Here is a 60,948-nt window from a genome sequence, read left to right on the forward strand (position 1 = left end):
GCGTCACTACTTTACAGGAGAGGAAATACCTTCTGGAACATGTGAACTTTCATTTTGCCTTAAACTTCTTGCCACTAGGGGGGTGCCATTTCGACATAGCACAAATTCGTATCCAAATTAAACTGCCTCGTACTCAATTCTTGCTCGTACAATATGCATATTATTATTACTATTGGATAGAAAACACTCTCTAGTTTCTAAAACCGTTTGAATTATATCTGTGGGTGAAACAGAACTCGACTTAGAGCAATTTTCCTATGTGTATGTCAGAGTGCAGAATTTTGCTGGCTGTTCCCAGACCTGTGTATTAATTTGCCTGTCCTCTATTGGTTGAGATGCACTGCATACGCCTTCCCCTGGTTGTTAGCGAATAGGGAGACTTGAAATGGAGTTTCTACGTAGTTCCCAAAGTTTATAAATTGATTGGAATCGAGGTGTCCACCCTTTTGGATCTTCGCGCTGACACAGAAAGGGTCTTGGCATGTCTTTTTAGAAGCTCTGGTTTTAGAAACTAGATATATCCGGCTCTGTTTTTATTCGATATAGGCTTTAAAGACATCATAATCTTGTTATTTTAAACCGATTTATATCAGTTTATGTCAGTATATTGCGATTTTCGGGCATTTCATTTTCTGACGTTGTATTGAGTTGGGTATCTCTCTCTCGAATGCCATTGTGTACTGCTAATTGCAACGTGGAAGGAAACATTCTCCAACCCAGCAACGATTCTTTTGGCCAACGGACACCTTTCCCAAGATTCTGATGGGAGTTCAGCTAATAGTAAGAACTATTTATGCTGATAATTCGTTGTTCTGTTGAAAAAGTAAAATGCATAAGACGCCATTATTTGCCGTGTAGCCTTGCGTTATCGCAGCCTGTATTGCACCCTGTATTGCGCAGTAAGGTTAATTTTAAAAATGTAATTCAGCGATTGCATTAAGAACTAATTTGTCTTTCAATTGCTGTCCACCCTGTATTTTTTAGTCAAGTTTATGATTATTTATTGATTAGACTAGGTGACTCTCCAAGATGGCGCCCAAAATTTTCTGGGCAGCTTGGCAACTTTTCTCATTGTATAAGCACGATTTGTGCCGCTAAATATGCACATTTTCGAACAAACTCTATATGCATTGTGTAATATGATGTTACAGGACTGTCATCTGAAGAATTCTGAGAAGGTTAGTGAAAATTAATATATTTTGGTGGTGAATACGTTATCGCTATGTTTGGCTGGAATCAATGCTGTTGTTTGGTTTGCTACTGTGCTAAGCTAATATAACGCTATATTGTGTTTTCGCTGTAAAACACTTAGAAAATCTGAAATATTGTCTGGATTCACAAGATCTGTGTCTTTCAATTGCTGTACGCTGTGTATTTTTAAGAAATGTTTTATGATGAGTAATTAGCTAATACACGTTGCTCTCTGTAGTTATTCTAGTCATTTTAGTGAGAGTTGTGATGGGGGCTGCAATGGTAAACTATGATTTATACCTGAAATATGCACATTTTTCTAACAAAACCTATGCTATACAATAAATATGTTATCAGACTGTCATCTGATGAGGTTGTTTCTTGGTTAGTGGCTATTTATATCTTTATTTGGTCGAATTTGTGATAGCTACTGATGCAGTAAGAAAATGGTGGAGTATGGAAGTGGTGTATTTTGCTAACGTGGTTAGCTAATAGATTTACATATTTTGTCTTCCCTGTAAAACATTTTAAAAATCAGAAATGATGGCTTTATTCACAAGATGTGTATCTTTCATTTGGTGTCTTGGACTTGTGATTTCATGAACATTTTATTATATGATATCCCTGTGGCTTTAGGCTAGGCTATGCTAGTCAGCTTTTGTGATGGGGGGGCTCCCGGATCCGGGTTTGGTAGGCGTTAGAGGTTAATAACAAACTTGTATGCCAACTGTAAATACGAATAGAATTGCCTAGTTGATTTATCTACGGAAAAAGTTAGGAACCTTCCCGCTCGCCATTATTGGCTGAGATAATGGATGGGCTAGACATGCCCATACAATATTCGGATTGGTTGCCATGTAGCCCGCTTCTGTCTATAACATGAGCTGGTCAGTTTGTGTAGGTAATCCTTTCTAACGCATTTAAAATAAAATAAAACACGTAGTACATGTAGAACTGCAAAAGTGTTGTTCACCACTTTCTGGATGACCGAGTTTTGAAATCAGTGGATAGCCCAGTGGAATTAGATTATGATAGCTAAGAAAATTGAAAAAATTATTCCGTTTGATTGCAAATATGCTGAGGGAGTCGAAAAGAGAACACACAGAAGGCTTTAAGTCAAAACTATAACTCAGCCACTCAGGAACATTCACTGTCTTCTTGGTAAGCAGCTCCAGTGTAGATTAGGTCTTATGATTTAGGTTATTGTCCTGCTGAAATGTGAATTCATCTACCAGTGGCTGGTGGAAAGCAGACTGAACCAGGTTTTCCTGTAGGATTTTGCTTATGCTTAGCTCTATTCCATTAATTGTTTATCCTGAAAAACATCCCAGTCCTTAACGATTACAAGCATACTCATAACCTGATGAAGCCACCACTATGCTTGAAAATAGGGAGAGTGGTACTCAGCAATGTGTTGCATTGGATTTGCCCAAAAGATATAACACTTTATATACATGATAAAAGGTGAATGGCTTCGCCATATTTTTGCATAATTACTTTAGTGTCTTGATGCAAACAGGATGCATGTTTTGGAATATTTTTATTCTGTACAGGCTTCCTTCTTTTCACTCAACTACAATGTTGTTCATCCATCCTCAATTTTCTCATATCTTAGCCATTAAAAGCTGTACAGACGCCTGTATCTTTGTAATGACTGTGTGTATTGACACACCATACAAAGTGTAATGAATAACTTAACCATGATCAAAGGGATATTCAATGTTGGCTTTTTTTTAACCGTCTACCAATAGGTGCCCTTCTTTGCGAGATATTGGAAATCAAATTAAATTGTATTTGTCACATGCGCCGAATGCAACAGGTGTAGACCTTACAGTGAAATACGTACTTAAAAGCCCTTAAAGAATATGATGTCAGATCAGTTGTTGTCTGATGATAGGACAACATAAATTGTATCTTGGAAAGTCTACACATTCTAGCGATCAGATTCACATGGAATTGTTGTGCAATTTAAATGTTTAAATATGAAACTATTTGTGAGAACATGAAATGTGATTTTAGCTTCTAAATGAGAGAATTGTTTTCATAAGTAAACTTATGCTCACACAGTGGCCACGCCCAGGTGAACAAACATTGGTTGAGAACTATGAAACACGCCCTTCTCTCCCCCAGTACAAAAGCCTGTTGAAGGAAGTCAACCTCAGTTCCCGATGACGTGAGGACTGGTGTCTATATGTTTAAAATTGGCTAATTTTAACTACAAGCTAACAAAATTAACATTTAGTTCCAGAAATGTTAGGACTACTGTCCTATTGTTTAAAATGGCTGCATCCCGCTACCGGGATCGATATGACAGCAGCCAGTGAAAGTGCAGGGCGCCAAATTCAAACAACAGAAATCTCATAATTAAAATTCCTCAAACATACATGTGTCTATTATCATTTTAAAGGTAATCTTGTTGTTAATCCCACCAAAGTGTCCGATTTCAAATATGCTTTTCAGCGAAAGCACTACAAACGATTATGTTAGGTCACCACCAAACCACAATAAGCACAGCCACTTTTCCAGCGAAAGATAGCTTTCACAAAAAGCAGAAATAGAGATAAAATGAATCACTAACCTTTGATTATCTTCATCAGATGACACTCATAGGACTTCATGTTACACAATACATGCATGTTTTGTTTGATAAAGTTCATATTTATAACAAAAAATCTGAGTTTACATTAGCGCATTACATTCACTAGTTCCAAAAACATCAAGTGATTTTGCATAGCCACATCGTTTCAACAGAAATACTCATCATAAATGTAGATGATAATACAAGTTACACACATGGAATTATAGATATACCTCTCCTTAATGCAACCGCTGTGTCAGATTTCAAAAAACTTTACGGAAAAAGCAAATCATGCAATAATCTGAGACGGAGCTCAGAACAATAGCCAAATTAGCCGCCATGTTGGGGTCAACAGAAACCAGAAAATACATGATAAATGTTTCCTTACCTTTGATGAACTTCATCAGAATGCAGTCCTAGGAATCCCAGGTCCACAATAAATGCTTGATAATGTCCGTTATTTATGTCCAATTAGCTATTGGTTAGCGCGTTAGCGGTAAACAATTCCAAAGTCACAAAGCGCATCCACTATAACGTGACGAAATGTCCAAAAGTTCCGTAACAGTCAGTAGAAACATGTCAAACGATGTACTGAATCAATCTTTAGAATGTTGTTAACATACATCTTGAATAACGTTCCAACCGGAGAATTAGATTGACTTCAGAAGAGCGGTGGACCGGAGGTCCTCCTCATGTGAAGGCGCGTGTTCAATGTGTGGTCACCTCATGGCTGCGTGGTCACCTCATACTACTTCAATGCGTGGTCACCTCATACTAATTCCTGTCTCCTTCGACCCCCCTTCACATTAGAGTCATCAGACAAAGTTCTATTGACTGTTGACATCTATTGGAAGCCGTAGGAAGTGAAAACTCATCAATATCTTGCTGTAATTTCAATGAGAGCTTGGTTGAAAATCTGCCACCTCAGAAACTTGTTGCCTGCCATATGAGTTCTGTTATACTCACAGACATAATTCAAACAGTTTTAGAAACTTCAGAGTGTTTTCTATCCAATACGAATAATAATATGCATATATTAGCAACTGGGACTGAGGAGCAGGCAGTTTACTATGGGCACCTCTGTGCACCTTTCATCCAAGCTACTCAATACTGCCCCTGCATTATATAAGAAGTAAGAAGAAGAAGTTAAGTACCAACGGACAATTCCAACTGATTGAGAAAGGGAAATATTGTTCCATTCCCCAACCTTCTGATGGGACCATACTTTCTTTGTGGCAACACAGGGCTTTCCAAGAGTCCATTGTGTAGAGTGGAGAGAAAAGGGGGCAAAGGTATTTATGAGGGGTCATAAACCTCACCCAACAGGGCAACGTCATGACAATGTGGACCCCTGCTAGTCGAACATCTCATTCCAAAATGATGGGCATTAACATGGAGTTGGTCCCACCTTTTCTGCTTCCATTTAGCCACAAGCATTAGCGAGGTGGGGCACTGATGTTAGCCGATTAGGCCTGGCTCGCTGTCAGTGTTCCAATTCACCCTAAAGGTGTTCAATGGGGTTGAGGTCAGAGCTCTGTGCAGGCCTGTCAAGGTCTTCCACATCAATATCGACAAACCATTTCTGTATGGAGCTCGCTTTGTGCACAGGGGCATTGTCATGCTGAAACAGCAAAGGGCCACAAAGTTGGAAGAACAAAATCATCTAGAATGTCATTGTATGCTGTAGCGTTAAGATTTCCCTTCACTGGAACTAAGGGGCCTACCCCGAACCGTGAAAAACAGCCCCAGACCATTATTCCTCCTCCACCAAACTTTACAGTTGGCACTATGCATTGGGGCAGGCAGCGTTCTCCTGGCATCCGCGAAACCCAGATTCATCAGTCGGACTGCCAGATGGTGCAGTGGGATTCATCACTCCAGAGAACGTGTTTCCACTGCTCCAGAGTCCAATGGCGACGAGCTTTACACCACTCCAGCCGATGTTTGGCATTGAGCATGGTGATCTTAGGCTTGTGTGCGGCTGCTCTGCCATGGAAGCCCATTTCATAAAGCTTCCGACGAACGGTTCTTGTGCTGATGTTGCATCAAGAAGCAGTTTAGTGCTTCCAGAGGCAGTTTGGAACGCCGTTGTGAGTGTTGCAACTGAGGATAGATGATTTTTACGCGCTACGCACTTCAGCACTCAGCCGTCCCGTTCTGTGAGCTTGTGTGGTCTACCACGTTGCGACTGAGTCTTTGTTACTCCTAGACATTTCCACTTCACAATAACAGCACTTACAGTTGACCGGGGCAGCTCTAGCTGAGCAGAAATTTGACGAACTGACTTGTTGGAAAGATGGCATCCTATGACAGTCCCATTTTAAAAGTCACTGAGCTATTCAGTAAGACCATTCTACTGTCAATGTTTGTCTATGGAGATTGCATGGCTGTGTGCTGATTTTATATGCTTGTCAGCAACGGATGTGGCTGAATTAGCCGAATCCACTAATTTGAATGGGTGTCCACATACTTTTGTATAAATAGTTTATATTCAGTGCCTTCAGAAAGTATTCACACCCCTTTACTTTTTCCACATTTTGTTGAGTTACAGCCTGAATTTAAAATGGATTACATTTAGATTTTCTCTAACTGGCCTACACACAATACCCCATAATGTCAAAGGTCTACACTGTATCGGCAGGATAGAACAGTAGCCTCTGGTAAGACAAGGGGTGGCGGCCTATGTATATTTCTAAACAACAGCTGATGCACGATATCTAAGGAAGTCTTGAGGTTTTGCTTGCCTGAGGTAGAGCATCTCATGATAAGCTGTAGACCACACTATCCACCTAGAGAGTTTTCATCTGTATTTTTTGTAGCTGTCTATTTACCACCACAGACTGATGCTGGCACTAAGACCGCACTCAATGAGCTGTAAACCGCCATAAGAAAACAGGAAAACGCTCATCCAGAGGCAGCACTCCTAGTGGCCGGGGACTTTAATGCAGGGAAAATTAAATCAGTTTTACCTCATTTCTATCAGCATGTTAAATGTGCAACCAGAGGTTGTACAAAGCGTACAAAGCTCTCCCTCACCCTCCCCATTTGGCAAATCTGACCATAATTGTATCCTACTGATTCCTGATTACAATCAAATATTAAAGCAGGACGCACCAGTTGACTTGGTTAATAAAAAAGTAGTCAGATGAAGCAGATGCTAAGCTACAGGACTGTTTTGCTAGCACAGACTGGAATATGTTCCGGGATTCTTCCGATGGCATTGAGGAGTACACCACATCAGTCACTGGTTTCATCAATAAGTGCATCGATGACGTCATCCCATAGTGACTGTACGTACATACACCAACCAGAAGCCATGGATTACAGGCAACATCCACACTGAGCTAACGGGTAGAGCTGCCGCTTTCAAGGAGCGGGACTCTAACCCGGAGGCTTATAAGAAGTTCTGCAATGCTCTCTGACGAACCATTAAACAGGCAAAGTGTCAATACAGGATTAAGATTGAATCTTACTACACCAGCTCTGACACTCGTCGGTTGTGGCAGGGCTTGCAAACTATTACAGACTACAAAGGGAATCACAGCCGAGAGCTGCCCAGTGACACGAGCCTACCAGACGAGCTAAATTACTTCTATACTCGCTTCGAGGCAAGTAACATTGAAATATGCATGAGAGCATCAGCTGTTCCAGACGACTGTGACCACGATGTGAGTAAGACCTTTAAACACATCAACATTCACAAGGCCGCAGGGCCTGACGGAATACCAGGATGTATACTCCGTGCATGCGCTGATCAACTGGCAAGTGTCTTCACTGACATTTTCAACCTCTCCCTGTCTGAGTCTGTAATACCAACATGTTTCAAGCAGACCACCATAGTCCCTGTGCCCAAGAACACAAAGGTAACCTGCCTAAATGACTACCAACCCGTAGCACTCACGTCTGTAGCCATGAAGTGCTTTTAAAGGCTGGTCATGGCTCACATCAACACCACTATCCCAGAAACCCAAGACCCACTCCAAATTGCATACCGCCCAACAGATCCACAGATGATGCAATCTCTATTGCACTCCACACTGCCCTTTCACACCTGGACAAAAGGAACACCTATGTGAGAATGCTATTCATTGACTACAGCTTTGCGTTCAACACCATAGTGCCCTCAAAGCTCATCACTAAGCTAGGGACCCTGGGACTTAACACCTCCCTCTGCAACTGGATCCCGGACTTCCTGACGGTCCGTCCCCAGGTGGTAAGTATTGATAACAACACATCCTCCACGCTGATCCTCAACACGGGGGCCCCTCAGGGCTGCATGCTTAGTCCCCTCCTGTACTCCCTGTTCACCCACGTCTGCATGGCCAAGCACGACTCCAACACCATCATTAAGTTTGCTGATGACACACCAGTGGCAGGCCTGATCACCGACAACAACGAGACAGCCTACAGGGAGGAGGTCAGAGACCTGGCCGTGTCGTGCAAGTACAACAACCTCTCCCTCAACGTGATCAAGACAAAGGAGATGATTGTGGACTACAGGAAAAGGAGGACCGACCACCACATTCTCATCGACAAGGCTGCAGTGGAGCAGGTTGAGAGCTTCAAGTTCCTTGGCGTCCAGATCACCAACAAACTAATGTGGTCCAAGCACACCAAGACAGTCATGAAGAGGGCATGACAAAACCTATTCCGCCTCAGGAGACTGAAAAGATTTGGCATGGGTTCTCAGATCCTCAAAAGGCTCTACAACTGCCCCATCGAGAGCATCCTGCCGGGTTGCATCACTGCCTGGTATGGCAACTGCCTCCGACTGCAAGGCACTACAGAGAGTAGTGCGTACGGCCCATTACATCACCGGGGCCAAGCTTCCTGCCATCCAAGACCTCTATACCAGGCGGTGTCAGAAGAAGGCCCTAAAAATTGTCGAAGACTGCAGCCACCCTGTTCTCTCTGCTAAAGCACAGCAAGCGGTACCGGTGCGCCAAGTCTAGGTCCAAGAGGCTTCTAAGCAGCTTCTACCCCCAAGCCATAAGACTCTTGAACATCTAATCAAATGGCTACCCAGACTATTTGCATTGCTCCCCCCTTTTACGCTGCTGCTACTCTCTATTATTATCTATGCATAGTCACTTTAATAACTACCTACAAGTACATATTACCTCAATTACCTCTACTAACCGGTGCCCTCGCGTATTGACTCTGTACCGGTACCCCCTGCCTCGCTATTGTTATTTTACTGCTGCTCTTTCATTATTTGTTACTTTTATTTCTTACTTATTTTTGTATTTTTCTTAAAGCTGCATTGGTGGTTGAAAGGGCGGATTTCAACGCGGAGGTGAAAATCACTACGCTGGAATGGTGAATTTCGACTAGACCAGCCAGAATACAGCACGAGCTGATTATGGCAACTTGGTATGAACTTTGAACGATTATTCACTAAAGAAGTGATACATCCTAGACGTCGAGTTATCAGCTGCAGCTGTAAACGTACGTGGCCTAGGAAATGAAAGACACTCTCCAAAGAATGACAGGGTACTTTAACGTATCCGCTCTACAACACTACGACCAGAAAGATTCTTCAAAAGGACAATGGCGATCTCTGCTGGGTAAACCAGTCTTCTGTCTTCGACCCATCTATCAAAGCGCAGCTCAGACTAAATATATATCTTGCGATTTCCTTTTCCGAATGGGCGGTTATTAGATTCTGTATTTACGGTAGCATAGCTTCTCAAGGTCCGATAGAGACCCAATCCCTTTGTGCCTTAGTCTTTCCGCTCTTTCATTCAAACCCAACCCCCTTCCTTTGTGTAACCAGCCGTCATATCGGGTTAGCCCACTAGGGGCTTTCATGACTTGATTTGTAATCGATGTATGATCTATCCTGTGTATATATATGTAATTCTGTGTGATTATTTCGGTATTTAGTAAATAAATAATTAAGCCAATTTGTGTATTGCTGAACTTATTAGCTAGGGTTCGTGCAGATAACCAAGTACTTACGACAATCAGAATGAGACCGATCGAGGTGACAATTAATAATTGACTGCTATGGATATAAAAGATCTTCAGATTTTTAAGAGAGTGGATTCGGGAGATAACTGCTCTATATAATGAATGCTTCCGTTGTACCCCAGGTTATTAATGGTTTAATTGTTGCATGGTTTAATTCAATCACGCAATAAATTAAACATTAGGTAATTAATGTAAAAAAATAGCATGTCATATAATTTAAACATAGTCAGAGACATGACAACCTACTACCACATACCTTTGGTCATGTAGTGTATATAGACTTGAATCTAGTAGCCAATTGGTTTCATGGGCATGGCTTCAACCTCGGTGTGTACCTGTCTGTTGGCATCTGAAGGTCCATTCTGCAGACTCCAGGCAGACAGGGTGTTGAAGCCTTTAACCACCTCAGCTCCAGGGACCAGACTGTTCAGGTACATATAACCACATTTACATTTTATCAACATATAAAAACATCCCTAATTAACAAAAAAACATACACATAATAACAGCATATACTGTATAGCTCTCACCTTTGCAGGTACTCTGCGTTGGCCTCTGGGTACTGATTCTTCCTCAGGTTGTTACTGAGGTCCACCAACACCTGCAATTCAACATGGCATCAAATACACTGATTCATACAATATATTTGCTAAGTACACTGGAATATACATTATATTGGCTAAATACACTGGGACATAGAATATATTGGCTAAATACACTGGGACAAAGAATATATTGTCTAAATACACTGGGACACAGAATATATTGGCTAAATACACTGGGACAGAGAATATATTGGCTAAATACACTGGGACACAGAATATATTGGCTAAATATGCTGGGACATACATTATGTTAGCCAAATATACAGTTACATACTGACAAAACAGACATTAATACATATAGCAGAAGTAATAATACATATATGCTACCTTCCCCTTAAGCTGATTGGCCAGTGGTACCAGGAAGTCGTAGTGTTCTCTCTGGACAGCGATGAAGATCAGATGGGCTGACTGGGCAGCTGCAGCATGGCCCAAGACCTGCATATACATCATCAACATACTGATACACACTTAAACACACATACATTATATTTACATATACTCCCTCAAACATAAACAAATATATTGAAATACATTTACAACACGGTAAAAACACATATCCACATTTAACATATCACCACATAAAACCAGATCTACTTTATTTTGTACCTGTGCTCCGTGGGGTAGGCGGCTGCTGCTGTGGGGCCGTCGGCTGCCGAACACCACACCGTACCCCGCCTGCAGCAGACGCAGGCCCAGAGAGCGCCCCAGGTCCCCCGTCCCAAACACACACACCCTCTCACTCTCAGGTAGGGCAGGGACAGTTTCCATCATCGGAGACAGGGACACACACTCACTCTTCTCCTCACTCCTCTCCTGACCCGTCATGCCTGAACAGAGACAGGCAAAGATCACCTTGAGTTGTAGATAGAATCAACAGAAAGTGTCAAAAAGCCCAAAGAGTTTAAAATACCTTCCTGAAGTTTCAATCACAGAATAAGTACATTCACATATATGGAGCTCGCAGGATAAACGCCCCTTTCACTTTGTTAAGTTCTTCAGCAGACACCTCCTCTAGACGGAGTCTTACAGTCCAGACAGAGCACTGTCAATCAATGCTAGGACAGCTTACTGTAGTTGAAATCCTGCAATTAAATGTTTTCTGCATTACATGTCCCAAAACAATAATCTTCAGAGTTGGAGCAGCTCCTCTGAGTTATCCAGACACGACTGACTGAGTCTCTATCTGTGTCTGGGCGTGCTCCTGGAGGGAGGAGGAAAGGGAGTCTCTCTGCCAAGATGGAAATTCCAATAGAAGAGGAGGGTTTTTGCATGTGTGTGTGTGTGTGTGTGTGTGTGTGTGTGTGTGTGTGTGTGTGTGGGCAGGAAAGCCCATGGCACTCACTCTGTATTGTCTTTGAGGAGAGGCCAGTGGTTTCTGGGAAGCAGGGAGGTTACATAATATTGGAATACCAGACCTGGAGAGACGCCAGATCACTGTGGTCTTTCTGGGTTCACACAAGCACAGGTCCGCAGTTCATGACAATAACACAACAGCAGATGCACTTTGGTTTGTTGTAATACTACCTTACCTCAGATAGCTTTTGTTCAAAGATGTGACGACATTCCATTGCGTGCAACAATATGCTTGTAACTCCAAAAAGCACAGAATGTGAAATACCAGAAGAACTGTGTCACATCACCATGAACAGTGTCTTGAAACACTGGTTTCATGAAAGCAAGAAAAATCTAAATGCTTGAGGTGGGGTCAGAGCACAGTAGAATTAGTGAACCCAAGCTTTAGACTGGGCTTAGTTTACAGTAAACCAGTAGCGGTAAAATCACTGGGGAAGCTAAGCCAGTAAATAATTGCCATATTACAACCTGTGTTGTGATAATTACGTTGTTTGCTCTATAACCTGTTAGTTCATATGCCTTGGGACGTTGATAAATAGGCCTAAGTCCGAGACAATATGAAGACAGTGGCAGAATAAATTCAACCACACATTCTTTTCATCACAAAACCGGAGAGCAAGCTCTGTTCGGTGAAGTCCACAAAGCATATTGCATGTAACAACAGTTACATGACCTACAGTATGGTCAAGCAAGTTAATGTTTCTGACATTTTCAGACTACTAAACAATCATTGATTTAGAATCCCGGAGAGTTACCGCAAGTCGCAAAGAAAACAGGACCTGCCTCCACTATTCCAGCCCCAATTTCAACGTCAACATTTCAACATCATCTAATCACCTCTGCTTAGTCTAATACAGTGAAAACTAAAAGATACCAAAAACAATTTAGTCCAATCAATGTAAGCTAAATATGATGTGGCTGCCAATGGTTCTGATATATGTGTATGTGTGTGTGTGTGTGTGTGTGTGTGTGTGTGTGTGTGTGTGTGTGTGTGTGTGTGTGTGTGTGTGTGTGTGTGTGTGTGTGTGTGTGTGTGTGTGTGTGTGTGTATAGTGCATGAATGAATGCTGATCTACAAAATTAGATATCAATGCATATCTTCAGGACGGTATTAAGTTGTAACAACACCAGTAACATTGTGAAACACACTGGCTTACATCCTGCCTTTGCACTAATGTTTAATTTCACGCCTTAGAGCAGCTCTGACATCCGTAACAAGGTTATATTTATCCTAGCATGATACAACCACTGACAGCTAATTCACGCAACCGACACAGTTTATTTACATTGTCAGTTTCTTATGGTATACTGTCAGCTGAAAGACATATAGTGATATGGCCTTTTTAATTTACACAATTATGGAAAGTTACCAGATAGCATAATAGACACTTGATTATTATTTGTTTGAGTGATAATGGTTACAGTCTGATTGCCTGTAATCTGGATGTCCAAGGCCTTCCAGATGAGTATGTCGCCGGTGGTCAAGTTCATCTGGTTGGTGCACCTCTGGATCTCACAGGGAGACAGCACGTAGTCCCAAATGTGGACGTCTGTCAGCAGGCCTACAAATGACTAATGCTAGTTGAAACGCCTGCTGAACCAATCCTGATCCTGAAACAGGAAACAACAACATGTTGTGTTCAGTAATGGAATGCGTTCTTGTTCTTTTCAAAGTTGGACGCTTTATTTACAAGCAGAAAAGACTATGTGCATTTTTCAGCTTACATTTCATTCGGGAAAATAAACAGGTGCGAATTGTGCACTGTAGCAAAAGTTTAAATAGTAGTGAGCAAACCCAAAACCGCTAAACATGTCAAAACAGAATAAGTTTAACTTTCTACTATTTACTGTCATATTTCATTGCAGTTATCACAGTGACTATCTTACCTTGAGGTACAGCACAGCATGTTGTAATCACAACAAGTACTAGTAGGAATTTCTCCATCTGGAAAGAATTAAAAAACTGTTATTTTGTCTTAATAAATTAACTTTTTTAATGCATATGAAAAACATCTGCCCTGTATGCTACTGAGCAGACCATTTTAGTTAGATTCAAGGTGCTGTTACTAGCATTGCAACAGGTTTAACATACATTTGTAAAACACATGATCTTACCTGGTGGGTTGTCAGAGTGCCTTGTTGGTGTGTGTGAGGGAGCTGAATACTTATCTTCTACTTGTTTCCTCATTCATTTATATCATCAGCGGTTACAGCGCCTTGCAAAAGTATTCATCCCCCTTGGCGTTTTTCCTATTTTGTTGCATTACAACCTGTAATTTAAATGGATTTTAATTTGGATTTCATGTAATGGACATAAACAAAATAGTCCAAATTGGTGAAGTGAAATGAAAAAAATTACTTGTTTCAAAATTATAAAAAATTAAAAACAGAAAAGTGGTTTGTGCATATGTATTCACCCCCTTTGCTATGAAGCCCCTAAATAAAATATGGTGCAACCAATTACCTTCAGAAGTCACATAATTAGTTAACCTCTTGACGCTAGGGGTCAGATTTTTTTTTAAATAACGTTCCCAAGGTAAACGGACTATTTCTCAGGTCCAGATCGTAGAATATGCATATAATTTACAGATTAGGATAGAAAACACTCCAAAGTTTCCAAAACTGTCAAAATATTGTCTGTGAGTATAACAATACTGATTCTGCAGGCGAAAACCTGATAATCTGTGTTTCCTTGCCCGTCTTTCTTCCATTTAAAGGGGTATCAACCAGATTCCTTTTCCAATGACTTCCTCAGGCTGTGACCAGGCTTTAGACATAGTTTCAGGCTTTTATTTAGAAAAATTAGCGAGATTTTTCAAAACTAGTCAATCAATCAAGTTTATTTTATATAGCCCTTCGTACATCAGCTAATATCTCGAAGTGCTGTACAGAAACCCAGCCTAAAACCCCAAACAGCAAGCAATGCAGGTGTAGAAGCACGGTGGCTAGGAAAAACTCCCTAGAAAGGCCAAAACCTAGGAAGAAACCTAGAGAGGAACCAGGCTATGAGGGGTGGCCAGTCCTCTTCTGGCTGTGCCGGGTGGAGATTATAACAGAACATGGCCAAGATGTTCAAAATGTTCATAAATGACAAGCATGGTCAAATAATAATCAGGAATAAATGTCAGTTGGCTTTTCATAGCCGATAATTAAGAGTTGAAAACAGCAGGTCTGGGACAGGTAGGGGTTCCATAACCGCAGGCAGAACAGTTGAAACTGGGACAGCAGCAAGGCCAGGTGGACTGGGGACAGCAAGGAGTCATCATGCCCGGTAGTCCTGACGTATGGTCCTAGGGCTCAGTTCCTCCGAGAGAGAGAAAGAAAGAGAGAAGGAGAGAATTAGAGAGAGCATACTTAAATTCACACAGGTCACTGGATAAGACAGGAGAAGTACTCCAGATATAACCAACTGGCCCTAGCCCCCCGACACAAACTACTGCAGCATAAATACTGGAGGCTGAGACAGGAGGGGTCAGGAGACACTGTGGCCCCATCCGATGATACCCCCGGACAGGGCCAAACAGGAAGGATATAACCCCACCCACTTTTCCAAAGCACAGCCCCCGCACCACTAGAGGGATATCTTCAGCCACCAACTTACAATCCTGAGACAAGGCCGAGTATAGCCCACAAAGATCTCCACCACAGCACAAACCAAGGGGGGGGGCGCCAACCCAGACAGGAAGATCACGTCAGTAACTCAACCCACTCAAGTGACGCACCCCTCCTAGGGACGGCATGAAAGAGCACCAGTAAGCCAGTGACTCAGCCCCTGTAATAGGGTTAGAGATAGAGAATCCCAGTGGAGGGGAACCGGCCAGGCAGAGACAGCAAGGGCGGTTCGTTGCTCCAGAGCCTTTCCGTTCACCTTCACACTCCTGGGCCAGACTACACTCAATCATATGACCCACTGAAGAGATAAGTCTTCAGTAAAGACTTAAAGGTTGAGACCGAGTCTGCGTCTCTCACATGGGTAGGCAGACCATTCCATAAAAATGGAGATCTATAGGAGAAAGCCCTGCCTCCAGCTGTTTGCTTAGAAATTCTAGGGACAATTAGGAGGCCTGCGTCTTGTGACCGTAGCATACGTGTAGGTATGTACGGCAGGACCAACTCGGAAAGATAGGTAGGAGCAAGCCCATGTAACGCTTTATAGGTTAACAGTAAAACCTTGAAATCAGCCCTTGCCTTAACAGGAAGCCAGTGTAGGGAAGCTAGCACTGGAGTAATATGATCAAATTTCTTGGTTCTAGTCAGGATTCTAGCAGCCGTATTTAGCACTAACTGAAGTTTATTTAGTGCTTTATCCGGGTAGCCGGAAAGTAGAGTTGCAGTAGTCTAGCCTAGAAGTAACAAATGCATGGATTAATTTTTCTGCATCATTTTTGGACAGAAAATTTCTGATTTTTGCAATGTTACGTAGATGGAAAAAAGCTGTCCTTGAAACAGTCTTGATATGTTCGTCAAAAGAGAGATCAGGGTCAAGAGTAACGCCGAGGTCCTTCACAGTTTTATTTGAGACGACTTTACAACCATCAAGATTAATTGTCAGATTTAACAGAAGATCTCTTTGTTTCTTGGGACCTAGAACAAGCATCTCTGTTTTGTCCGAGTTTAAAAGTAGAAAGTTTTCAGCCATCCACTTCCTTATGACTGAAACACAGGCTTCTAGCGAGGGCAATTTTGGGGCTTCACCATGTTTCATTGAAATGTACAGCTGTGTGTCATCCGCATAGCAGTGAAAGTTAACATTATGTTTTCGAATGACATCCCCAAGAGGTAAAATATATATAGTGAAAACAATAGTGGTCCTAAAACGGAACCTTGAGGAACACCGAAATGTACAGTTGATTTGTCAGAGGACAAACCATTCACAGAGACAAACTGATATCTTTCCGACAGATAAGATCTAAACCAGGCCAGAACTTGTCCGTGTAGACCAATCTGGGTTTCCAGTCTCTCCAAAAGAATGTGGTGATCGATGGTGTCAAAGGCAGCACTAAGGTCTAGTAGCACGAGGACAGATGCAGAGCCTCGGTCTGACGCCATTAAAAGGTCATTTACCACCTTCACAAGTGCAGTCTCAGTGCTATGATGGGGTCTAAAACCAGACTGAAGCATTTCGTATACATTGTTTGTCTTCAGGAAGGCAGTGAGTTGCTGCGCAACAGCTTTTTCTAAAATTTTTGAGAGGAATGGAAGATTCGATATAGGCCGATAGTTTTTTATATTTTCCGGGTCAAGGTTTGGCTTTTTCAAGAGAGGCTTTATTACTGCCACTTTTAGTGAGTTTGGTACACATCCGGTGGATAGAGAGCCGTTTATTATGTTCAACATAGGAGGGCCAAGCACAGGAAGCAGCTCTTTCAGTAGTTTAGTAGGAATAGGATCCAGTATGCAGCTTGAAGGTTTAGAGGCCATGATTATTTTCATCATTGTGTCAAGAGATATAGTACTAAAACACTTAAGTGTCTCTCCCGATCCCAGGCCCTGGCAGAGCTGTGCAGATCCAGGACAGCTAAGCCCTGGAGGAATACGCAGATTTAAAGAGGAGTCCGTAATTTGCTTTCTAATGATCATGATCTTTTCCTCAAAGAAGTTCATGAATTTATTACTACTGAAGTGAAAGCCATCCTCTCTTGGGGAATGCTGCTTTTTAGTTAGCTTTGCAACAGTATAGTCAGGTGTCCTTTGATTAGTTCCTGCGCGCGAGAGGGGTAGCTCTCCATTTTCTTTCTCTCTTTTATTGAATAGGTTACGGTCCGGTTGAAATATTATCGATTATGTTTGTTAAAAACAACCTGAGGATTGATTATAAAAAACATTTGACATGTTTCTACGAACATTACGGATACTTTTTGGAATTTTCGTCAAACAGAACGAGGCTTTGGTTTTCTGAACATAACGCGCAACCCAAATGGCGTTTTCTTGTTATAAAAGTAATATTTATCGAACAAAAATAATATTTATTGTGTAACTGGGAGTCTCGTGAGTGCAAACATCCGAAGATTATCAAAGGTAAGCGATTCATTTTATTGCTTTTCTGACTTTCGTGACCATGCTAATTTGGGACTAGCAGTTCTAGCATTGATTGATACACTCACAAAAGCTTGGATTGCTTTCGCTGCAAAGCATATTTTCAAAATCTGACACGATAGGTGGATTAACAACAAGCTAAGCTGTGTTTTGGTATATTTCACTTGTGATTGCATGATTATAAATATATATATATATATATATATATATATATATTTTTTTTTATTTTATCCCATTTTCTCCCCAATTTTTCGTGGTATCCAATCGCTAGTAATTACTATCTTGTCTCATCGCTACAACTCCCGTACGGGCTCGGGAGAGACGAAGGTCGAAAGCCATGCGTCCTCCGAAGCACAACCCAACCAAGCCGCACTGCTTCTTAACACAGCGCGCCTCCAACCCGGAAGCCAGCCGCACCAATGTGTCGGAGGAAACACCGTGTACCTGGCCCCCTTGGTTAGCGCGCGCTGCGCCCGGCCCGCCACAGGAGTCGCTGGAGCGCGATGAGACAAGGATATCCCTACCGGCCAAACCCTCCCTAACCCGGACGACGCTATGCCAATTGTGCGTCGCCCCACGGACCTCCCGGTCGCGGCCGGCTGCGACAGAGCCTGGGCGCGAACCCAGAGACTCTGGTGGCGCAGTTAGCACTGCGATGCAGTGCCCTAGACCACTGCGCCACCCGGGAGGCCCTGATTATAAATATTTTTAGTAATATTTTTGAATCTGATACGCTTGGGAATTTTCTTCTGCCTTTCAGGACCGGAACGAGGCTGTGATTTTCTCAACATAACGCACAACCCAAATGGCGTTTTCTTGTTATAAAAGTAATATTTATCGAACAAAAATAACATTTATTGTGTAACTGGGAGTCTCGTGAGTGCAAACATCCGAAGATTATCAAAGGTAAGCGATTAATTTTATTGCTTTTCTGACTTTCGTGACCATGCTAATTTGGGGCTAGCTGTTCTAGCATTGATTGATACACTCACAAAAGCCTGGATTGCTTTCGCTGCAAAGCATATTTTCAAAATCTGACACGATAGGTGGATTAACAACAAGCTACGCTGTGTTTTGGTATATTTCACTTGTGATTGCATGATTATAAATATTTCTATAATAAATTATGCGAGAAATGACAGTGGAAACAAACGCCTTTATGCACAAATATTGATATAATAAACATCATATCGAAGTAAACATGGAGTCACACAATGATATAGTGTGTGGTCCTCCCATTACGACTAAGGGAAAGCATGCAGTTTATTAGTCTACAGATGAAATATGTTATGATGAACTAACTGGTGGTGAAGGTGTATGGTGATGAGCTTGATGCTCCTTTCCAAGAAGGGTTGAGGATCTTATGCTGGTAATATGATGATTGATGCGCTTGGCTGCCGTTTGACAAAAACAAATACTCTTCTGTCCATAATAATCTCATCATGTAGGCTATACCCTAGCTTTATCTGCGAGCTGTTATATCGGCAGAGTTGAAAATGGAATGGAAACACTGCCCCTTCTATTTTTTATTTGGTGCATAGGAATTTAACCACAGAAGTTGTTTTATGTGGACTAGATCATCACGCACAACATTTTACCCACAAGTCAATTTGATGAAAACATCTCTGGTGGGAAAATGCACATTTTGTTTTTATGTGTATTTTAGAATATTTGCATGAAAACCTGTCACCAATTGGATGTGAACCTAGCTACTGATCTGGTTTGGTGAAATTCCGCTGGCAAAAACTACAGGAAAGAAGACAATTACTCTGTCACCAGTCATGGTGTGTCACTTTTGCCACATGAACTGTTCTTTCATGAATAAATCACAAAATTCTCCCAAAGTCTAATAGGCACACAGGCTAATAGGCACACAGGCTAATGGAATTTCATACAATGTTTTGTTTGTGTAGTATTTTATGAAGTAAGTGAGTGAAGGAAAATATATACCCAATTCTTTTCTTGATGAAATAAAAATAATTATTCCAAAAGATCCCACTTGTCAGACACTGGTTGAATCAACATTGTTTCCACATTGTTCCTGTGTTTTTAATGTTGGTACAAGCTGTTTCTGGGATTATGTCTTTCTGCATGCACCTAAAAGTTCATCTATGTATTTAGATAATTGGCATCTACACAAACAGCCAGCTATATCCACCACAAATGGAAGTGCTCCCCATAACAGAAGACACTGTGGGCCACTCTGTCTATCTAGTGATGAAAGGGAAGCCTGTTGCTGGGTTTCAGAGAGTCTGTTTTCTGGAGGAAATAATAACACTCTGCCCCAGAGAGGATCACACTGATAGATGTGTTTTTATGTGTCTGACCTGCCCCTGGAGATGTATCAGACAGACACAAAATATATATTGAAAAACCTTTATACGTCTCTGAAACCTGTGTTTCATCTGGGGATAACTGTACAATCAGTCAAAGAAGAGAGAGGATGTACAGTAAGAGAGGATATGAGAGAGAGCTTTCACCATTCTCTTTACGTAAGAGAGAAAACTATTGTCTGGTTGACATACGGTTGAAAATATATGCATTACATGCAACAATGTTTACAGTGTAATACAAAAAGAAATACGACTGCATATCAATTAAATGTTATTGTTGGTTTTTGATCCCAGAAACATGGCAAACGATGATTGAATGGTAGCCAACCTCTGAGGGTACAATAGCAAAGAAACAAGAGTTCATGCCTCGAAGACAAAGCTGTCATCACACTGATGGTGTTATTTTGTGTGTGTCTGTGTGTGTGTGTGTGTGTGTCCTCTAAGGTATCAGTGGTTGGCTGTCTTTAGGGTTCCTCTGATCTGCCCCCCTCTCCCAGCCCTGGCGTATGCGGGTGATGGTTCGGTCCACACAGGGGGTGATGAGCAGCAGCTTGAGCAGCAGCACCACAGAGGGAAGCACCAGACACAGCATGTAGCCCGGTGGGGTGTACCACTTGTAGGTGGAGGCACTCAGGAATCTGTTCCAGCCATACAGGTAGGTGTGCGCCGTACACAACAGCAGAGTCAGGTGACCCAGCTTGGACTGGTGGGGGAGAACATAACACAAACACATGAACCACACACACACGCCAGGCACGTGCACAGATAGAGGTCTAAGGAAGTTTGAGCACCTGCCCTTTTGCCCTCCTATGACAAAATAAACTTGCATATCCTGTTATGGCTGCAAGGGGCAGTATTGAGTAGCCAGTTAAATAGTGCCCATTTCAAACGGCCTCGTACTCAATTCTTGCTCGTACAATATGCATATTATTATTACTATTGGATAGAAAACACTCTCTAGTTTCTAAAACCGTTTGAATTATTTCTCTGAGTGAAACAGAACTCATTCTGCAGCACTTTTCCTGACCAGGAAGTGGAATGTCAGAAATATATGCTCTGTTCAACTTCCTGCCTATACATGGTCATGATACGTAAGAGTCTACGTACACTTCATACGCCTTCCTCTGGGTGTCAAGAGGCTGTGAGAGAAGAAATTTTGTGTTTATCTTGGTCTGAGGTGGAATAAAAGCTATTTCTTTGACGTGACCGTCCACTTCCTGTTTCTGGAGCGCGCGAAAGAGGACATGGATATGCCTTCTGTTTTGCTCCCGTTATGGACGACTAACATCTCCGTCTTAGATTTTATTTGATACATGTGACCATATCATCGTAACGTATGTTTTTTCAATATAGTTTAATCAGATTATTGAAATTTTTTCGGGAGTTTTGCCGTGTTCCGTTCTCTGACTTTGTTGACGTTGGAGTGATCCGTGCCACTTGGCAAGTGCCCATGCTAAATGAAGAGGGGTATTTGCCGTTCCAGATCAAAACAACGACTGTTCTGGACAAAGGACACCTTGTCCAACATTCTGACGGAAGATCACCAAAAGTAAGAAACATTTTATGATGCTATTTCTAATATCTGTCGTGCATGTGAACTGGTCGTGGGCGCCCAAGTGTTTCTGGCTATTGTGGCTACGCTAATATAGCGCTACATTTTGTTTTCGCTGTAAAACATTTAATAAATCGGAAATATTGTCTGGAATCACAAGATGCCTGTCTTTCAATTGCTGTACACTATGTATTTTTCAGAAATGTTTTATGATGAGTAATTAGGTATTTGACGTTGGTGTCTGTAAATATTATGGCTGCTTTCGGTGCAATTTCTGATTGTAGCTGAAATGTAAACTATGATTTATACCTGAAATATGCAAATTTTTCGAACAAAACATATGCTATACAATAAATATGTTATCAGACTGTCATCTGATGAAGTTGTTTCTTGGTTAGTGGCTATTTATATCTTTATTTGGTCGAATTTGTGATAGCTACTGATGGAGTAAAAACTGATGGAGTAAGAATAGTGGTGTCTTTTGCTAACGTGGTTAGCTAATAGATTTACATATTGTGTCTTCCCTGTAAAACATTTTAAAAATCGGACATGTTGGCTTGATTCACAAGATGTGTACCTTTCATCTGGTGTCTTGGACTTGTTAATGTGTGAAAGTTAAATATTTAAAAAAAATATCTTTTGAATTTCGCGCCCTGCACTTGAGCTGGATGTTGTCATAAGTGTACCGGTGTCAGGCTGCAGCCATAAGAAGTTAAGCCAGGGCTTGTTTGAAATTGTATATTTTCTCTATTGCTATTTAAATTAATTGCCCATCAAACTAGGTAATTTCTCCTTTTTGGGGGAAAATGTCCCCTCCCCACCATTCTGCCCCCAGTAGGCCTGAGGCTGATGTTAGCAGCAGAACATTCTCTAATCACAGGTAAAGTCTAGTTAGATTGTTTCAACAGAATAACTAACTAACTAGCTAGCTAACTAGCTCCTTCTACATTCACTATGATCAGCTGATAGCCCACCCCTCATTGCCCTCTCTTTGAGCAGTAGGCTATAAGCTTGCTTACAATGGCGTTAGTGGGATTTGCATAAAATAAAGGTCTACTCTATGCTTTTCTATGGGGGGCTTTTTTCACTTTGAGCACGTCCCATCCAAAGGTCTGTGCATGGCTCTGGCACACGCACAAGCACACCCAAACTCACACACTTTTGACAATTATCTTAACCTGTTTGGGCTGCAGGGGCAGTATTGAGTAGCCTGGATAAAAGGTGCCCATTTCAAACGGCCTCGTACTCAATTCTTGCTCGTACAATATGCATATTATTATTACTATTGGATAGAAAACACTCTAGTTTCTAAAACCGTTTGAATTATATCTGTGAGTAAAACAGAACTCATTTTGCAGCAAACTTCCTGACAGGAAGTGGAAAATCTGAAATAAGGCAGGCTGTTCTGGGGTCAGTTTATTAATTTGCATGTCTTCTATTGGTCGAGATGCACTGCATACGCCTTCCCCTAGATGTCAGCAAATAGGGAGAATTGGAATGGAGTTGTTAGGCAGATCTGAGGCCATATAAAGGGTTTTGGAACGTGGGGTCCACTCTTTTCAACTTTCGCCATGACGCAAGACAGACCTCAGGATGGCGTTCTAGAAAGCTCTCGTTATAGGAGTTAGATATATCCGGCTCTGATTTTATTCGATATAGGTGTTAACGACATCATAATATTGTTATTTTAAACCGAGTTATATCAGTTTATATCAGTATATTGCGATTTTCGGATATTTATTTGTGCTGCGTTATAGTGAGTTGGACACGTCTTCGCCACATGGCTAATGTTTACTGCTAATTCCAAAGTTGAAGGCGACAATCTACAACCGAGCAACGATTCCTCTGGACAAAGGACAACTTGCCCAAGATTCTGATGGGAGCTCATCAAAAAGTAAGAAGTATTTATGATGTTAATTCGTTGTTCTGTTGAAAAATGTAAAACTCCTATTCCGCCATTAATTTCGGTGCGGTCTCGCTTTAACGCACGCTGTATGTCGTAGTAACGTTAATTTTAAAAATCTAACACAGCGGTTGCATTAAGAACTAATGTATCTTTCATTTGCTGTCCAACCTGTATTTTTCAGTCAAGTTTATGATTAGTTACTGATTAGATTAGGTGCCTCTCCCAAGATTTCTCCCGACATTTTGTTTGCATTTTGGCTACTATTCATATTGTATAACCACGATTTGTGCCGCTAAATATGCACATTTTCGAACAAACTCTATATGTATTGTGTAATATGATGTTATAGGACTGTCATCTGAAGAAGTTTGAGAAGTTTAGTGAAAAAATTAATATCTTTTGCTGGTTTATTCGTTATCGCTATTGTTGGCTTGAATCAATGCTGTTGTGTGGTTGGCTATTGTAGTAAGCTAATATAATGCTATATTGTGTTTTCGCTGTAAAACACTTAAAAAATCTGAAATATTGGCTGGATTCACAAGATCTTTGTCTTTCATTTGCTGTACGCTGTGTATTTTTCATAAATGTTTTATGATGAGTATTTAGGTAATTCACGTTGGTCTCTGTAGTTATTCTAGTTGCTTTGGTGAGAGTTGTGATGGTGGCTGCAATGTAAAACTATGATTTATACCTGAAATATGCACATTTTTCTAACAAAACATATGCTATACAATAAATATGTTATCAGACTGTCATCTGATGAAGTTGTTTCTTGGTTAGTGACTATTTATATCTTTATTTGGTCGAAATTGTGATAGCTACCTATGCAGGAAAAAAATGGTGGGAAAAAAAGTTGTCTTTTGCTATGGTGGTTAGCTAATAGAAATACATATTGTGTCTTCCCTGTAAAACATTTTAAAAATCAGAAATGATGGCTGGATTCACAAGATGTGTATCTTTCATCTGGTGTCTTGGACTTGTGATTTAATGATATTTAGATGCTAGTATTTACTTGTGACGCTATGCTAGGCTATGCTAGTCAGCTTTTTTACTGATGGGGGTGCTCCCGGATCCGGGATTGTGATGAAGTAGAAGTTAAATGAAGAGTTGATGCGCTGCACACTTTTTTTAATAGCATCATTTTTAATATTTGGTATTGGGGAGGGTATCAAGTCAGGTCGAGTCAAAAGGCTCAAGTCCAAGTTAAGTCACGAGTCATTGGTGTTAAAGTCAAAGTCGAGTTGCAAGTCATCATATTTGTGACTCGAGTCTGACTCGAGTCCAAGTCATGTGACTCGAGTCCACACCTCTGCAGACCTCTGGCCTACCTTGACACACACACACACACACATGTCGGGCCAATATGCACACCACAGATTTGTCCTGTTTAAGCATTTTTTATAATATAGTTTCTCTGTAATACTACTAGCCACCTAGCAATTTTAGGTTCCCAATAAGTTATTTCAGGCTATCAATCAAGTTAGTGTAGCTAGCTTGTCTAACTATCATAGCTGGCACACCTGCTGGCAAGGTTTCACATTTTGTTTCTTAAAAAAAAGACTCACCAGTCAGACAGCTCAAGAGGTATGCTTAGATATATTTTACATATAATTAAGTATAATGATTTATGGTTCCAGATTACAGAAAATATCTGTTTCAGATGTTTGAAAAATGCCAAGTTCTCCAACTTCAGACCCCCAGTCCGGACCATCACCAAGCCATCCTCAGACACTAATTTGTGCCCCCTCAAATTTTGGGGGCAGATGATGCCCCTGCACATACATCTCTAGGTGAATTCTCCTGGCCTGTTCTAATATATTCCTCCTAAATTATATCTGATGAATAACTTAACATTTAAATCACTGCACCAATTTGAGGGGAATTAATGAATTAGAGAATGAGCCGGAGTTTCTCCTTATTATCCCCAGCACATAACCTCTGGCTTGTCTGCTGAAAATCAGATTACTTTCCTGGAGTTTTATTGCATTCTGGCCTGGATGTTGGCTGTGCACCCCGCATGAATACGCTAATAGGGGAAACACCGAAGGAGATAAGTGTACAAATTAGGGCTGGTAATTGCCAGGGACCTCACGATACGATATTATCACGATACTTAGGTGCGATACAATAGGTATTGCAATTCTCACGATTCTATGTGTATTATGATTCGATACATCGATTTTATTGCGATTTGATGTTGACATATTGTTCACTATATGTCTGCTGCAGAGAGACAAGAGAGCATGAGAAAACGTTATCAGTCATGGAAATAAAAGGGCTGAAAACATTGTCTCACTTTTTCAAAAGAAGATGGAGAACAATCTATAGGATGAAAAATACCAGCGATACAGCCGACTAGCGCTAGCTAACGCTTCCTAGCAACAAGAAAAGGGGGGGCGGTTACAAATCAATACTTGGAGTCAAAGTATCAATATAATATAGTCCAAAATAATATTGCGATATTTAACTGTATCGATAACCCCACCGCTATTAAAAATGGTCAGAAAATAAGTGCCTCGTAAGTGTGTCTGGCCTAAACATTCAGTGTGACCGGTCCTGGTGATCCCACCTGTATGAAGCTAAACTCCCTCCAGCTGAGAACGTTACTGACGGAGGGAAGAGATGTGATTCCCAATAGGACGTACAGGCCAAATCCCAGAATTCCCAGGGACAAGTAGGAGTCGTCATGCCAGGCCGTTGTGGTATCAAACATTGTGGTCCTGTTCTCTCTGATCTGGGGGAGAGAGACAGAGAGAGAGAGCAAGAAAGAGAAGAGAAACAATGTGAGAAAGAGGAAGCGTGAGAGCAAGGAAGTGGCGTAATCCAGTATAATCAAAACCAGTGCCTGAATCCTGCTATATACTGTAGGTGTGTGTCCAATGTACAGATGTATGATCTTAATATGACCAGTATTGTGTCACAGCAAAATAATCCTGCAGCAACAGGATTTGAATGTTTTGTCCATTTACACTTTTCCGCCAATGTAATGTTACTTGATTGGTGGCTAGGCTATTAGCTAGCCAAAATTAGGCTACCTGAAAAGTGCAACACTGTTAAGACATGCTCTGGAACTTCTGTGTTTTTGAAACCTCCTGCTTTAGGCTGGATGTCTCAATGTGTAGTTCATACATTCATAAATCAATGAGCAAAATTACTTTCTTACCACAAATAGTCACGAAATACTTAGTTTGAAAGCGACTGTTTTCTTGAAGCTGTCTGTACAACGCCATTTTCCCTACATTTCCCCCATATGGGCCAGCCCCTTAGCAATTCAAGTTTTAGCCAAAGAGCTTCAGCCCCTCACATTTGAGTGACAGCTAGCAAGAGGCCTGCCCAGCATAATCCAATGAGGTTGCAGGGTGGGCCCAACGGCTCAGTGCCCACAGCAGAGAGAGAGAGAGAAACCAATGACGTGGTGCACATATCTGCACAAATGTGACATAGTACACGTTTTTGGGGACCACTTTTGGCTCGTGAGTGCTACTTTCAGAACTACTAGCTAAAAAGTATACAAAGGTTCAGGAGAATGTCTTTAATGTAACCATGTATTAGTGTGAATTTATGTAAATCCTGCGGCGCAGAGTAATTCTCAGCGACAACAGAGTGGTCAAATGAAGATCCTACATCTGTACACAATTTTGTCTATTCAATGTTCACTGTTTTGAAAGTGTTTAATTTGGCGTACAGTTCTTACCAGAGAGACAGTGTGTTCAGTGACCCAGAACATCACAGAGTACCTGAGAGCAAAATCAATACTTTCTTTACTAAAAACTAAAGGAAGATACATGCCACTGTGTGTGTGTGCATGCGTGTGCATTTGAGTGTATGCTCCACTGACCGTATGGGTATGATCAGTGTATAGAGCACGTGCAGAAAGGCGAACCCCAGCGACAGTAGACCCAGCTGTTTCCTGCACAGCATCCAGTGATCCAGCCAATTAGGGAAGCGCCTGATGTTAAACATACATAAACACTTATAATCAACATAAATACATATGCAACCTCGTGTGAACATACATGCATGCAAACACACACACAAAGATCTGACCTGTACTTGGTGCCTCTGTAGAGCTGCAGGATGGAAGCCAGGACACCAGGCAGGTAACAGAGAGACAGCATGATCAGAGACACGATGGGACACACCTGGAGAGAACACACACACATCTTGAACAGCTGGTAACACACACAGAAACAAACAGAACACAACCATTCAGAGGGCCTGTGGCCAGTACCTGGTTGGCCAGTGAGACCATGATTCTGAAGGAGATGTCGTCGCCCTGGGTGACGTATGCATAGATGACATATCTGATCAGCAGGTAGAAGAAGAAGGCAGCGCTGAGGCCAATGGCGATGCGCAGGGGGAGCCTCCACTGGGGGAACAGCTGTAGGGGGAAGTCCTCCAGCTCCCGGGCCACTGAGAGAAAGCCCCGGTCCAGGGCACTGAGACCCAGCTTGCTGGCTACCGCTATCACCACCTGCTTGGCCTCCACACTTTCCCCGCAGATATACACCTAACATATATTTATGCACATACAGTGGGGTCCGAAATCAGTGACGCCCTTGATAAAGATGAGCAAAAATGCCTGCACAAAATAAATCATTCAAACACTGACATTTATTGTATGCTCCAAAAAGCGGTAGAGATACTCTTAATGATCGGCTATGAAAAGCCAACTGACATTTACTCCTGAGGTGCTGACTTGCTACACCCTCGATAACTTTCTGTGATTATTATTATTTGACCATGTTCTGTTATAATCTCCACCCGGCACAGCCAGAAGAGGACTGGCCACCCCTCAAATCAACATGCTGACAGTCAAAATGTACAGTGCCTTCAAAAAGTATTCCACCCCTTGACTTTCTCTCCCCATTTTGTTATGTTACAACCTGCATTTGTCATGGATTAAATTGAGATTATGTGTCACTGGCCTACACACAATACCCCATAATGTCAAAGTGGAATTATGTTTTTAGAAATTTAAAAAAATATATATACAAAATGATAAGCTAAAATGTGTTGAGTCAATAAATTATGGCAAACCTTAACAAGTTTAGGAGTAAAAATGTGCTTAACAAATCACATAATAAGTTGCATGAACTCACTCTCTGTGCAATAATAATGTTTAACATGATTTTTGAATGACTACCTCATCTCTGTACCACACATACAATTATCTGTAAAGTCCCTCAGTCAAGTTCGGTAGAGGAGGAATAATGGTCTGGGGATGATTTCATGGTTCGTGCTAACGCTACAGCATACAATGACATTCTAGATGATTCTGTGCTTCCAACATTATGGAAACAGTTTGGGGAAGGCCCTTTGCTGTTTCAGCATGACAATGCCCCTGTGCAAGGCAAGGTCCATACAGAAATGGTTTACCGAGATTGGTGTGGAAGAACTTGACTGGCCTGCACAGAGCCCTGACCTCAACCCCATTGAACACCTTTGGGATAATTTGTAACGCCGACTGCAAGCCAGGCCTAAACGTCCAACATCAGTGCTCAACCTCACTAAAGCTATTGTGGCTGAATGAAAGTAAGTCCCCGCAGCAATGTTTCAACATCTTGTGGAAAGCCTTCCCAGAAGAGTGGAGGCTGTTATAGCAGCAAAGGGTAGACCAACTCCATATTAATGCCCATAATTTTGGAATGAGATGTTCGATGAGCAGGTGTCCACATACTTTTGGTCATGAAGCCTCCCGGGTGGCCTCCCGGGTGGCGCAGTGGTCTAGGGCACTGCATCGCAGTGCTAGCTGTGCCACCAGAGTCTCTGGGTTCGCGCCCAGGCTGGGCTGGGTTCGCGCCCAGGCTCTGTCGCAGCCGGCCGCAACCGGGAGGTCCGTGGGGCGACGCACAATTGGCATAGCGTCGTCCGGGTTAGGGAGGGTTTGGCCGGTAGGGATATCCTTGTCTCAGTATGTAAAAATGTAATAAAAATGTATGCACTCTACTGTAAGTCGCTCTGGATAAGAGCGTCTGCTAAATGACTAAAATGTAAAAATGTAAATGTAATGAAGTGTACAGTATATAGACTTGAAACTAGTAGCTAATTGGTTTCATGGGCATGGCTTGAACCTCGGTGTGTACCTGTCTGTTGGCATCTGACGGTCCATTCTGCAGACTCCAGGCAGACAGGGTGTTGAAGCCTTTAACCACCTCAGCTCCAGGGACCAGACTGTTCAGGTACATGTAACCACATTTACATTTATATCAACATATAAAAACATCCCTAATTAACAAAAAAACATACACATAATAACAGCATATACTGTATAGCTCTCACCTTTGCAGGTACTCTGCGTTGGCCTCTGGGTACTGATTCTTCCTCAGGTTGTTACTGAGGTCCACCAACACCTGCAATTCAACATGGCATCAAATACACTGATTCATACAATATATTTGCTAAGTACACTGGAATATACATTCTATTGGCTAAATACACTGGGACACAGAATATATTGGCTAAATATGCTGGGACATACATTATGTTAGCCAAATATACAGTTACATACTGACAAAACAGACATTAATACATATAGCAGAAGTAATAATACATATATGCTACCTTCCCCTTAAGCTGATTGGCCAGTGGTACCAGAAAGTCGTAGTGTTCTCTCTGGACAGCGATGAAGATCAGATGGGCTGACTGGGCAGCTGCAGCATGGCCCAGGACCTGCATATACATCATCAACATACTGATACACACAGAAACACAAGTACAGTATATTTACATATACTCCCTCAAACATAAAAAAATATATTGAAATACATTTACAACACGGTAAAAACACATATCCACATTTAACATATCACCACATAAAACCAGATCTACTTTATTTTGTACCTGTGCTCCGTGGGGTAGGCGGCTGCTGCTGTGCGTCCGTCGGCTGCCGAACACCACACTGTACCCCGCCTGCAGCAGACGCAGGCCCAGAGAGCGCCCCAGGTCCCCCGTCCCAAACACACACACCCTCTCAGGTAGGGCAGGGACAGTCTCCCTCATCGGAGACAGGGACACACACTCACTCTTCTCCTCACTCCTCTCCTGACCCGTCATGCCTGAACAGAGACAGGCAAAGATCACCTTGAGTTGTAGATAGAATCAACAGAAAGTGTCAAAAAGCCCAAAGAGTTTAAAATACCTTCCTGAAGTTTCAATCACAGAATAAGTACATTCACATAAATGAGCTCGCAGGATGAACGTACCTTTCACTTCGCCAAGTTCTTCAGCAGACACCTCCTCTAGATGGAGTTACAGTACTGTCCAGACAGAGCACTGTCAATCAATGATAGGACAACTTACTGTAGGTGAACTGCAATGAAATGTTCTCTGCATTACATGTCCCAAAACAATAGTCTTCAGAGTTGGAGCAGCTCCTCTGAGTTATCCAGATTAAAGTCCTGACTGACTGACTGAGATACTACAGACTGAGTCTCTATTTGTGTCTGGGCTCCTGGTCTGAGGAGGGAAGGGATTAGTCTCTCTGCCAAGCTGGAAACTTTGTTGGAAGAGAAGCGGTGTGTTTTTGCTTGTGTGTGTGTGTTTGTGTTTGTGTTTGTGTGTGTATATGACAGCCATTGGCACTCACTCTGTAGTGTCTCTGAGGACAGGCCAGTGGTTTCTGGGAAGCAGGATGGCTACATAATAGTGGAATAGTCTGTGCTCTATCATGCAGAAATATCAACATTAAATACATATTTCAAACAGTATGTATTTTGCAACAGGAGTTTACTAAATGGCATACGAGCACAGGTCCTTTCACAGTTCATGACAATAACACAACAGCAGATGCACTTTGGTTTGTTGTAATACTACCTTACCTCAGATAGCTTTTGTTCAAAGATGTGACAACATTCCATTGCGTGCAACAATATGCTTGTAACTCCAAAAAGCACAGAATGTGAAATACCAGAAGAACTGTGTCACATCACCATGAACAGTGTCTTGAAACACTGGTTTCATGAAAGCAAGAAAAATCTAAATGCTTGAGGTGGGGTCAGAGCACAGTAGAATTAGTGAACCCAAGCTTTAGACTGGGCCTAGTTTACAGTCACCCCACCCATTCGCTCATCTTATACAACTACTGCTGTACACACCTTTCCTATTCACATACTGTCTATGCACACCATTATATACATATACACTGAGTGTACAAAACATTAGGAACACCTTTTGCTCACTGAACAGTGTCACGAACCGGCTCAAAGCCCGTAACAAAAGGGAGACAACGTGGAGATAAGGAATAACAAAATATATTTATTAACTAAGTACAATATACAATGGTGTGTGTAATCAGTAATCAGTAGTGTAAGTGAGTGTTTTGCATGCATGAATGTGATAATGCAGGGTGTTGAAAGGTGCTAAAGCAAACAACCAAAAACCACCAAGATACACAACAAAATCTGTAAAGGTGTCTGCATGGAGAGAGTCTCTTCCATGAATGGGGAAGTGGTGTATTTATCCTATGACACAGCGGGCCCAGGTGTTTCCCATGTAGCTGACGACCCTCCCAACTCCGCCCACCGGCATCCTAATAAGGAAACAAGAACAAAGAGCAAATACGGCAGACAGAGTGGGAGGGTCGTCACATTCCCCCCCATAAAACCGGGGACCAACAAGGACCCCGGAACATACCGGCCCCTGCGTCCCCAAATTGACACGGCCCCTGCGTCTCCAAATTGACACAGCCTCTGCGTCCCCAAATTGACACAGCCTCTGCGTCCCCAAATTGATGAGGGGTTACGTGTTAACACTTCTAATTTGCCCCAGCCAACCTCCTCCTCCCCAGACCTCAGCAACCTTTGCGCACAGGAAGCAGCATTTAAGAGGAAAGAAGAACACAAGACCAGGAGTGAACAGACAGCAAAGATAGAACATGACAACACCAAACAATGGTTAGTCACGTAAACATTCAGGAACAGGGCACACTAGAGACCACATCAGCTACAAACTCCAACGAAAAGAACATCAGGGTCCTTAACCCTAGTCTTCTTGCGGATTTGCGGTGGGTATTTACGCACTGTAGCCCGCTGGCAAGGAAATAAACCCCCCAGCACGCTGGCAGATTCCACCAAGCCACGGATGTGCCCCCGAGACAACTGCTCAGTCCACAGACACCACACAAAAACAACAAACATTAACCATGCCCAACATATTCCAAAAATGAAACACGGCGCTAAGCCTATCAGGGGTAAAAGGCTATAGCTCCGGGTAGCAAGTTCCACTACCCTAGCCAAATCTCCCACTGAGGTACACAGCCGATTTCTCACCTCCTCAGACGATGTCCCAACAGAAAGTAGAACAAGAGTTTCCAGGCTGGGCAGGGCCTGGAAACTAACCATTATACTCTCTCCAACGCAGCACACAAACCAAACAACAAAGGCAACCAATACTGGGCCTATCAAACTCAAACAAAATATGCAAACCAAACACGTACCTCCACGTTCTCCCAAACCAATACGTTCAATTATCCCGGATGAGCCTCCACTTGTCACGAACCGGCTCAAAGCCCGTAACAAAAGGGAGACAACGTGGAGATAAGGAATAACAAAATATATTTATTAACTAAGTACAATATACAATGGTGTGTGTAATCAGTAATCAGTAGTGTAAGTGAGTGTTTTGCATGCATGAATGTGATAATGCAGGGTGTTGAAAGGTGCTAAAGCAAACAACCAAAAACCACCAAGATTTTTATTTTTTTTTAAATAATTTATTACTTTCAATACCAGTCATTTATACAAACTCATAATTTTCATCAAACTCAAATTATGTTCTTTTAATTTAATTCACATAACGAAAACCCCAAACCAAAAACTCAGGGGAGAATCTTCCCTCCCCGTCATACCTAACCAATACCTTTCCCTATCTCCTCGTACCTAATCTATCCTCTAATGACATCTAAATTACCTCCAGTCCTAAACCCTCCTTCCACCTCTCCCGAGCAGCATGCTGCCCCCACTTCCTCTCCTCCCTCTTCATCCTCCCCCTCAAATCTCCTTCCACCCTCCTCACTATCCCTTCCACCCCCCCCATCTTTCCCTGTCTTGACCAAGTTTTGCCTGGCTTCCCACAGCCCCCGCTTAAAGAGACTCATGAGAAGCCAGAGCAGAAATCTCTCCCTATCCGTCCCCCTCGCTCTCATCTTGCCCACGTTAACACATAATCACTTCTTACCCTACCTAACAACACCCGTGCCCTAGCCCAAACTACTCCGGCAAAGGCACAGTCCCAAAAGGCATGGCGCACAGTCTCCTCCCTGCCACAAGAGGATCTTGGACAGGTGGGGGATCGCGCCAAACTATGCCGGTACAAGCACTTGTGGAGGCTCAACCAATTCAGGTCCTTGAGCCTGTTGTCCAGGCCCCACGCCTGCACTCCCTCCCAGACCACCGCCGAGATGCCCACTACAGGCGCCGGACTCCCTGCCTGTCTGACCTCCTCGTACAGGTGCCTGTGATCTAAACCTACTCGGGCAACTTCAACCTCGGGGTGCGCACGCAGCCACTTGGCCGCATGGCCAAAGTGCCACGGCAGCTGTTCCGCCCGAGGACCCGTGTTAGACCACACCATTACGCTTCTCGCCTGATACGAGAAGAACACCCGCAGGAGATAACCGGACGGGTGTATCACTGGATGAGCAAGCTCCGTCATCAAGAACGAAACAAACAGCGCATCCAGCTTGAGGGGTAGATGTGGTACCCCCCTACCTCCCTCCTCGATGGGACAGAGCATGCGTGCCCTGGCGACCCACTCGTACCTGCCACCCCACATGAACTGAAACACAAGCCTCACTAGAGGCCTCCTCAGACAAGCCGGCAATGGGTAGATGTACGCCAAATACAAAAGAGACGGCAATACATCCACCTTGAGAACCAGGACCTTGCCTATAAAGGACAAAGACCTAGCCCTCCACATCGCTAGCTTCCTCCGTACCACTGCGATACCCATGTTCCAGTTCAGCGTCGCTGAGCCGGAGGTCTCAAAATGGACCCCGAGAATCCTCAGGGCCCCGTTACAGAGAGATAACCCCCCGGGCACATCCGTCCTACCATGCCATCTTCCGAAAAACTTGACGGAAGACTTACTGTGGTTAAGAACCGCTCCCGACGCTTGGGTGAAATCCCCAATTATGGCAAGGGACCTTGTCAGGCACGAGTCCTTGCAAAGCAGCAAGGAAGTGTCATCAGCGTACTGCGTCAACTTGACGGGCAAACCACCGCTTCCATGGATCAACAAGCCCTCCACCCCTGTGTCTGCCCTAATGGCAGCCCCCAGAGGTTCCATGTACAGAACGAAGAGGAGAGCCGAGAGCGGGCACCCCTGCCTGACCCCAGACGAGAGGTCAAAAACGTCACCCATGTGACCGTTTACTCTAACTCGGCACCCCGCTCCGACATATAAAGTACGGATCCATCCTATAAACTTTTCCCCAAATCCTAACCTACCTAACACCCTGAATAGAAAAGATCTATTCACGCGATCAAAAGCTTTCGCCTGATCAAGCGCTGCTACCATTAAAGGCAGACCTCTATCTTCAACCCATGCGATGGAGTCCCTGATCAACTGTAGGTTCCATCTAATAGAGCGTCCCTCTACCCCGCACGTCTGATCCTCGTGGACGACGTAGGGAAGGGCTGTGCGCAAACGGTCCTCTAAGACCTTTGCAAGCAGCTTGTAATCTACACACAGCATGGTCAATGGCCGCCAGTTGCCAAGGTCTGTTGCGTCCCCCTTCTTGTAAAGAAGTGACAGCACACCAACTACCATTGATCCCCCTGGGACACCCGTCTCGAGGATGGCCTTCAAGACTTCGAGTACCACCGATCCAAGTATACCCCAAAACTTGAGATAAAACTCTGCCGGTAGCCCATCCATCCCAGGCACCTTCCCTTTTCCCATCCTCCTGAGGGCGCTCTCAACCTCTTCGAGGGAGATCTGAGCCTCCATCGCTTCTCTAACGTCCTCCGGCAATCGCCGGGACAGGTGTTCTAAAAACACATCTCCCTGCTCTACATCTATATCCCTTTCTTTAAATAAACCTCGGAAATGGTCAGTTGTCACCCTGACCATTTCCTCTGGTTTAGTCACTACACTCCCATTTTCTTCCCTAACCCCGTACATTACCTTCCTACTCTGTCTGCTCCTAACTGACTTAAAGAACATGGCGGAACAAGTCTCGTTGTGTTCTAAAAAGCCACTATGTGCACGCTCCAGGAAAGCTCGAGCCTTCTGCTCCTGCAGCTCCCTAAGCTGCGCCTTCAGGGCTGTGGATCTCTCCCAGTCAATCGACCCGCCGAGATTGCCTGCCTCGTACTCGAGTTCGATTAACCTGTTTGGGCTGCAGGGGCAGTATTGAGTAGCCAGATAAAAGGTGCCCATTTCAAACGGCCTCGTACTCAATTCTTGCTCGTACAATATGCATATTATTATTACTATTGGATAGAAAACACTCTCTAGTTTCTAAAACCGTTTGAATTATATCTGTGAGTAAAACAGAACTCATTTGGCACAAACTTCCTGACCAGGAAGTGGAAAGTCTGAAATCGAGGCTCTGTTCTACTTCCTGCCTATAAATGGGCATGATACGTATTAGTATACATGCACTTCATACACCTTCCCCTGGATGTCAAGAGGCGGTGAGAGAAGAAATTGAGTGTTTATCTTGGTCTGAAGTGGAATACAAGCTCTTTGTATGACGTGTCACCCATTTCCTGTTTTCTGGAGAGCGCGAGGAGGCACCTGGATTTGCCTTCTGATAAGCTGCCGTTATGGACGACTAATATCTCCGGCTTTGATTTTATTTGATACATGTGACCATATCATCGTAAAGTATGTTTTTTCAATATAGTTTAATCAGATTATTGAAATTTTTTCGGGAGTTTTGCCGTGTTCCGTTCTCTTCCGTTTGTTGACATGGAGAGATTCGTGCCACTTGGCTAGTGTGCTTGCTAAATCGAGAGGGAAAGAGGCCGTTCTAAATCCAAACAACGATTGTTCTTGACAAAGGACACCTTGTACAACATTCTGATGAAAGATCTGCAAAAGTAGGAAACATTTTATGATGCTATTTCATATATCTGTCGTACATGTGAACTAGTCGTCGGCGCCCAGCTTTTGGGTACTCTTTTGGGTACTCTAGCTATACCGAAGCTGGATGTCGTAATGAAGTTATTTTTAGAATTCTAACACGGCGATTTCATTAAGAACTAATGGATCTATCATTTCCTATACAACATGTATTTTTTAGTTATGTTTATGAATAGCTATTTGGTCAGAATATGTGTGTCAGAAAAAGTGTCAGAAAAATATCCGGACGTTGTGGGAAAAAGTAGCTACAATAACACAATGTATAACCACTGATTTCAGCTCTAAATATGCACATTTTCGAACAAAACATAAGTGTATGTATAACCTGATGTTATAGGACTGTCATCTGATGAAGAATATCAAGGTTAGTCAAAAATGATATATCTTTTACTGGTTTGTTACGATCGCTAACCTTTGCTACTGGGAAATGGCTTGTGTTTCTGGCTATTGTGGTAAGCTAATATAACGCTATATTGTGTTTTCGCTGTAAAACACTTAATAAATCGGAAATATTGGCTGGAATCACAAGATGCCTGTCTTTCATTTGCTGTACACTATGTATTTTTCAGAAATGTTTTATGATGAGTATTTAGGTATTTGGCGTTGGTGTCTGTAATTATTCTGTCTGCTTTCGGTGCAATTTCTGATTGTAGCTGCAATGTAAACTATGATTTAAACCTGAAATATGCACATTTTTCGAACAAAACATAGATTTATTGAATAACATGTTATAAGACTGTCATCTGATGAAGTTGTTTCTTGGTTAGTTTGGTTGGCTCTTGGTTAGTTAGGTTGGCTTTGTGCATGCTACCTGTGCTGTGAAAAATGTCTGTCCTTTTTTGTATTTGGTGGTGAGCTAACATAAATATACGTGCTGTTTTCGCTGTAAAACATTTTAAAAATCGGACATGTTGGCTGGATTCACAAGATGTGTACCTTTCATATGCTGTATTGGACTTTGGACTTGTTAATGTGTGAAAGTTAAATATTTAAAAAAAATATCTTTTGAATTTCGCGCCCTGCACTTGAGCTGGCTGTTGTCATAAGTGTACCGACACCGGGCTGCAGCCATAAGAAGTTAACCTTTGGGTACGATCCACCTCCCTCCTTTCCTCCCTTTTTTTCCTCTTGCAATATCCTATAATAAAAGCCCTAATCCTTACCTTTACTATATCCCACCACTCTAACACCCCCTCACACATGGGCCGGAGGCCTTCAAGCCTCCGAAACACCACTGTAACGTCCTTGACAAAAGCTTGCTCCTCCAGTACATCCCGGTCTAACTTCCAGTACCCCCTACCGAAGAGGCAGACTGGCGACCCCACCTGCAGGAACACCCCGTCGTGGTCCGAAAAGAAAACAGGCAACAGCCGCCCAGACATCTGACCCAAAGACCTGGATACAAAAATGTAGTCAAGCCTCCGCGCAACCCCCCTGGAGTTGCGCCATGTAGGACCGCCCATTGCCGGAGTAGTGTGCAGGCCACCATCAACCAGACCATGGCAAGCCATTAGCCCGGTGATGGCGCCTGCACTGCTATCCCCTCCTACCACTAAATCTATATTAAAATCCCCTCCTATCACCAAGTGACTATTTGTTACACACAGGGGCGCCAGACAGTCCACCATCTCCTTCCTGTCTTCCGCCACCTGTGGCCCATACACCCCAAATAACCTATATCTAAAATCCCTATATTTGACATCTACCCCCAAAACCCTCCCCTGCATCACAACAAAAGTGCCCTCTACTTTTACCTCCCTATTCCCAAACAAAATCCCCACCCCCGTTGAGTGAACCCCACCTACACTCCAAAAAGACTCCCCCTTATCCCACTCCCTCCTAAACCTTTCAACCCCCTTCATCCCTCAGGTGAACCTCCTGTAAAAAACAAACATCAAAACCAACCCCCTCTAAAAAAACAAAAACCGCCCTCCTCTTAACAAAATCCCTTAAACCCCTTACATTTAAAGTACACAAATGTAACATAAGGTTATATTATAACAATAAATAACACAACTAAACATCACTTCCAACAACTAAACCCCAAACCAACAAAAAAACAGGAGGCTCACCCGATGCTCCCCTGCTCCATCTCATCCGGCAGGGACGTCTTCTCCTCTCCCGACGCCCCCCCCGTCCTCCTCCATCTCGCCAAACCAGGATGCGGGCAGTGTGTTAGGCCTCTGAGTGCCCTGCATCCTGGGTTGTCCACCACCCAGCTTCTCCACTTCCCTTGGCTCACTGCAGAAAAAAGGGGACACTGCATCCTCATAAAGGGACTGCGACCCCCCAGGCGACCACTCCTGAGCCACACTTGGGGGATCCAGTTCCCCCAGCAGTCCAGAGCCTGAGGTAACCAATGAGGCCCCCGAGGTAACCAATGAGGCCACTGAGGTTTCCCCCGCCTCACCTCCCTTTTTTCCCATTGGTCGCTTGGCCTCCCCCACCGCTCTCCCTCTTGTCTTCCTTGGAGCGATCCCTCCTCTTTCCCTTCTTCTTCGGTGTGGGCGGCAATGAGGAGACTACGCCCCCCCCCCCCACCCCCCCGCCAGCTCCTCCAACATCCCCCTTATCTCCTCCACCAGAGCGCTCGATGTGTCACTATCCCCCCACCCCTTTACCCCCTCTTCCCTTTCCACCTCTCCCTCTGTTCCTGTTGCCGCGCTGTTCTCCACCTTCTTTCTCTCCTCTGTCACCTTCTCCTGCCTCTCCACTCTGTTGTCTCCTTCCGCTTTGTGCCCCTCCTCTCCTTCTGCTCCGTCCTTGTCGCCCTTTTTCTCCTTTTCTCTCGGTGCCTCTTTCGCCTCCTCCTCCTTCCTTATGGTCTTTCCTTCTGGGCCCGATCCGGTATCCGGGACCCCTCTTCCTCTTCTTCCCCCATCCCCTGCTCCCCCTCCAGCTGCAGGCGCGTACGACCTCTGACGAGCCGGGCAATCCCGCCACAGGTGCGCTGATGAACCACACCCGTGGCACGCCTTGGGCTCGTCGCAGTCCTTGGCCTCGTGCTCACCCGACCCACAGAATCTACACTTCCTTCTACTGCACGAGGCCAAGACATGACCGTAGGCCATACACCGCCTGCAAAAAGGAGGCTGACGGGCATAATATAATGTTCCCCTGTCAGCCCCCAGGGAGAATATCGCAGGAGGATGGAGGTAGCCACCCACACCCTTTGGGTCCTCCCTGAGCAAAGCCTGGAACCCACTCCTCCCGTTCCAGAAGCCCAGGGAGTCCCTGAGGAGCCTCGCTGAGGAGATATTGTCCAATTACCTCCCCAGAAAGGCCCTCACCTCTTCATCCTTTACATGGGGGTTATACATATTCACGGTGACCACCCTGAAATTGTTTTTAGCCAGGCTGGTCACCTCGTAATGGCCCAACGGCTTTTCCTTTCCCACCTCTCTTGCCCTCTTCAGCACTTCTTCGTGTTTTTCCTCTTTGTGGAAAGTCACATCGTAGGCCTCCTCCATTGGATTCGCTTGGAGGCACAGAACATCTTTCACCTCCACCTTCATGGTCCCAATCAAAATCGTTCTTCCAAAAGTCTCCCTCCCAAAAGGTTCCACCTCCTTGTTCCTCCAAGCGAATCGCACCGTATTCGCTAATCCAATACCTGGCATTTTGGTTGCTGAGTTGCGTGCCATTCTACACAAAAGAAAGACACTCTCCCACGAAAAAAAGCTCTCTATCACAGAAGCCACTTGTGAGAAAAAAAACGTAAATTGAAAATTTTCCTCACCCAAAAACAAAGCACAGATACTCACAGACCAATGGACATCTGTAAAGGTGTCTGCATGGAGAGAGTCTCTTCCATGAATGGGGAAGTGGTGTATTTATCCTATGACACAGCGGGCCCAGGTGTTTCCCATGTAGCTGACGACCCTCCCAACTCCGCCCACCGGCATCCTAATAAGGAAACAAGAACAAAGAGCGAATACGGCAGACAGAGTGGGAGGGTTGTCACAACAGCCTCAATTCGTCAGGGCATGGACTCTACAAGGTGTTGAAAGAATTCTATAGGGATGCTGGCCCATGTTAACTCCAATGCTTCCCACAGTTGTCTCAAGTTTGCTTAAATCTTTCATCTTGCCCATTCACACCCTGAATAGCACACACACACAATCCATGTCTCAATTGTCTCAAGGCTTAAAAATGCTTCTTTAATCATCTACACTGATTAAAGTGGATTTAACAGGCGACATCAATAAGTGATCATAGCTTTCAGCTGATCAGGCTATGTCTTTCTGTTTTGTACACTCAGTGGATGTACTTTGTGTGTGTATATATATATATATATATATATATATGTTTAGTTTTTTTGTCCGATAGTTTTTTGACTTTGTGCACATTTTGTTACGTTAGAGTCTTATTCTAAAATAGATTAAATTCAAAAGATAGAATTTGTAGATAATTGGCCCTCTTTCTGGGACTCACCCACAAACAGGACCAAGCCTGGCCTATTGAGGAGTGACGGACTCCACCCTAGCTGGAGGGGTGCTCTCATCTTATCTACGAACATAGACAGGGCTCTAACTCCCCTAGCTCCACAATGAAATAGGGTACAGGCCAGGCAGCAGGCTGTTAGCCAGCCTGCCAGCATAGTGGATTCTGCCACTAGCACAGTCAGTGTAGTCAGCTCAGCTATCCCCATTGAGACCGTGTCTGTGCCTCGACCTAGGTTGGGCAAAACTAAACATGGTGGTGTTCGCTTTAGCAATCTCACTGGAATGAATACCTCCTCCATTCCTGCCATTATTGAAAGAGATTGTGATACCTCACATCTCAAAATAGGGCTACTTAATGTTAGATCCCTCACTTCCAAGGCAGTTATAGTCAATGAACTAATCACTGATCATAATCTTGATGTGATTGGCGTGACTGAAACATGGCTTAAGCCTGATGAATTGTTAAATTGTTAAGTGTTAAATGAGGCCTCACCTCCTGGTTACACTAGTGACCATATCCCCCGCGCATCCCGCAAAGGCGGAGGTGTTGCTAACATTTGCGATAGCAAATTTCAATTTATTTTCGTCTTTTGAGCTTCTAGTCATGAAATCTATGAGGCCTACTCAATCACTTTTTATAGCTAGTTTTGAGGCCTACTCAATCACTTTTTATAGCTCTGGACCTAGTTTTGTCCCATGGAATAAATGTTGTGCATCTTAATGTTTTTCCTCATAATCCTGGACTATCGGACCACCATTTTATTACGTTTGCAATTGCAACAAATAATCTGCTCAGACCCCAACCAAGGATCATCGAAAGTCGTGCTATAAATTCTCAGACAACCCAAAGATTCCCTTATGCACTTCTAGACTCCCTCTGCCTACCCAAGGACGTCAGAGGACAAAAATCAGTTAACCTGTTATGGCTGCAAGGGGCAGTATTGAGTAGCCAGTTAAATAGTGCCCATTTCAAACGGCCTCGTACTCAATTCTTGCTCGTACAATATGCATATTATTATTACTATTGGATAGAAAACACTCTCTAGTTTCTAAAACCGTTTGAATTATTTCTCTGAGTGAAACAGAACTCATTCTGCAGCACTTTTCCTGACCAGGAAGTGGAATGTCAGAAATATATGCTCTGTTCAACTTCCTGCCTATACATGGTCATGATACGTAAGAGTCTACGTACACTTCATACGCCTTCCTCTGGGTGTCAAGAGGCTGTGAGAGAAGAAATTTTGTGTTTATCTTCATCTGAATTGGAATACAAGCTCACCCCTAAAAACTAAAAACATTTGTCATAAGAAACTAACTCCCTGGTATACAGAAAATACCCGAGCTCTGAAGCAAGCTTCCAGAAAATTGGAACGGAAATGGCGCCACACCAAACTGGAAGTCTTCCGACTAGCTTGGAAAGATAGTACCGTGCAGTAACGAAGAGCCCTCACTGCTGCTCGATCACCCTATTTTTCCAACTTAATTGAGGAAAATAAGAACAATCCAAAATGTATTTTTGATACTGTCGCAAAGCTAACTAAAAAGCAGCATTCCCCAAGAGAGGATGGCTTTCACTTCAGCAGTGATAAATTCATGCATGAACTTCTTTGAGGAAAAGATCATGATCATTAGAAAGCAAATTACGGACTCCTCTTTAAATCTGCGTATTCCTCCAAAGCTCAGTTGTCCTGAGTCTGCACAACTCTGCCAGGACCTAGGATCAAGGGAGACACTCAAGTGTTTTAGTACTATATCTCTTGACACAATGATGAAAATAATCATGGCCTCTAAACCTTCAAGCTGCATACTGGACCCTATTCCAACTAAACTACTGAAAGAGCTGCTTCCTGTGCTTGGCCCTCCTATGTTGAACATAATAAGCGGCTCTCTATCCATCGGATGTGTACCAAACTCACTAAAAGTGGCAGTAATAAAGCCTCTCTTGAAAAAGCCAAACCTTGACCCTGAAAATATAAAAAACTATCGGCCTACATCGAATCTCCCATTCCTCTCAAAAAATTTGAAAAAGCTGTTGCGCAGCAACTCACTGCCTTCCTGAAGACAAACAATATATACAAAATGTTTTAGACCCCATCATAGCATTGAGACTGCACTTGTGAAGGTGGTAAATTACCTTTTAATGGCGTCAGACCAAGGCTCTGCATCTGTCCTTGTGCTCCTAGACCTTAGTGCTGCTTTTGATACCATCGATCACCACATTCTTTTGGAGAGATTGGACACCCAAATTGGCCTACACAGACAAGTTCTGGCCTGGTTTAGATCTTATCTGTCGGAAAGATATCAGTTTGTCTCTGTGGATGGTCCTCTGACAAATCAACTGTAAATTTCGGTATTCCTCAAGGTTCCGTTTTAGGACCACTATTGTTTTCACTATATATTTTACCTCTTGGGGATGTCATTCGAAAACATAATGTTAACTTTCACTGCAATGCGGATGACACACAGCTGTACATTTCAATGAAACATGGTGAAGCCCCCAAATGCCCTCGCTGGAAGCCTGTGTTTAAGACATAAGGAAGTGGATGGCTGAAAATGTTCTACTTTTAAACTCAGACAAGAGATCTTCTGTTGAATCTGACAATTAATCTTGATGGTTGTACAGTCGTCTCAAATAAAACTGTGAAGGACTTCGGCGTTACTCTGGACCCTGATCTCTCTTTTGACAAACATATCAAGACTGTTTCAAGGACAGCTTTTCCAGCAACGTAACATTGCGAAAATCTGACATTTTCTGTCCAAAAAGGATGCAGAAAATTGTATCCATGCTTTTGTCACTTCTAGGTTAGACTACTGCAATGCTCTACTTTCCAGCTACCCGGATAAAGCACTAAATAAACTTCAGTTAGTGCTAAATACGGCTGCTAGAATCTTGACTAGAACCAAAAAATGTGATCATATTACTCCAGTGCTAGCCTCTCTACACTGGCTTCCTGTTAAGGCAAGGGCTGATTTCAAGGTTTTACTGCTATCCTACAAAGCATTACACGGGCTTGCTCCTACCTATCTTTACGATTTGGTCCTGCCGTACATACCTACACGTACACTACGGTCACAAGACGCAGGCCTCCTAATTTCCCCTAGAGTTTCTAAGCAAATAGCTGGAAGCAGGGCTATAGAGGCAGCTCCTATAGAGCTCCATTTTTATGGAATGGTCTGCCTACCCAATGTGAGAGACGCAGACTCAGTCTCAACCCTTAAGTCTTTATTGAAGACTCATCTCTTCAGGTGTCCTATGATTCAGTGTAGTCTGGCCCAGGAGTGTGAAGGTGAACGGAAAGGCACTGGAGCAACGAACCGCCCTTGCTGTCTCTGCCTGGCCGGTTCCCCTCTCTCCACTGGGATTCTCTGCCTCTAACCCTATTACAGAGGCTGAGTCACTGGCTTACTGGTACTCTTTCATGCCGTCCCTAGGAGGGGTGCGTCACTTGAGTGGGTTGAGTCACTGATGTGGTCTTCCTGTCTGGGTTGGCGCCCCCCCTTGGGTTGTGCCGTGGCGGAGATCTTTGTGGGCTATATTCGGCCTTGTCTCAGGATGGTAAATTGGTGGTTGAAGATATCCCTCAAGTGGTGTGGGGGCTGTGCTTTGGCAAAGTGGGTGGGGTTATATCCTTCCTGTTTGGTCCTGTCCGGGGGTATCATCGGATGGGGCCACAGTGTCTCCTGACCCCTCCTTTCTCAGCTTCCAGTATTTATGCTGCAGTAGTTTATGTGTCGGGGGGCTAGGGTCAGTCTGTTATATCTGGAGTATTTCTCCTGTCTTATCCGGTGTCCTGTGTGAATTTAAGTATGCTCTCTCTAATTCTCTCTTTCTCTCTTTCTCTCTCTCGGAGGACCTGAGCCCTAGGACCATGCCTCAGGACTACCTGGCATGATGACTCCTTGCTGTCCCCAGTCCACCTGGCCGTGCTGCTGCTCCAGTTTCAACTGTTCTGCCTGCGGCTATGGAACCCTGACCTGTTCACCGGACGTGCTACCTGTCCCAGACCTGCTTTTTTCAACTCTCTAGAGGCAGCAGGAGCGGTAGAGATACTCTCAATGATCGGCTATGAAAAGCCAACTGACATTTACTCCTGAGGTACTGACCTGTTGCACCCTCGACAACTACTGTGATTATTACCATGCTGGTCATTGATGAACATTTGAACTTCTGTTATAATCTCCACCCGGCACAGCCAGAAGAGGACTGGCCACCCCTCATAGCCTGGTTCCTCTCTAGGTTTCTTCCTAGGTTTTAGCCTTTCTAAGGAGTTAACACCTGCATTGTTTTTCAGTGCCAGAGACTGGGAGACTAGTCAGGATCGAGGGAAAGATGAATGGAGCAAAGTACAGAGAGATCCTTGATAAAAAACCTGCTCCAGAGCACTCAGGACCTTCCAACAGGAAAACGACCCTAAGCAAACAGCCAAGACAATGCAGGAGTGGCTTCGGGACAAGTCTCTGAATGTCATTGAGTCGCCAGCCAGAACCCAGACTTGAACCCGATCGAACATCTCTGGAGAGACCTGAAAATAGCTGTGCAGCGACGCTCCCCATCCAACCTGACACCTGCTTGAGAGGATCTGCAGAGAAGAATGGGAAATACTCCCCAAATACAGGTGTGCCAAGCTTGTAGAGTCATACAGAAGAAGACGTGAGGCTGTAATCGCTGCTAAAGTTGCTTCAACAAAGTACTGAGTAAAGGGTCTGAATACTTATGTAAATGTGATATTTTTATAAAAAAATATAGAAAAACCCTTGAATGAGTAGGTGTGTCCAAATTCCTGACTGGTACATATATATATATACACACACACACGCACACACGCACACACGCACACACTGATCAAAAGTATAAACGCAACATGTAAAGTGTTGGTCCCACGTTTCATGTGGTGAAATAAAAGATCACATCTGATGAAACTGAGGAGTATTTCTGTCTGTAATAAAGCTCTTTTGTGTGGAAAAACTAATTCTGATTGGCTGGGCCTGGCTGCGCCCCTGCCTAGTCGTGAAATCCATAGATTAGGGCCTCATTTATTTATTTCAATTGACTGATATCCTTATATGAGCTGTAACTCAATAAAATCATTTAAATTGTTGCTTGTTGTATTTATATTTTTGTTCAGTAATATGTTAATATATATTCCGGACTACGACATTCGTTCTGATATTTCTTCATTTCTTTCTGTACATTTTTGGGATTTGTGTGTATTGGTTTGTATTATTAGGTACTGTATACTGTACTGTTGAAGCTAGAAATGCACCTGCGAGAACCTGAAAATATGTGTACGCAACCAAGAAAATTTGATTTGAGCTCTCTCTCTGTGTGTGTGTGTGTGTGTTGTTTGATCAGTCTCTGTGTGTGGGAACGACATTAACGACCCTCACATACACTGCATGAAGCACACAAAGACAGACACACATAGACACACTGCTACCCACCCACCCACAGTAAACCACAAGGAGAAATCACAGGTCAGCAGTACTGTGGTTCACCTTTAACCCAAACACAGCAATTATGGAGCTTTCAGAGGTGGAATTGAGTAATGATGTTAAACCTTGTCATATATAAGTCATATATAATAATATTCTGTGTGTGTTTACTTGGAGAAAGAGAGAAATAGCTAGAGAGAGAGAGAGAGCGAGAGAGAGAGAGAGAGAGAGAGAGAGAGAGAGAGAGACTAGGTCATACATTAGCCTGTAATTTGTGGGTTTGCTTCTGGAACCCATATCACACCCACTCACAAGCGGTCCTTATCTCATAAGACGGGAGGGGAAGATACAGGCGCATGCATGCACGCACGCACGCACACACACACACACACACACACAAACACACACACACAAACAGATAATGGGGTACAGCGTCAGCCTAGTTACTGGCCTTCTGATTGGTCTGTCCCCTTAAGTTTCTGCTAACTGGTAACTAACAATATGTATTCACTTCCTCCCATAATAACAAGGTTCTTCAATTTTGGCTATTGGAATTTGCAGGTTTTTGTTCTTGCCCAGCACTAAAACACCAGCACTAAAACACCTGATCAAGGTCCAAACTAAAGACTGTGATTAATGTAGTTAATCAGACTTAGGTTGACCAGGCTTATTATTGTTTGGTATTAGCTAAGGATCAGATAGAGACTGTGCTGATGTTACTGGGTGGATCACAAGACAAGATAAGAAAAAAGAACAGAAAACAGTGCGTGTGACCTGAACTGCTCTCTACCCCACACAGACCGTTATTACTAACCACCAGTTCAATGACCCTCCAGTCTCAGCCCCAGCCCCAGTCCATAACCATAAAAAGCCCAAACAGGAGTCAACACACCCTAAGTTCCCAGGACCAGCATGGGAGACCACTGACTGAGGTCCCAAAACAGGAAATTCACAGATTAAGGGAAAGTGCACTGTAGGCCTGTGTCCTTGAGGTTACAGTGTTCACCCTGAGATTGGAGGGTTGGGGTTTCCATTCCCTGGTCGAGTCATCCTATGACTGAAAACAGGGCCGATGCCTCTCTGTTTAGCACTCAGATGGATTGGGGGTAAGGCCCTGAGATAAACTAACATCCTGTCCAGGGGTTGTAATTGTACCTCAAGCTGCCTAACGCTACAGAAACAGGAGATAGGCTCCTGCCCTATGGGCCGTTCTGGCTCAGACGAAATTACATCTTTCCAATACAGATTAAGTATTCTGAGGGGAACCCACAGTGCAGTTTTCCTTTATCTGCAACTACTTGAGTTGGGACCTGAGTCAGAGTGAGACTAGAGGGCCGGAGGATGGGGGAAAGGGGCTGAACCTTTCATATAAGTACTGGGGTTATTAGAGTAGGTGCTTGGCATGGAGAGAACTATCAGATACATAAATATCAGTGGACATTATTCAACAGAGTGCATGGTCATATGAATGAATTATAGATGGACAACAGTCAGGGTTTTGTTCCAGAGTGGGATTTGATGTCAAGAGGGGCGGCTGATAACGAAGAAAGTGAGTCGAATGGAGAGATGGTGATGAAAGTGAGTCGAATAGAGAGATGGTGATGAAATGGTGCTCCTCCTCTACTTCTCCTTTCCTCCTCCATCGCAAGAGAAGGGTGGTAAAGTTGCCCGTAATGCAACATCTAAACTTTGGAAAGAGACAGGGAGATGTTGCAAGCTGAGCTTTTCCCTGTGATATGGACAGGCTGGTGAAAGAAACGGTGTATGTGTGCGTGTGATAGTTTGGGTGATATACTGTACGGTGGAATATCGCTCTTGACCCCTGCTCCAGTGGTGCGCCGTGTGAGGCTTGTAAAGTTAAATGGGTCAGATCTAACACGCACACGCCCTCACATGATCCCAGAAGCTTTATAGCATTTCAATCACGGCAGTCGTAAAACATCAATGAGTGATTCACCAATGAGAGATGAGCTTTCAGCACCCTGGATGACCAGTGTGTGTGTGTGTGTGTGTGTGTGTGTGTGTGTGTGTGTGTGTGTGTGTGTGTGTGTGTGTGTGTGTGACCACCAGCTTGTCTCCCAGTAGCGCATCTGCCTGGAAACTGACAATACACTCTTATCTTCATTCCCATCTCTCCATTCAACTCCACTCCCTCCTCACCATCCCTCCTTTCTACACATTTTATTCGTTACTATCATTCCCTTTGACATCAAATCCCACTCTTGATCAAATTCCTGACTGTAGTCCATCAATAATATATCCCTCTGACCACACTCTGTTGAATATTTAACTCTGACAGTCATGTATAATAACAGTTAACTGTGTGTCAGGCTGCCTCTCAAACCGTTGTAACGCTCCAGGCCTGCAAGCCTACACGCTCTGCTTCATTTCTTCTCTCCCTGGCACTTAAAACCTGTTTGGGATAGGGGGCAGTATTTTCACGTCCGGATGAAAAGCGTGCCCAAAGTAAACTGCCTGCTACTCAGGCCCAGAGGCTAGGATATGCATATAATTGGTAGATTTGGATAGAAAACACTCTATAGTTTCTAAAACTGTTAAAACAATGTCTGTGAGTATAACATAACTTATTTGGAAGGTGAAACCCTGAGGACAAACCATCCAGGGGGGAATTATTTTTAGGTGACTGTTTTCAATTGGTTTTCTATTGGGAACCTATATTTCTGTGGCACTTGGTTGCAGTTCCTATTGCTTCCACTAGATGTCAACAGTCTTTAGAAATTGGTTGATGTTTTTCTTTAGAGAAATTAAGAAGTATGGCTATTCAGAACGAGGGTCCACCCGAGTGGATGCGTTTTGATGCGCGCTCCAGGTCACGCGCTTCATGTTGTTTTTATCCAGTATTGAACAAAGTTTATCCCATCTTAAATTTGATAGATTATTGACGTTTTAAAATACCTAAAGTTGGATTAGGAAAGTTGTTTGAAATGTTTGGAGAGCATTTACAGGTAACTTATTAGATATTTTGTAGTCATGCTGGGTGAGTTGGAACCGGTGTTTTTCTGAATCAAATTCGCCAAAGAAATTGACATTTTGGAGATATAACGACAGAATTAATCGAACAAAAGGACCATTTGTGATGTTTATGGGACATATGGGAGTGCCAAGAGAAGAAGTTCTTCAAAGGTAAGGCATGAATTATATCGTTATTTCTGAGTTTTGTGTCGCGCCTGGCGGGTTGAAATGTGATTGTCATGTGTTTGTTTGATGGGGTGCTGTCCTCAGATAATCGCATGGTTTGCTTTCGCCGTAAAGCCTTTTTGAAATCTGACACGGTGGCTAGATTAACAAGAAGTTAAGCTTTAATTTGGTGTATTGCACTTGTATGAAAGTTAAATACTGTGTGCCTCCCTTAGTCTTTTCTGGACTTGGGGATTGTGAAGAAACCTCTGGTGCCATGTCTTGTGGGGTATGCATGGGTGTCAGAGCTGTGTTCTAGGAGTTTAACCTTTCTGGCGCAGGCGTTCCGCTAGCGATCCACTTCGACAACATCTGGTGAAATTGCAGAGCGCCAAATTCAAAAACAGAAATAGTCATAATAAACATTCATAAAAATTACAAGTGTTATACATCGGCTTAAAGATTAACTTCTTGTTAATCCAGCCACTTTGTCAGATTTCAAAAAGGCTTTACGGCGAAAGCATACCATGCGATAATCTGAGGACAGTGCCCCGCTTACAAAAGCATACAAACAAGAAGAAGTTAAGAAGACAGAGCAGCGCTTTATTATGGAAAGATTTCTCCCCATTTTAGCTACTGTTGTAAGCATGACGATGACAGTTTACAATTCAGGGTTAATCCAAGACCTTTAGTCACCTCAACTTGATACATTTCCACATTATTCATGACAAGATTTTGTAGAGGTTTAGGGTTTAGTGAATGATTTGTCCCAAATACAATACTTTTCATTTTTGAAATATTTAGGACTAACTTATTCCTTGCCACCCTATCTGAAACTTTTTCTAACTGCAAAGCCAGTGGCATGTTGTTAGTGTTGATTGAAAAAAGTAAGGGGCCTAGACAGCTGCCCTGGGGAATTCCTGATTCTACCTGGATTATGTTGGAGAGGCTTCCATTAAAGAACACCCTTTGTGATCTGTTAGACAGGTAACTGTTTATCCACAATATAGCAGGGGGTGTAAAGCCATAACACATGCATTTTTCCAGCAGCAGACAATTATCGATAATGTCAAAAGATGCACTTGAAGTCTAACAAAACAGCCCCCACAAACTTTTGATCATCAATTTCACTCAGCCAATCATCAGCCATTTGTGTAAGTGTTGTGTTTGTTTAATGTCCTTCACTATAAGCGTACAGAAAGTCTGTTTGTTTACCGTAAAATAGAATTGTATCTGGTCAAACACACATTTTTAACAAAAGTTTACTAAGGGGTGGTAACAGGCTGATTGGTTTGCGTAAAGAGGGCAGTAGCGGAATTACTTTTAGCGGAATTACTTTTTCTTCCCTCCAGGCCTGAGGGCACATGTAACGACTTTCTTCCTGGGGTGAAGTAGAGGACCAAAATGCAGCGCGGTTAGTGTTCAACATGTTTAATTTGAACATAAATGGTGAACACTTACAACAATACAAAAACAACAAATGTGAAAGTCGAGACAGTCCTATCTGGTGCAGAACACAAACACAGAGACAGGAAACAAACACCCACCAAATCCCAACACAAAACAAGCCTCCTATATGAGTCTCAATCAGAGACAACGACTACCATCTGTCTCTGATTGAGAACCCACACTAGGCTGACATAGAAACAGACAAACTAGACACACAACATAGAATTCCCACCCAGCTCACGTCCTGACCAACTAAACACATACAAAACAACAGAAAACAGGTCAGGAACGTGACAGAACCCCCCCCTCAAGGTGCGAACTCCGGGCGCACCCCTAAAACTCAAGGGGAGGGTCTGGGTGGGCATCTGTCCGCGGTGGCGGCTCCGGCGGTGGACGAGGGCACCACTCCACCATTGTCTTTGTCCACCTCCTTAGCGTCCCTTGAGTGGCGACCCTCGCCCCCGACCATGGTCCAGGAACCTTCACCAACTCCCCTCTACAATAGAGGAGACAACTCAGGACAGAGAGGTAGTTCAGGACAAAGAGGTAGCTCAGGACAGAGAGGTAGCCCAGGACAGAGAGGTAGCTCAGGACAGAGGGACAACTCTGGACTAGTGGCAGCTCCGGACTGAGTGGCAGCTCCGGACTGAGTGGCAGCTCCGGACTGAGTGGCAGCTCCGGACTGAGTGGCAGCTCATGACTGGAGGGCAGCTCATGACTGGAGGGCAGCTCATGACTGGAGGGCAGCTCATGACTGGAGGGCAGCTCATGACTGAAGGGCAGCTCATGACTGAAGGGCAGCTCATGACTGAAGGGCAGCTCATGACTGGAGGGCAGCTCATGACTGGAGGGCAGCTCATGACTGAAGGGCAGCTCATGACTGAAGGGCAGCTCATGACTGAAGGGCAGCTCATGACTGAAGGGCAGCTCATGACTGTAGGGCAGCTCTGGCAGCTCCTGACTGGCTGGCGTCTCTGGCAGCTCCTGACTGGCTGGCGTCTCTGGCAGCTCCTGACTGGCTGGCGTCTCTGGCAGCTCCTGACTGGCTGGCGTCTCTGGCAGCTCCTGACTGGCTGGCGTCTCTGGCAGCTCCTGACTGGCTGGCGGCTCTGGCAGCTCCTGACTGGCTGGCGGCTCTGGCAGCTCCTGACTGACGGACGGCTCTAGCGGCTCCTGACTGACGGACGGCTCTAATGGCTCGGGACAGACGGGCGGCTCTAATGGCTCGTGGCAGACGGATGACTCAGATGGCGCTGGGCAGACGGATGGCTCAGACGGCGCTGGGCAGACGGATGGCTCAGATGGCGCTGGGCAGACGGATGGCTCAGATGGCGCTGGGCAGACGGATGGCTCAGACGGCGCTGGGCAGACGGATGGCTCAGACGGCGCTGGGCAGACGGATGGCTCAGACGGCGCTGGGCAGACGGACAGTTCAGACGGCGTTGGGCAGACGGGCAGTTCAGGCGCCGCTGGGCAGACGGCAGACTCTGGCCGGCTGAGACGCACTATAGGCCTGATGCGTGGTGCCGGAACTGGAGGTACCGGGCTGAGGGCACGCACCTCAGGGCGAGTGCGGGGAGGAGGAACAGGGCTCTGGAGATGCACTGGAAGCCTGGTGCGTGGTGTAGGCACTGGTGGTACTGGTCTGGGGCGGGAAGGTGGCGCCGGATATACCGGACCGTGAAGGAGGACACGCGCTCTTGAGCACCGAGCCTCTCCAACCTTACCAGGTTGAATGGTCCCCGTAGCCCTGCCAGTGCGGCGAGGTGGAACAACCCGCACTGGGCTATGCAGGCGAACCGGGGACACCACCTGTAAGGCTGGTGCCATGTACGCCGGCCCGAGGAGATGTACTGGAGGCCAGATACGTTGGGCCGGCTTCATGACATCCAGCTCGATGCCCAACCTAGCCCTCCCAGTGCGGCAAGGTGGAATAGCCCGCACTGGGCTAAGCACGCGTACTGGGGACACCGTGCGCTTTACCGCATAACACGGTGTCTGACCAGTACGACGCCCTCTCACTCCACGGTAAGCCCGGGGAGTTGGCTCAGGTATCCAACCTGGCTTCGCCACACTCCCCTTAAGCCCCCCCCCAAGAAATTTTTGGGTGAGCCTCTCGGGCTTCCAGCCTCTCTTACGTGCTGCCTCCTCAATCCACCGCTCCTGGGTTGTGGCTGCCTCCTTCTCCTCCCGAGAGCAGCGATTCTCTCCCACCTTTGCCCAGGGTCCTTTTCCGTTTATGATTTCCTCCCATGACCATTCCTCCTGGTACCGCTGCTGCTGTTGCTGCTGCCCGTTGCCACGCTGCTTGGTCCGGGTTTGGTGGGTGTTTCTGTAACGACTTTCTTCCTGGGGTGAAGTAGAGGACCAAAATGCAGCGCGGTTAGTGTTCAACATGTTTAATTTGAACATAAATGGTGAACACTTACAACAATACAAAACAGGTCAGGAACGTGACAGCACACACTTTCTAATAGGCTTAAATTGAAGATATGGCAAATAGGAGTGGCAATATCGTCCGCTATTATCCTCAGTAATTTTCCATCCAATTTGTCAGACCCCGGTGGCTTGTCATTGTTGATAGAATTCAAGATGACAATGCTTGGCTTTCATAATTTGATTAGTCCTACTTGGATGTGTAGTGTCAGCGTTTCTTGCTGGCATGTCATGCCTAAATTTGCTAATCTTGCCAACATTAAAATCCTTAAAATAATTGGCAATATCATTGGGTTTTGTGATGAATGAGCCATCTGATTCAATGAAAGATGGAGGTAAGTTTGCCCTTTTGCCCAAATTTTTACTTAAAGTGCTCCAGAGCTTTTTACTATCATTCTTTATATAATTTATATTTGTTTCATAGTATAGTTTCTTCTTCATTTTAGTCAGTTTAGTCACATGATTTCTCAATTTGCTGTATGTTTGCCAATCGGTTGTGCAGCCAAACTTATTTGCCATTCCTTTTGCCTATTCCCTCTCAACCATACAGTTTTTTAATTCCTCATCAATCCATGGGGATTTAACAGTTTTTACAGTCATTTTCTTAATGGGTGCATGCTTATTGGTAACTGGTTGCTCCTCATTATACAACACTGACAAACAAATATTCTTTAAATCAACAACATAGGAATGACAAAAAAAATATGTTGTATGACCGCTTATACATTATATTATGTCAGCCTTAAGAACTTTGGTTTTCCTAGATATGTCAACTAAACTCAGCAAAAAAAGAAAAGTCCCTTTATCAGGACCCTGTCTTTCAAAGATAATTCGTAAAAACCCAAATAACTTCACAGATCTTCATTGTAAAGGGTTTAAACACTGTTTCCCATGAACCATAAACAATTAATGAACATGAACCTGTGGAACGGTCATTAAGACACTAACAGCTTACAGACGGTAGGCAATTAAGGTCACAGTTATGACAACTTAGGACACTAAAGAGGCCTTTCTACTGACTCTGAAAAACACCAAAAGAAAGATGCCCAGGATCTCTGTTCATCTGCGTCAACGTGCCTTAGGCATGCTGCAAGGAGGCATGAGGACTGCAGATGTGGCCAGGGCAATAAATTGAAATCCGTAGCTGTCCATACTGTGAGACGCCTAAGACAGCGCTACAGCGAGACAGGACAGACAGCTGATCGTCCTCGCAGTGGCAGACCACGTGTAACAACACCTGCACAGGATTGGTACATCCAAACATCACACCTGCGGGACAGGTACAGGATGGCAACAACAACTGCCCGAGTTACACCAGGAACGCACAATCCCTCCATCAGTGCTCAGACTGTCCGCAATAGGCTGAGAGAGGCTGGACTGAGGGCTTGTAGGCCTGTTGTAAGGCAGGTCCTCACCAGACATCACCGGAAACAACGTCGCCTATGGGCACAAACCCACTGACGCTGGACAAGACAGGACTGGCAAAAGGTGCTCTTCACTGACGAGTCGCGGTTTTGTCTCACCAAGGGTGATGGTCTGATTTGTGTTTATCGTCGAAGGAATGAGCGTTACACCGAGGCCTGTAATCTGGAGCGGGATTGATTTGGAGGTGGAGGGTCCGTCATGGTCTGGAGGTGTGTCAGTTCATCATTGGACTGAGCTTGTCATTGCAGGCAATCTCAATGCTGTGCGTTACAGGGAAGACATCCACCTCCCTCATGTTGTACCCTTCCTGCAGACTCATCCTGACATGACCCTCCAGCATGACAATGCCACCAGCCATACTGCTCGTTCTGTGCGTGATTTCCTGCAAGACAGGAATGTCAGTGTTCTGCCATGGCCAGCGAGGATCCCGGATCTCAATCCCATTGAGCACGTCTGGGACCTGTTGGATCGGAGGGTGAGGGCTAGGGCCATTCCCCCCAGAAATGTCCAGGAACTTGCAGGTGCCTTGGTGGAAGAGTGGGGTAACATCTCACAGAAAGAACTGGAAAATCTGGTGCAGTACATGAGGATAAGATGCACTGCAGTACTAAATGCATCTGGTGGCCACACCAGATACTGACTGTTACTTTTGACCCCCCTTTTGTTCAGGGACACATTATTCCATTCTGTTAGTCACATGTCTGTGGATCTTGTTCAGTTTATGTCTCAGTTGTTGAATCTTGTTATGGTCATACAAATATTTACACATGTTAAGTTTGCTGAAAATAAACACAGTTGACAGTGAGAGGACGTTTTCTTTTTTTGCTGAGTTTGTAGTGTGATCACTACATCTGATGGATATGGATACTGCTTCAAAGCTAATTTCTGCAGCATTAGTACAGATGTGATCAATACATGTTGATGATTTCATTCCTGTGCTGTTTGTAACTACCCTGGTAGGTTGACTGATAACCTGAACCAGGTTGCAGGCACTGGTTACAGTTTTTTTTTTTTTTTTGAGTGGGCAGCTTAATGAAAACCAGCCAGTATTTACATCACCCAGAAAATATACCTCTCTGTTGATATCACATACATTATCAAGCCTTTCACACATGTTATCCAGATACTCACAGTTAGCAATTGGTGGTCTATAGCAGCTTCCCACAGGAATGGGATTTAGGTTAGGGAGATGAACCTGTAGCCATATTGCTTCAACAGTTTTTAACATGAGATCCTCTCTAAGCTTTACATGAATGTGGTTCTGAATATAAACAGCAACACCTCCACCATTGGCATTTCTGTCTTTTCTGTTGATGTTATAACCATGTATTGCTACCACTGTACATTTGCTGAAGTATTATGACAACTCAGCAACACAATGGTAGGGATTAACTGAGCTGGGCTTGGGTCATTGATAAGTCATTGTCTCATCGCAGCCTTATAATGCTGTGAAAAGGCCCAGGAACCCAAATTAGTCAGGTGGATCCCATCCTTCTTATAAAACCTGTCTTGTTTCCAAAAGGTATCAAAATTGTCAACAAAAGTTACACCCATTGAGCTGCAATAATCATGTAGCCAGTTGTGGAGAGAAAGAATCCTGCTAAAGTGTTCAATGCCACGATTCAGAGAGGGCACAGGGCCAGATATAATGGATATTTTAATAGCAGAGAATCAATCAACTCTTTAAAATCCAGTTTCAACTGTTCAGAGCTGCCCTTCAGAATGTCATTAAAACCCATATGGACTAAAATAGCATAAATTTCCATGTCCTTGCGTAGAACATTCTGGAGGAGCTTAGTAATGTCATTTACTCAAGGTCTGGTATAGGATATTGTTTTAGCACCAGGAACAGTCACGTTTTTTTACCATGGAGCTGCCCCAAATCAAGGCTGGTGAGAAGGATGAGGAAATCCCCTGGCGAACTTTAGGCAACACCGGCCAGTCGGACAATGACAAGGCAGAGATTCATCCAACAAGCTCAAATGCCGTCCAGCCACCGGCATAGTAAAAGTAAACATTCCACTCAACGTTTTCCCCCCAGTTTCTTACGTAGGCTGGCGACCTGCTTGATCAAGGAAGCCACTTCAATCCTATAATCCTTGGCAAGCAAACAATTGCCACATTGGAACTCCGAGTGATCCAGTTTGTCCCGAAACAAAGCGTAGTAGATACAGCTCCTACAGAGCTGGAACTGTTCATGTACTTCTCCAGACAAAGAGGGCTCCATTGCTAAACTTATCTGGGACTAACTTTGTTAGCTTGATGGCTAGCAGCTCAGCGGCTCTGTCAAGCAGGCTTCAACCTGTATATTTACCACGATTCTAGGACAAGAAATAGCAGTCCTAGCTGTTAAAAGCTATGTCGCGGAATCTATGCAAAAACAAGTTCAGCATTTATATTTAACAAATATTGGTTGTTTTAGTCAAAAACAACAACCCGAGTGTGTCCAGTGATGTTTCTGATTTACCCTATAAGTTCCACACACCTGGTTTCACACTTGACTAAATCAGTCATTGATTACAGAGGAAGGGTGAAAAACATCAGAAATTCACCCCTTCCAGGAGTGTTGAAGGATAATGCTGTAAACCAGAGCTATAACTGTCATCTGAGCTGTGTTCAGAATGATGGAAACACTGGATCATTAGAATCATCAGAACCTTCCTCTGTTTCAACATTAAACATAAGACGCCTGGAAACACACTGCCTTTGATTCCAGTGTCCTGGGTCAGGGTTAAAAATGCCCACAGCTAGCTTGTGTGTGTGTGTGTGTGTGTGTGTGTGTGTGTGTGTGTGTGTGTGTGTGTGTGTGTGTGTGTGTGTGTGTGTGTGTGTGTGTGTGTGTGTGTGTGTGTGTGTGTGTGTGTGTTCTCTGAGCTTAGCAGCAGTTAATGAGATCAGGGTGAATGTTACCTAGGAGGAGGCTTTTGATTAAATATGTTCAGAGCGAGACAGAGAGAGACATAGGGGGTGGGGGAGAAATAGGATAGGGAAGGGGATAGAGAATGATAGATAGCAATGGGAAAATGAGAGATCGAGACAAGGGAAGGAGAAAGAGAGAAAGTGTAAGAAAGAAAAGAAAGAATGCTTAGGGAGAAAGAGAGAGAGGTCGGGGAGAATGGTGAGAGAGATTGGAAGAGTAGAGATAGAGAGGAGGGGTGATGGAGTAGAGAGAGGGAAAGAGAGAGTGATAGTAAAGGGCAGAAGAGCGTGAGAGAGGAAGTGGAGGAGATACAGAGAAAGAAAGAGAGAGTGAAAGAGAGAGTGAAAGAGTGACAGGCGAGAGCAGTAGTGAGGACATTCATGTTTAAACACAGGAAAGGAAAAGTCAGCTTTACTAAAAAAAGAGAAGGGCAGATAGATAAAGCTGTTTCACACACAGCCAGATATACAGACTCACACGCCACTCTCATTAAGCACACACACACACACACACACACACACACACACACACACACACACACACACACACACACACACACACACACACACACACAGCTTCTAGTGTAGTTTGTTCTAATAATGTGTAGTTGAATGATTGGAATGTAGTGTGTTTCATAAACCCGCAAGGGAGTGTTGGATCATAGTTTTATCTTCATCATCTCTTTAACTCTAATACTTTAATACTAATTACTGCACATAGGCTTCACTGAGCTAATGACTGGGAGTTTAATTAAGCCTGCGAGGAGAGAGAGAGAGAGAGGGATAAAGAGAGAAAGAAAAGGAGGGAAAGACAACACTAGAACGAGAGAGCTATACATTTTGTTTTGTAACCTCATTTGCAATCCTAAACTATTTCACAGATGTATGTTTGTAGGCTTGCTTTATGTCTGAGTTTATCTAATAAGGATTTAAACTAAGATTACCGGTACGACACTAAGACATCACTGTTACAGGAATGACACACGTGACCTCTAATCAACCTATCATGAGCAGGTGACCAGGGAGACACCTAACTGAAAAAATACAAAATGCTCTCTTATTCTCCATCTCTCTCTCGCTGTTGCATTCTCAACCATTATCTCTCATCTGTCTCTTACACACACAGTGGGAGCAACAAACACACACACACAGCCTTATTTCATGATGCTGTCAGCAGATGGGCAGAAGCAAGAGGAATCACACACACACACACACAGTCACATTTCAGACTGCTGTCAGACAAAGGTGTGAGGGAACACAGGATGGATTCTCCTCTCTCTCATTTCATCACACTGCCACGACACCCCTATTTACCTCTCCCATCCATCTCCCAATATGTGTATCTCGCTGTCCTATGTGTGTGCGTGGGTTTGTGTGTGTGCAGGCCTTGTCCAAACCCTACAGTATATAAGGCTGTGGCGGTCGTGAAACTTTGTCAGCCTGTTATTGTCATGCAAAACACTGCCAGCCTCATGGTAATTGACCGCTAATGAACATAAATCCGTTTAGCATCTCCACTCATACAAGCCACTGATGTGAGCCTTTTTGGAACATCTACATTTAAAAAGTCTAAATCAATTTAATATACACCATCTCAATAATAATTTATTTTAAGCAGGTCTAAAGAAACATGATATTAAAAAAATGTCCTTCAGAAGAACAGAATATGAGTTGACCTACTGTATGTTATCCTATCTGGCTATGCACCATTCCTCAAGCTGTAGTCTTGTTTATTTAGCAGACAAGATATACTTATAAGTCCGGTGCCATTATTTTATATGATATGATTTTATAGTAAAAATTATGTAATTGAACTTAGCTAAATAAAAAATAATTTTTCCAATGTCGAGAGGAAAAGTGATCATTTGAATCAGGTCCTATACGCTAGATTTAGTGTTAATTGGCAACTTTAGTTGTGAATGATACCAACCTTAGAATGTCTTAGAAATCAAAACATATATGGGCCGCATAATGTGACTATAGGTTATTGATGATTTAAGAAAGTTGCAAAAAAAACTTGCCTCGGGCTTAACTATGTTTAACTGTTACCTGATTAACTTGTAACATGTAACAATTAACTCATTAGGATCTGGGTCATCACAAGAGCAGTTCTTTAAAGAGTTACCATCTCCCGAATTAAACTCTAAACCGTCTTTACCTATCACGTCTATAAACAGTCAACTTATTAATCATAACCTCGTATCATATCATCATTCTGAACAGTCGTACCTTCCTTGCATCTGCAAAAACTCGAACCTTACTTATGATTCAGTACTACACAAACTGGATATTTATTTATTTACTAGCTAATTAAATGGGAACACAGGATAAACATACACACTTTGCACCGGTTACTGACTGGAGAATTAATACGCTGAAAACAGGTCCATAGCAAAATGACAACAACATGGCTGCTTGTTAAAGAAGAGATGGAGAGGGAGACAGATAGGGACAGAGACACTTAACATTGGTACATTCGGAAACTACTCTCACTTGCATTAACCATATACTTTACACACGAACCGCCGCCCGCTTTGAGTAAGAAATCATGAATGTATTTACATGAAATGCCTGGGTTGCCGGGGATCTCTCGATGGACAGGGCAGCCTTGGAAAGGGGGTTGGGCCTTTTTGCGGCAAGCTTGTAAGGCTCTGATTGTCCAAAATGGTTCCATCAAGTCCTCTACTGTTGTCCTTCTTTGTAGTTCATTTTACATCCATTCGCTCTTGAAGATGCTTCTTTGAAGATAGGCTAGCCAGCCTTATCGATGGTTCCCCAGAGGGGTGATGCATAATATGATGGTTTGAGCAGAGTATCCGATGGTCCTCCTTAAATTCACTTTCGAAGATACTTAACCTGTCTCACCCCCCCCCGTTCCGCTAGCGGAACTCCTCCCACATTCCACTGAAAAGGCAGAGCGCGAAATTCAAAAAATATTTTTTTAGAAATATTTAACTTTCACACATTAACAAGTCCAATACAGCTAATGAAAGATACACATATTGTGAATCCAGCCAACATGTCCGATTTTTTAAATGTTTTACAGGGAAAACACAATATATATTTATGTTAGCTCACCAACAAATA

General features: G+C 43.7%; 2 protein-coding genes across 6 annotated transcripts in view; both read right to left on the reverse strand.

Annotated features, from left to right (window-relative positions):
* Positions 1-11,618, reverse strand: part of LOC120048486 (metalloreductase STEAP4-like) — a 23,106-nt gene extending 11,488 nt beyond the window's left edge. Inside the window, exons 1-5 of one of the 2 annotated variants that reach the window (XM_038994491.1) lie at positions 11,258-11,618; positions 10,954-11,174; positions 10,675-10,782; positions 10,273-10,343; positions 10,078-10,165 (exon numbers count right to left, since the gene is read on the reverse strand). In XM_038994491.1, the coding sequence (XP_038850419.1) occupies positions 10,078-10,165; positions 10,273-10,343; positions 10,675-10,782; positions 10,954-11,172 (486 nt within the window). In that variant the 5' untranslated portion in view covers positions 11,173-11,174; positions 11,258-11,618. The remainder of the gene's footprint in view (positions 1-10,077; positions 10,166-10,272; positions 10,344-10,674; positions 10,783-10,953; positions 11,175-11,257) is intronic. The other variant, XM_038994490.1, reaches the window with a different exon arrangement.
* Positions 11,619-19,633: 8,015 nt separating this feature from the next.
* LOC120048487 (metalloreductase STEAP4-like) lies at positions 19,634-60,666 on the reverse strand. Of its 4 annotated transcripts, none has more exons than XM_038994492.1 (11): positions 60,424-60,663; positions 30,371-30,585; positions 30,092-30,199; positions 29,810-29,880; positions 29,614-29,701; positions 27,759-28,037; positions 27,575-27,669; positions 27,366-27,476; positions 27,222-27,264; positions 26,097-26,261; positions 19,634-20,772 (listed from the first exon to the last, which is right to left on the reverse strand). In XM_038994492.1, exons 1-11 carry the CDS (start codon positions 60,533-60,535, stop codon positions 20,509-20,511), a joined length of 1,551 nt encoding a protein of 516 aa, XP_038850420.1. In that variant the 5' UTR covers positions 60,536-60,663; the 3' UTR covers positions 19,634-20,508. The 4 variants fall into 4 exon arrangements, with proteins under 4 accessions (XP_038850420.1, XP_038850422.1, XP_038850421.1 ...); XM_038994494.1 differs by lacking the exon at positions 60,424-60,663 and adding an exon at positions 30,733-31,286 and having other exon boundaries at positions 30,371-30,610; XM_038994493.1 differs by lacking the exon at positions 60,424-60,663 and adding an exon at positions 30,733-31,285.
* Positions 60,667-60,948: the final 282 nt, after the last annotated feature.

Source organism: Salvelinus namaycush, chromosome 5, assembly GCF_016432855.1.
Source record: "Salvelinus namaycush isolate Seneca chromosome 5, SaNama_1.0, whole genome shotgun sequence".
In the NCBI taxonomy this organism is placed as follows: domain Eukaryota; kingdom Metazoa; phylum Chordata; class Actinopteri; order Salmoniformes; family Salmonidae; genus Salvelinus; species Salvelinus namaycush.

Bases quoted from the DNA above. Each gene is read 5' to 3' on its own strand.
- LOC120048487 (XM_038994492.1), bottom strand. From the start codon at position 60,535: ATGGAACCATTTTGGACAATCAGAGCCTTACAAGCTTGCCGCAAAAAG. The intron at 30,200-30,370 runs GTACAAAATAAA...ATGTATATGCAG, and splicing joins GCCTACCCCACGGAGCACAG to GTCCTGGGCCATGCTGCAGC. The intron at 27,670-27,758 runs GTACTGGCCACA...TGTTCTCTCCAG, and splicing joins TGGTCTCACTGGCCAACCAG to GTGTGTCCCATCGTGTCTCT.